The sequence below is a fragment of the Ambystoma mexicanum genome, chromosome 3p (assembly GCF_040938575.1).
Source record: "Ambystoma mexicanum isolate Mex_15411 chromosome 3p, UKY_AmexF1_1, whole genome shotgun sequence".
Taxonomy (NCBI): domain Eukaryota; kingdom Metazoa; phylum Chordata; class Amphibia; order Caudata; family Ambystomatidae; genus Ambystoma; species Ambystoma mexicanum.
This window is the reverse complement of record NC_090925.1, coordinates 910,964,060-911,036,148: the sequence shown is the minus strand read 5'-3', so window position 1 is coordinate 911,036,148 and position 72,089 is coordinate 910,964,060.

Here is a 72,089-nt window from a genome sequence, read left to right as displayed (position 1 = left end):
AACAATCTGATTATTTTTGGGTAGGTCACGCCAAATGTTGAAATCCACCATAATGAGGCTGTTATGCAAGATTATTTTTAAAGTACACATGAATTCAGCAAATTCTTTAGAGAAAAAAGAAACGTCATGCAAATGGTAAGGTTTCCTGTGCATTTCCAAGCTGAGTTGTCAAAAGAGATAGTTGTGATATCAGGACCCTAACTGTAGAGCAATATCCTCGGGAGGCGGGGTCAACCTCTCTGTCTCGTTTTCAGACTGTATTTTTTACATGGATTTTGTGACCTGGTGGAAGGAGGCTGTCCCCCATGGGAGTGTAATTGTCCAGAAAACAGGTTTCTGTTACCTCTATGAATTCAGGGTCACATGGTTCCAAAAGGTCATGGATTTTAGATGCGTGTTTATTATCAGACTTAGCACTAATGTTTCCCATATTAAAAAAGAGTTAGGTTTAATCAGTTAATTTGGAGTGAGAGAGGGTGTCGCACTATTATCTCTGCCCTTGTGAGTAGGAGAAAGCATCTGTAAGCAGGGCTTGGCCTATGTGCAGCTGAAGGCAGTGGTGGACAGGAAAGCCTGAAGCCATGGTCAGAAATGTTGGTGGAGTTGTTGGGGAGAGTAAAGTTAATTGGACTTTCTGTTGGCTGGCAGCTGCCTTGTGATGACATACGAGTTGGATGCAAAGGTAATGGAAGGTAGGAGTTAATAGCCAAGACATTTTCTGGTTATCAGAATGCACTCAAAATGGCAGCTTTTTTCACTATTTTCATTGGTTGTTTGGAGGTTCGTGCTAATGGAAAGTTATTAGTAAAGCAGTTATTAAAGCTAGTTCAATTCAGCTGTCAGAGGAAACATACACGTTGCTCAATAAGTACTAAGCAGTGGACTCAAAAGAAAAGACTTGGGAGATGGAAGGGGAAGACAAAGCAAAACGAGGAACAAGGGCTCTAGGAATAGTACGTAGGGATTCTAGGAGCTTTTGCTTCAGGGTTTCTGATCAGGAGGTGTTCTCATAGAAAGACATAGATGAGAGATGAAAGAACAATGGAGCAATGATATGACTGGTGTGAGGGGTCAGAAATGTGAGATGGACACAAAGGTATAGTTTTCTCAAAGTTTGCCATTTATTAACAAGGAGTGAGATAAATGCCTATCTTTCCCTATCCTAACAAGGATGTCGTTACCTAGCAAACTAAAGAAAGAAGACCTAGGGCCTCATTACAAGGGTGGCGCTCCCGTAATGAAGGTTGCCGGTACGGGACCAGCACCCTTCATTACAGGAGCGCCGATTACTAGGTTCCCTTTGCGGGACCCAACCAGGCGTCCTTTCCGGGTCCTGCGAGGGGAAGAGGGAGGTAATAACGGGCCAGTTGTAATGTGCCCGTTATTACCTCCCTCCCCATTCCCATTGAGCCCTATGGGGGCTCAAATGGGAATGGGGAATGGTTCCTGCAAGGAGGAATTGCCGGGTCCTCCTATGTCGGAATGACCCGACTCATTGCAGGAACCCGGTAATGGAGCCCGGTTTGGAGGCAGCCATGGTGCTAAAAGCACCATGGCTACCTCCAAACTAGTAATGAGGCCCCTAGTGTCAAAAATGTCTCTGACCCGCACAATAATACATACAACAAAAACCATCAAGGAATCTTTGGTTATCTTTAGTTCCACAAAACATGATGAAAGTTCAAACTTATTTATTTTAGCAAGTACTCCTTGCGACCAGGGTTGGACTACCTTCCCCTGGATCAATTCAGGAATATCCTTCACACATTTCTGATTCAACAAAGTGCAGATCAGTTCAGTACAAAATGTCTCTTCCTTCTGATGCATCCATCCATTTGATAAAATAAAGGTTGTTTTCACAAACCCTTGTTCAAAAATCAAACACAATATTCGTCTTGGTGAGGCAAAATGTCTCTCTCACAAGACACAAGTTCATAAACCAAGGCAATTGTTTTCTTCAGGATTCAAAGCAATTATTAGCGCATCATACTTATTCTTCCAATGGAATACTTTTGTCAGGATAGCACGGCAACTACTTTTGGTAATGTAACAGTATGTCAAAAAGAAAATTGTACTAACAAGTTCTTTCCACCACACCCTTTTGCCACATCAACACTTAATCAAAACCTCTTCTTCTTTCCTAGTTTGCTCGACTGCCAGGACTAACTACTAATGGTCCCTTTCCTGGATCACTCTCCTGCCAGGAAGAAAAACTCGAACAAATACAAATAATTTCACTGGCAATATTTGTTCCAGAGTTCTCCCCACCAGTGTCCCTTGTGAGGAGGGCTGAATGATGGCTGCCTCTTTTCATAGTCTCTTTGTTCGTGGCGATGTGGGCTACAGGTTCCCCCAAGCTGCTATCCTGCGCCCAGGTTGCCTCCTTACTACTTCTTAATAGCCTCTTGGTTGTTGACAATATGGATTACAAGTTTCCCCAGGTTGATATATCATAGAACGGAAATTGTGCCTCAGTTGCATCTCTACTGCTTATTCACAGCCTCTTTGCTGTTGGTAATGCGGGTTACAGGTTTCCCCAAGTTGGTATCCCAAAGAAGGGGAATTGTGCCCTTGTTTCCTTTCTGCTACTTCTTTACAGCCTCTTGTCTGTGGGTAATACGGGTTACAGGTTTCTCCAGGTTGGTTTCCCATAGAAGGGGAATTGCACCCGTTTTGATTCTTTGCTTTAATTTTTCGGTATTAAAAATTGTCATCTACTGCCTAATGTCCAGTTTGTAGTGCCCCGGGGTCACTTTTAACTGAGGGCTCACTCACTGGTCTTCTCTGGCGTCTCTGCTTCCCTTTCTGCCACTGCGACGGACCTTATGCATTCTAACTCCTTCGGTGACAGCTCCCGCGTAACTTCAACAGACTGCACTTCAGTTCTTCTCTGGACTCCTGCCAACTCTGTAGGGCGTCTGCATCCTCCCGCACTCTGAAGCAGCTCACGTCATGTTTGGAGCACATCTCCCCGCCCGCTGGGCCTCTTCTTCCACCACCGTCTTTAACACTGCTTCCTGCTGCGTGCACTCTGCAATGCTGACCACCTCTTCTTTCCATGTCGGCTTCAGCTGCCGTTCTTTTATCTGCTTCTCTGGCAATCGCAGGACTTCATATTGCTTCTTCCTCTGCTACTACTTCTCCTTTCAGCTGCAACTCATTTTGGGATTTAAATGTCCCACTCAAGTGCCTTACTTGCTAGCTACTAGACCGTACATTTTGTTCAATGGCAAATCTGATCTTCATTAAATCTGAGCCCCTCTTCCTTGTCCTAGTACCACAGGCATTATGGGCCTTGCAGTCCATAGTGGTATTAGTCCTTTAACATTTAGTTCGTTTTGAGTATTTGTGAGCTGAGAGTTGTTAGTCAGGGGATGTTATAGAAAAAGGTTGTGATTTAATATTGGTGTGAGGACCTCTACCTAAAACAGAATCATGACAGAGGATGTCAGATGTTATTCCTGAACTCCCAAGGTACACATTGTACTATGATTAGATGATTTTCATAGCATGTTCTTTGCACAGCACGCTATTAGGTATATGAAATCATAGCACTTTCATCCTCATGAGTTGACAAATACTGCGTCCATCCCAAGGGAGTCACCAATTCCCCCTGACAGCCATCTCCTCCCATGTGATCCTCCCTCATGATTCCATCCACAGGTTCAGGATCCATTAGCGGCTGCCTTCCCCTGGTCACATGGGAGGAGATTTTAGGCTGGGGTTCTATAATGGCTCTGCAGAATTCATCACATACCCTTCCCCTAAAGACCTGGCCTCCTGTTGCAGGTTCTTTTTCTTGACCTGACCCACTAGCCTCCCCCACATCAAAAGGACGTTTTTGGGTTTCCCAGTGCCAAATAGGGTCTCCCAATGGAATTCCTTCTTTTTCCCAAGAATTAACTGAGGAATAAGAGGTTTTCTGCTTCTCCTCTAGGAGGTATTTAGCTGTTTTAAAATGTATTTGGGCCACTCAAAGGATTCACCACTCAAAATGGGGAAATTCACTACCCAAAACCAATTGAGTCGGGAGGTCAGGTATCACGGTCACCAATATCAATACCTCCTTTCCCAATATGGTAATCTAAAGCTGGGTAAAGGGGTGTTGTTTTGTTTGACATTGCACACAACCTACAGTTGCTATGTCTCGTGGGGTTCCAATATGGAGGAATAAGATCTGCTTTTATAGCACATCCCCTTCTTCCCGTATCCAATTGAGTCCAAACAGTTTCCCCCTGCAGGATTACTGTAATTCAATACTGACTCTTCTCCCCTGTACAAAGCATAACATTACGGTTTCCAAAAGACCTTTCTTCTCTGGATTGAAAAGCCAAAGTACTTCCACAAGAGAGCAAGACATCTATCTTTTCCTGTCTTTCTGATTTCTTAAGGATTTTTTGATGATTCATTGGGCATTGATACTGTTTGAGACTCCGACAAATAAAACATCCCATATCTATTGGAGGAAGATTCCCAAAGGATCTGGGGCACTGCCAAAGAGAATGTAATTCCTCAAGATAAGAGGCTTCCAAGCTTTGATGTTCTAGCTTTACGGATTCTTGGGATGCTCCCTATAGTTGGTTCACTATGCCAAGAAGTTAAACCTTTTGTACCGGAAAATTGACCCTGCTTTATGTGGTGACCAGCTTCTTGAGCATTCCCATGGCCAAAGTCTTTTTGCGGGACCTTATTCTTTAAGTAACCTCTAGGTTTAGTTGAGTTCCACGATGACTCTAAGTTATCAAAGTCTAAATCATTGGCTTCTGGATGGCCACAATCTTTGGACTCTGATAAGGCCTTTTGTTACGCTCACCTGGTCTCTGCGGAGGCGTTGGGGCACGGTTGCAGCCCTCCCAGGAGTTGGAGTCCCCTCTTCCGGTTTCTCCCCCTGCAGACAAGCTGTGGGCGGCGACAATTGGTGGCACTGCTCCTGCGTGGATATGGGAAAATGTGAGTGCGCTGATTGAGGACTGCTGTACCTCCCAAACGTTTCGAACCAAGGTGCGATTTCTGTGGGCACGTACCGGCCCATAAGGCTCACCTTGTAAGTATGAACAATGAGCTCTCCGTCCTGATACTTCTGGCAAGGGCGCTTGATGGGATCTTGTTCCTTCACTGATCCCTGATGAGTAATAGTCCAGCTGCGACTATGCTCCTGCTTGGTGGTAAGTGTCTCTCAATGTCTCTTGTCTTTTCCTCTTTGTTTTCTCTCAATGTCTCTTGTCCTTTCCCCTTTCTATTGTCTGTCTTGGTATTATTGCTCTCAACGTTGTTGTTAATTCCCGAATAACGTCTTCTCTTCTGTTTCCTTCCAACTAGGTGAAGATGCAGCCCAATAGCGGCTGTGGAGGCCCAGAACGCGGCCGGGAGGAAGATGGATGAAACCGCAATGTCCGACAACAGGTGAGTGGTGGTTTACGGGCAAGCGCAAGGTTGGAGGTAGCGCAGCCTTAAACTTAATGTCCGTTAAGTGTCTAACCTTGCCTTTCATTTTTATTTGCAGGTGCTGCAGTCGCGGGTGAAGCGCGTCGTGCTGCAGTGTCAAAATGAAGGTGAGCCACGGTGCCAGGATGAAGATGTCCCCGCTCCGAGGTGTTTGAAGGTGAGCCGCGATGCCAGGATGAAGATGTCTGTGCTCCGAGATGTTTGAAGGTGAGCCGCGGTGCCAAAAAGATGCACACAGTTGAGAGCAGGATCCCCCAGGTGGTAAGTATGGAGGCAGATTTGTATTTGTATTTTATTGTTTATATAGTGCTTTAATCCAAAGCGTTTTACAGCATAACAACCAGAATACAGAAAACATCAAACATGGAACATAGAAGCAATAAAATTTACATGATTCAAACCAGAAAAACAGCATGTGGAACAATTTGGGAAGGAAGAGAAGAGGGACAGTATGGGAAGGAGGAAAGGGGAAGGGAAAAGGGAGTAGCGGGAGTAGAAGGGAGGGTGGAGATCAAAGGGGAGACAGGGAGAGATAAAGGAACAGGAAGATGGAGTGGGGAGGAGAAAGAAGAGGAGGAAGGGGAGATAAATCAGGCGGGGGTGAAGAAGGAGTGATTTTAAGGAGGAATAGGTAGATATGGAGCGGATAGAGAAAGGGAGGGAGTTCCAATGTAGGGGGGCAAGGAGCTGGAAGGAGCGGAAACGAGAAGAGGCACAAGGAGGAGGGGGGAACAGAGAGTAAAAAGAGATCAGCAGAGCGTAGAGAGCAAGAGGGGGCATAGAGAGGGGGAAGAGAGGAGAGGTAAGGAGGGGCAAGGTCATGAAGAGATTTAAAAACGAGACAAAGGAAGTGGAATTTAAGTTGGGAGTGGAAGGGAAGCCAGCCTAGGTTGGCAAGTGAATTGGAGATGGAATCATAGGGAGAGAGAAGACATAGGGTACGGACGGCGGAGTGGTAAAGGGATTTAAGGGGGGCGAGATGGGAAGAGGGGAGACCGAAAAAGAGAGAAGAAAAGTAGAAGAGGCGAGAAAAGATGAGGGAAGAGATTAAGAGTTTGGTAGCATGGAAAGTAAGAGAGGAACAGCCTTTACGGATATCGAAGAGGTGATAGCGACAAGAGCAAGTAGTAAGGGAAATGTGGTAAGTGAAGGAAAGGGAAGAGTCAAAGTAGATTCCTAGTTTCCGTGCATGAGCGGAAATTGGAAGAACGGCTGGGGGGAAATTAATGGAAGGAGGGGGAGGGAGGAGGAAGTGTGTTGGAAGGGAAGAAAAGGACTTCAGTTTTGTCCGTATTGAGAGAGAGAAAATGCAATGATATCCAGTTGTTAATGGCAGTGGAGCAGGAGGATAGTTTAAGATTAAGGTCAGGGGTGAAGGAAGAGAAGGAGAGGAATAGTTGAGTGTCATCGGTATAGAAATGGTGAGAAATTCCAAAAGAGGAGATGAGAGGAGCGAGAAGTGAAGTATTGAGAGAGAATAAGAAGGGTCCAAGGACGGAACCTTGGGGAACACCATAGTTCAGAGGGAAGGTGGAGGAGGTTTGATCGCCCCAAGAGATGGCGAATGAGCGGTTGGAGAGGTAATAGGAGAGCCAGTTAAGAACTGAGTCTTTGAAGCCAAAGGAGGAAAGAGTATTGAGAAGTAAGGGGTGATCAACAGTATCAAAAGCAGCGGAGAGGTCAAGGAGGACAAGGATTGAGGATTGTTTAGCGTAGCGAGCGGTAAGGAGAGAGTTCAGGACATAGGTGAGGGCAGATTCAGTGGAGTGTTTGGGACGGAAGCCAGATTGAGAGTGGGGAAGGAGAGAGGTTAGAGATAAAGGTCGAGAGTTGAGAATAGACAAGGCGTTCGAGTAGCTTAGAGAGGAAAGGTAAAAGTGAGATTGGGCGAAAGTTAGACGCAATAAGGGGATTGCCAGAAGGCTTCTTAAGGATAGGGATAATAGTGGCATGCTTGAAGGCAGTAGGGAAGGTAGCTGTAGAAAGACCCGTATTGAAGAAGGAAGTTAGATAGGGGATAAGTAGGGGGTAAACCTTGGGAATAAGAATGGTAGGGATGGGATCAGAGGGGGCGGCAGTAGGGTGGGATTTGGATAGGAGGAGAGAAATGTCTGATGGAGTGACAGGAGAAAATTCAGACATGTAAGCCCAGATGACAGGACTTCTACAGGTAAGTTGAATCCCAGGCAGCGGTGAGCGTTAGGCTGCATGGAAGGGCCTGCCTCAGGGATCAGAGCAGCTTATGTAGCTGTGATCGTGGGCACGCCCACTAGGCTTGGCTTGCCTGCCACTCCTAGTGAGTCAGCACGTGCCAGGCAACCCAATAGAAGTAGCCCCACCCAAGAGTGCATGTGGGGCTGCTTTAAAGATGAAAGTTCCAATGTTTAAACACACGGTGCACCCGGAATTACGTGCTATGTCCATAATGAAGGTGTTTTAACCCAAAATGAATGTCTTGTTTATTGTTCTTTATGAGGCGCCAGGACTGTGTCCATCCGGGCCCCCTGTGTGTGTGTGACCCTGTGAGGTCTGTTTCCTTGGCCCGATGACCATGACAGTACTCCCCCTCAAGGCCCCTCACAAGGGTGGTCTTCCTCCTGGTCCTGGCTTGGTGGGATTATCGCGATGGAATTGCTTGACTAAACGTGGGGCATGGACATGTTCACTGGGTTCCCATGTTCGGTCTTGAGGTCCATAACCTTTCCAGTCTATAAGATAATACAACTTGGACCAAACTACCTTGGAGTCCAAGATGGATTTAACTTCATACTCCAGTTCCCCATCTAATAATTCAGGCTCTGGTGGAGGATTAATCGTGTATCCAGTTTCATTGATTTGAGGAGAGAGACATGGAATGCTGGGTGAATCTTCATGTGAGATGGTAACTCCAATTTCATGGCGGCAGGGTTGATTATTGCTTTGATAGTATAGGGGCCCAAATATCTAGGGCAGAAGGCCTGTGGTCCTTTCAATGGTATGTGCCGGGATGCCAACCAGACTTTATCCCCAATTCGGTAATCGGGAGCTTCTTTTCGGTGCCGATCAGCAAACAGTTTTGTCTTTCTTTGGCCTAGTCAAGTGTTCTGCTGCTTCCTCAAGAACCTGAGTGATGGTCTTATGCAAGGTTTTTATTGCTGGCATTTCCAAAGTATCGGGTGGGTCAAATATAGAATGGGGTTTGCCCAGTGCTTGTGTGAACCGAGTTGTTGCATGCATATTCGTCTGCCCAGAGTATGTTTTTCCAGGAGTCTTTGGAATGCTGCAGCAAGGACCTCAAATATTGCTCCAACGTCTGATTAGTTCGTTCGGTTTGCCCATCGGTTTGAGGGTGATGGCTAGTGGACAACCGGAGGTCAATTTTGGCCATTGTACAACACCTTCTCCAAAAGGCAGAAACAAATTGAGTCCCACGGTCTGATATTAACATTGATGGAAATCCAGGTAACCGGACAATTTGTCCCAAAAACACAATAGCGAGAGTCAATGCAGTCGGAAGTCCCTTCAAAGGGATGAAATAGGCCATTTTAGAGGATAAATCCACAATGATTAAGATTGTGTTGTAACCATTGCAGGGGGGAAGATCAGTGATAAAGTCCATTGATAGTGTATGCCAAGGTGCTGGCGGCACCTTCAAGGGATGTAGCAAACCAGCAGGGTTTTGCTTCTGAGATTTGTGTTGTGCACATACACCACAGGTTGCAACAAACTGAACAATATCTTTTCTCCAAGTGGGCCACCAGTAGTTTTGCTTTATCTTAGCCTGCGTCTTGGCTATTCCGGGATGTCCTTCCACTAATGAATCATGTTACATAACCGAAAAGGCATGACCTGGTATTCAAAGAGGCCATACTTTGTGCAAAAGGCAGTCTTTCACTCGTCTCCTTTTTTGACTCTTACAAGATGGTAGGCCCCTCGCAAATCCAACTTGGTATAAATCTGAGCAGGTTTCACCTGATCCAGGAGCTCTGGTATATGTGGCAAGGGGTATTTGACTGTCATCTGATTGATAGCTCTGTAGTCAATACAGGTCCTTAAGTCCACGTCCTTTTTCGGCACGAAGAACATGGGCGATGAGGCAGGGGACTTGGATGGGCTGATAAAGCCATTTGCCAAATATTGATCCAGGTAAGTTCTAAGATGCTGATTTTCCTGTTCTGTTAGAGCGTAAATTTGGCTGCAGGGAATTTGGGCTCTTGGCATAGAGTCAATTTGACAATCGTAGGGTCTGTCCAGGGGCAGGACTTTGGCTTGCTCCTTTTGGAAGATATCCTGGTATTCAAGTGGTAAACAACCAGTGAGGCCCAGCACGATTCCTTTCTTTGGTTTCAGGCTGACAACATCCTTGTTGTAACAGGTGTCGGCACAGTCTTGAGGAAAGGTCAGAACTCGTTTTCGCCAGTCGACCCTAGGGTTATGGGTCTCCAGCAAAGTCATTCCCAATATCATCTGTAACTGAGGAGCACTGATGAGATCGAAGGTAATGTCCTCTTGATGCCTTCGGTGTGGGCCGCACACCCTTGATTCCCACTAAGGGTTAATCGATTTCTTTTGTGATCGTTATTCAGTTAATAAAATCCAACTTCAATCGTAATTCACAGATATGTATATTTTTTAATTTTTCAATTGCTGTGTTTATAAAGCTCATAAAAAATTGTGCTTAATTGGTTAAACTTCACCAAAAAAGCTAATTATCTCAGTTGAGGCAAAACAGAAAACCCATCTGGCTAATGCATTTCGGATTGTATCCTTCGTCAGAGCCAGGTTAGTACTACACACATAATAATGCATTATAGGTGGATTTAGAAGGTTTACAATGTTTAAATTAATAATTGTTCCGTACATCATGTGTAACAACCAGATATTCAAGAATTAATAACCAAAACAATCATAATAAACAAAACAATCATAATAAACAAACAGGGCGCCCACAAGGACAAACAAATATTTAACAAAAAAGTGAGATTGGAGAAAGGAGAAAAAACAAACAAGTAAGCATACATGATTGTAGACAGTAAAAATACAATATTTGCACAGATAATGATATTGCTCTATAATTCAAACAATTAATGGGACTAATCAACTGCGTGCTAGAATTGCTGATTAAGCCTTTTTGGTGACTATGGTGCTTAAAGGTGCCAGAGTGTTGATAGTCATACTATATTGTGTGAGAATACCTGTGGCTAGTTAAACATTTCACTAACCTGTGTGTCAGTGTGCAACCCACGCGTGCTGTCCGCGTGTGGTGTTTCTCTATGAAGCACTGCCTAGTGTGGGGAGAACAAATTTGTTATCTCCTCCGAGTAATTAGCTGCTATTGATCTATACGCGATCTTACTTCGCGTCGTTTTCTGTAAAGGTATGGCTTACCTGGAGCGTTCTGAGCTACGTCTTGCTCGATCAACTCCGAACAGCGTCTGAGACTCGCGGTTCGTGTCGTTGCCCTGGGCAACGTTATGTAAACAAAATGGCCGTTTGTGTATAACCAAGTCGGCCATATTGGTAGAGGCAATACTGGGACATGAGTGGCATAGAGTGTGAAATATAAATGGCAAATGTAAGGGATGTGAATGTCAAGATATTAATTGCACATGTAAAGATATTAAAGCTTCATGATATCTGTGTATTTTAAGTTGTACCTCTAGCACATGTATGTTCTGATAGTAACGTCGTGTACCTCATGGCTAATTGGCTAATTGACCATTAATGTAAGGTCATATAGCGTAAAGATATACTGTCTAGCACACATCAACAAAGGAAAATACAAACTAATAAATAATAAATGTTTCCAACAAATAGTTATAGCAGAAAGCAACAGTGTTTTCAAATCGGGTAGTGATTTATACTTATTGCATGAGCATGAGACAATTTAGCATGTTCATTATTGATATTGCACGGTGAACAAATAGTGACATCATTACAAAAAGCAGTTGAGATCAAATTCCTCGTTGAGCCCTCGTGGTGCCAAGGAATCGAGACGATCTATCCAATAGGCTTCTCTTTGTTGTCTTCTTTTTTTCAAATCAGCATATATGCTTGTCATTTCCAGGGTTTCCAAAATTTGGAACTTGACTTGAGAGATGTTATGTTGCTTTGCATTAAAGTGTCTTGCTACGGCTGAATTGATGTTCTTATTGCGTATACATGATTTATGTTCATTCATCCGAATTCTCAGTTTACGCCCTGTTTCACCTACATAGTAAAGTCCACATGGGCAACGTATGCAGTAAATGCAGTTTTCGGTATTGCAGGTGCCATAGCTTTTTATCATGATCTTTTCTCCCGTGTATGGATGTGGAACCAATCCTCCTTTAATAATGTTATTGCAATTACTGCAATTTAAACATGGAAATGTTCCCGTCTTTTTTGGTTTGATCCTTTTGGTTCTGGTATCTCTTGTGTTAACTAGATAATCCCTAAGGTTGCTGGATCTTTGATAAGCAAACATTGGGGTCTCTAAGAAGAGATTCTTAGTTCTTTCGTCATTTTTAAGTATTGTCCAATGTTTATTTATACAGCTTTTGATCTGCATACTTTGGGATGAATATTTAGACACATATACAAGTGATGGAGATTGCTTTTTGTCCTTTGGTGCTAGAGTGCTGGTTCTTGTTATTTTTTGTACCTTTTCTTTTGCTGTCTGTAGATCTTCATTCGGGTATCCCCTATCTTTAAGTTTTTTGCTTAGTTTTTCAAGTTCTTGTTCGTACTCTCTGTCATCACTGATAATTCTTTTTAATCGCAACATTTGACCATAAGGTAAATTCTTCAGAGTGTTTTGTGGATGGAAACTCATACGGTGTAATAGATTGTTCCTATCTGTAGGTTTTGTAAACAAAGAGGTAGTGATTTGTTGGTTGTTTACGTTCACCAGGATATCCAGATAATGGATTCCTGGATTGCCAATTTCTGAGGTGAACTGAATACGCGGGTCTATATTGTTGATATAACTTATAAACTCATTAAGTTCTTCTCTTGTGCCTTGCCAGATACCGAATATATCATCTATATAACGCACCCATGTTTTCAATTTGTTCTGCCATTCAGGTTTTTGCAAGATATGGGTCGTCTCGAATTGGTACATAAACGCATTAGCGTAAGCTGGTGCCATTGTTGCTCCCATGGCTGTTCCGGAAGTTTGGATGTAAAATTCCTTCTTATATTCAAAATGTGAATTCATTGCGATAAAAGAGAGTAGTGATAAGATGAATTCTTTCACTGCTCCTATATCGTTCTCCTGTAACAGGAGCCACTCTACTCAATTCTAGCACGCAGTTGATTAGTCCCATTAATTGTTTGAATTATAGAGCAATATCATTATCTGTGCAAATATTGTATTTTTACTGTCTACAATCATGTATGCTTACTTGTTTGTTTTTTCTCCTTTCTCCAATCTCACTTTTTTGTTAAATATTTGTTTGTCCTTGTGGGCGCCCTGTTTGTTTATTATGATTGTTTTGTTTATTATGATTGTTTTGGTTATTAATTCTTGAATATCTGGTTGTTACACATGATGTACGGAACAATTATTAATTTAAACATTGTAAACCTTCTAAATCCACCTATAATGCATTATTATGTGTGTAGTACTAACCTGGCTCTGACGAAAGATACAATCCGAAATGCATTAGCCAGATGGGTTTTCTGTTTTGCCTCAACTGAGATAATTAGCTTTTTTGGTGAAGTTTAACCAATTAAGCACAATTTTTTATGAGCTTTATAAACACAGCAATTGAAAAATTAAAAAATATACATATCTGTGAATTACGATTGAAGTTGGATTTTATTAACTGAATAACGATCACAAAAGAAATCGATTAACCCTTAGTGGGAATCAAGGGTGTGCGGCCCACACCGAAGGCACTTTTGCCTCAGTCTCTTTTTCTCCATGTTCATTTTCTGTGCCCAACACGGTGGCACATGATAGTGGGCTGCACCCCATTAACATATTTATTTACAAAATAACATTCCATTGGAAACGAAATACACTATCAAGAAAGTAAGCTGTGCACTCTCGCCCCTCTCTCTTATCAATGTCCTCTTGATGCCCATCCTGCAACAGAAGCTTGACTTTCTCGGTGTGTTGTGTCACCGGCCCGGATGATAGTTGAGAACCATCCACTGCAGTGACTGTTAAGATGGATTTCTGAACTCAGACCTGGAGGCCAGCCTAGTTTCTTGGAACAGGGTAACCTCTGGACAAGCCAGACCAATCAGGGTAGCGATGGCGGCGGTCAAGACTAAGTCTTAAGAGGGGTGAGGGTGACTGAAAGACCTCAATGAGCACACAAAGCAAGGACACTTAAAAATTACTCCAGACAGGTGTTATATTAAAAATATAGACACATTTATTACAAGGCCTTTGTAACATCGACCATAGCAATGAATCACACTAATACTAAAGTAAACCAACACATCACAATCAATACAATATATATACAAGACCGAGGGGTCTAAGGAGTTATGAGCACGAAATATGTAGACCACCTAGATGGGGGGAAACAGGCAGTGCAAGTAATCATTAGACACAGTTCAACATCAGAAATACACCTAACTAGGAGGAAGTCTGAGCCCTACGGAGAGAAGAGCCTTATGCTCAAAAGTACCTGCACGCGCTGGTGCCAATGGATAAAGTAGGGTCTCTTCAAGGGTCTCGGGCAGTTCAGGAAGATGAATGAAGCGATGCAGAACAAGTCCCCACTACTCAAGCAAGACCTCCACTGGTGGGCAGAGGCAGGGTGAGAGTGCGGGATAGAATCGCTATTTCGCAACAGCAGTAAAAAAGAAACGGGTTCCTGCGCGAGGGGCCACCGGTTGGGGTATGGACTACTCACCGGTCCCCGACGCAGGCAGACCCAGACTGCTCCAGTTCATTTCACGTTGCTGGCAGGTTCAGATGCGATAATCAGGACGTCTCGACACCGTGTAGCAGGATGCAGGGTCAAGGGTGTCCCAAATGCAGCGAACGTGCACAGGTTGTTACCACAGCAGGGCAACACGCAACCGCGTTTACTCTGGTCCGGGCGCACTCATCTCACTTCAGACCTGGGAATGCCAAGTGTACGAAATTCGGTGTGAGGGTGCCGGGGACGCAGAGCAAGCAGTAGACCAAGTTTCGAGGGCTTCCCCGAAACGGCAGCGGTGACAGAGCAAATCGTCCTGCGTAAGCTGGTCATCCCACTGGTTGGCCAGGGACGCTTCCAAATAGGCTTACTTGCAGGGTTTGTTGAAGGTGCCGGGAATAGTTGATCGCACTATTCCATTGGGTCGAAGCGCCTTCGCAGACCTTCTAGGACGATCAGATGAGAAGGGGTCTCGCAGGACGACAGCGGCTCAGGGTGCCAAACCTTCAGCGGGTCACCAGTGGTTCCTCGACTCAGCTTCTTGTTGCAGGATACTTGGCTCCTTATCCCTTGTTCGGTGTGAACTCAGGAGATCGACATGGTAGTGGTGTTTTCAGCCTCCTCTTATCCAAAGTTCCCTTCGCGCCAAAACGAAGAGGACCCAATGGGAGATCTGCTTACAAACACACAAACACTTTTGGAGCCTGTCCAGGCCTTCCAAGGTCCACTAAATAGTTGACCTCACCCAGGGGCTCCACCACTGTGTAAGTGCCTGACCACCTATCCTGTAAAGCTCTAGGCCTTATGGGATTCATGATCAGGACTTGCTGACCAGGTGTGAAGTTGATGAGGGAAGCTTTCTGGTCATACCAATGTTTCACCAGACCTTGTCCTGCCTTTAACTTGTCACTAGCCAGACCCATCAGGAGTACCATCCTTTTTCTGAGCCCTAACTCATAGTCTACTACGTTGGTAGGAATAGGGGGCGTGGGCATCTCCCATCCCTCCTTCACTATGGCTAAGGGTCGCCGCACAGGGTGACCAAACAGAAGTTCAAAGGGGCTGAAGCCAACACCCTCCTGTGGTACCTCTCGGTAGGCAAACATTAAGCATGGGAAAAGAAGATCCCATTTTCTTCTTTGAGGTTCTTCCAGAGCCCCAATCATACTTTTTAAGGTCCTGTTAAACCGTTCCACCAGACCATTGGTCTGGGGGTGGTATGCGGAAGAAAACTTGTAGGTGACCCTACATTCCTTCCACATAGCCTGCATATAGTTAGACATAAAATTGCTGCCTCTGTCAGACACAACTTCTTTAGGGAAGCCAACCCTAGTAAAGATGCCGAGTAAAGCTTTTGCGACTGACTTGGCAGTCACAGTTTTCAATGGGATGCCTCAGGATATCTGGTGGCATGGTCGACCAATACCAGGATAAACCTATTGCCTGAGGATGTTTGGGGGTCAAGGGGACCACCTATGTCGATCCCTACCCTCTCGAATGGTACTCCCACAACTGGGAGTGGTACCAATGGAGCTTGGATTGTTGAACCACTCTTACCAGATAACTGGCAGGAGGCACAACTCCTGCAGTGACTTTCTACTTGCACCCCCATCTTGGGCCAGTAGAAGTGCATGGATAACCTTTGCTGGGTCCTCTTAATACCAAGGTGACCAGCAAGGGGCACTTCATGTGCCAGCTGCAGGAGGAAGGGTCTTACAGCAAGGGGAACCAACAACCTCCTATGGTCTCCTTCTGTAGGCTCTGTGGGCTCACTATACAGGAGTCCACCTTCCCAATACATCTGGTGCTTCCCAAGAGGTTCACCCTCAAGCTGGGAGCAGGCCTGTCTCCTTAGGCCTTCCTGAGATGGGCACTCACGTTGGCCTTTACTGAACTCTTCCCTGTCAGGCCACCTTCTGCTAACAAATCGTTTAGTTCAGGATGGTCATTGGGGTCAAATACTTCAGGCATCACCACCTCCTCGTCAGGTCTGGGTGATTTACCAACTACCTCCACCTCAGTGGAAGGTGAGTTCGGGGGAATATTTGCTTTCCCTCTTCTTGGTTTCTTGACTCCTTTAGCCTTGGGTTTCCCCTTTGGCTGGGGCAGAGCATTGGTCTTGGCCAATGCTGCCCTCGTTTAAGACCTTGTGCAGGGTCTGTCAGTAGTATCTCCCACAAGCCCTAAAGCTCTGAGATCATTGCCCAACAAGACCTTTCCTGGGACACTCCTCTGAATGCTCACTGGAATCCTGACTGCTGTACCATTGATAGTAAGATTTACAGGTATTACTTGGAACATGAGAGGTGGGCTGTCAGCCAACTTAGTGGGCATCAGAGTAGCTCTGGCAACTTCCTCTGGGTCTACAAAGGTAGAATCCACTACAGTCCGACTGCACCCACTATCCCTAAGAGCTGGAGTATCTACTCCATTGATCAGCACACTGTCTTTAAAGTAGTAATTGGTGTTATCTGGAATCCTAGCATAAGCCTCTGAGACTTTAGGCTCCCAGGAACCCAGGGAAACGAAAACTACCTCAGCTTCTATCCCCCTGGGGAAGGAGTCTGAGGAGAAGGATGCTCCGGTAATCTCTTCTTCCTCGTAGGTGGAGAAGACCAGATTAGCAGAGTGGACCCCAAGGTTTTGACCTTACATCTGGGATCCCCCTTCACGTGGTCAGTTGCTCCACAAGCAAAACAAGATCCGTTGGGGAGGCTTATTATAACCAGAGTTCTGTTTCGGAGGCTGACCTCCACTACCCTGCGAGTTCTCTTGTGTCTTACCCTTATTTTTCTTTGTGTGGCACTTTTGGAAAGAGGATGTATCAGTTTCCCCACCCTCCTTATCTTTGGACTTTTCCCCTTCCTCCTGCTTACCAGGATGACTCTTGTCCTTATGGGACACTCAATGTGACACCCATAAATCTGCCTCAATGGTAAGCTTCTTATGATCTATCTCCTTTGAATCTGCCAAATGCTGCTTAAGCTCAGGGGAAGAAGATGCAAAAATATGTTCCAGCATGACAAGACTTATCATACCTTCAAATGTAGAAACCTTATAACCTTTGACGCAGCCAGTCAAGTTTTTTAAGGATTCAGTTACATAAGATACCCAAGTACCAACCTTTTTTCTTATACTCTCTGAATCTTTTTAAGTATTGGGCAGGAGTCTTTACAAACTTTAAAATGAGTGTCTGCTTCAACATTGAAAAATCAGCTCTCTCAGCTTTCGACATTTCCATAATGGCACTGCAGCCAGAGTGGGGGCAGTCTGCTAAGTAACCAGGCAATTTTATCAGCATTGTCAACTTGTTGAACTTCACATGCATACTCAAATGTATTCAGCCAGTCCATAATGTCATTCCTTCCTCATACACACTGAGCAGATCTTTTGGAAACCTTGGATGAAAGGAAGCCCCAGACCTATGTCCAAGACCCTTGGATCCATTGGCAACTTGAAGCTTGGCCAGTTCCAACTGGTGATCCCTGTCTTTCTGTTTTTCTGCCTGCTCGATTTTTAGTTTGGCCATATTGAACTCAAGCTCTTCCTGGAGTTTGGCCATATTGAACTCAAGCTCCTTCTGCCTAAACCACAGTTCTTTCTTCTTGAATTCAAGTGTTGCCTCCCCATCAGCACTGGCAGAGGAAACATGGGACATTTCATCCTCCCTGTCCTCATGGTCACTGTGGACCAGTGGAGCGGGAGAACTGTCAGTTCTACCAGTGAGAGCAGCCCCACCTCCTTCTGCACTGTCCTCTGAAGCTATAGCGCTAAGCTGAGCTTCTTGCCAGGCCATGATTCTTTGGATCATTTCCATTTTGGTGCATTGAGAGGAGACACCTCTCTCAGCACACATCATTTTCAATGTTTCGGATTTAGAAGCATTTAAAGTTAACAATTTACTTGTTTCCGTACTGTTTGATAGGACTATGGCCTTTAAAAAGTTATACTACGACAATTCACTATGGGTCCTGGTAGGAATAACTTGAAATGCCTTCGGTCGTGCGCAACACTGGATTCCTTCAGTCCTATCCCATCTCTGTACACCAATTTGTTAAGATGGATTTCTGAACTGGGACCTGGAGGGGCAGATGTTCAGAAGGCCAGTCTAGTTTCTTGGAACAGGGTAACCTCTGGACAAGCCAGACCAATCAGGGTAGCGATGGCAGCGGTCAAGACTAAGTCTCAAGAGGGGTGAGGGTGACTGAAAGACCTCATGAGCACACAAAGCAAGGACACTTACAAATTACTCCAGACAGGTGTTATATTAAAAATATAGACACATTTATTACAAGGCCTTTGTAACATCGACCATAGCAAAGAATCACAATAATACTAAAGTAAACCAACACATCACAATCAATACAATATATATACAAGACCGAGGGGTCTAAGGAGTTATGAGCACGTAATATGTAGACCATCTAGATGGGGAGGAAAACAGGCAGTGCAAGTAATCATTAGACCCAGTTCGACATCAGAAATACACCTAACTAGGAGGAAGTCCGAGCCCTACGAAGAGAGGCGCCTTATGCTCAAAAGTACCTGCACACACTGCTGCCAATGGATAAAGTAGGGTCTCTTCAAGGGTCTCAGGCAGTTCAGGAAGGTGAATGAAGCGATGCAGAACAAGTCCCCACTACTCAAGCAAGACCTCCACTGGTGGGCAGAGGCAGGGTGAGAGTGCGGGATAGAGTCGCTATTTTGCAACAGCGGTAGAAATGAAACGGGCTCCTGTGCGAGGGGCCACCGGTTGGGGTATGGACTACTCACCGGTCCCTGACGCAGGCAGACCCAGGCTCCTCCAGTTCAGTTCACGTTGCTGGCAGGTTCAGATGCGATAATCAGGACGTCTCAAAACCGTGTAGCAGGATGCAGGGTCGAGGGTGTCCCAAATGCAGCGAACGTGCACAGGTTGTTACCACAGCAGGGCAACCGCGTTTACTTTACTCTCGTCCGGGCGCACTCGTCTTACTTCAGACCTGGGAATGCCAAGTGTACGAAATTCAGTGTGAGGGTGCCGGGGACACAGAGCAAGCAGTAGACCAAGATTCGAGGGCTTCTCAAAAACGGCAGCGGCGACAGAGCAAAACGTCCTGCGTAAGCTGGTCAGCCCACTGGTTGGCCCAGGGATGCTTCCAAATAGGCTTACTTGCAGGGTTTGATGAAGGTGCCGGGAATAGTTGATCCCACGATTCCAATGGGTCGAAGCGCCTTCTAGGATGATCAGATGCATAGGGGTCTTGAAGGACGACAGCAGCTCAGGGTGCCAAACCTTCAGCGGGTCACCAGCGGTTCCTCGACTCAGCTTCTTGTTGCAGGATACTTGGCTCTTTATCCCTTGTTCGGTGTGAACTCAGGAGATCGACATGGTAGTGGTGTTTTCAGCCTCCTCTTATCCAAAGTTCCCTTTGTGCCAAAATGGAGAGGACCCAATGGGAGATCTGCTCACACACACTCACACCTTACGTGGACCTATCACGGACCACGGTGGTCCCAGGCATTCAGGACACTCCAGACTCTCTGGCACCCAGGATGTGTATTGGGCACAGACATCCCAGCCAACATCCTGGAGGCACACACAAGGCATGCAGAAGCCCACGAAAGTGTTGGGTTTCGCAGGAAAGTGCATGACCAAATAAGGACTGACCCGGGTCGGCTCGACCTGGGGAAGGTGAAAGGGCAAGACGGTCAGAGGACAGAACAAAGAATCTTGTGGCATGGCCATTTTGGAGCCAGGCCACTCATTGGTGCCAAATGCGGTAAGTGCGGATAACATGGCGAAAAAGGGTTCAAAACACAAGAGAAACGATAGCTGCCACCAGTCCTGTCTGTGACACACTTGCACAGTTCATAATAAGTCCAGCGAGAGTTTCTAGGGCCTTTGGAATGACTAGAGACCCAAGAGCGCAGTAAAGTAAGTTTCAGTGCACTCTTGTTTCATGTTGCACAAAAGCTGCAACATGAGGAAAGGACTACGGGAAATGAAGTCTCCCAGTACTGACTGTCTTAAAGGCATGTCAGTTTCCCCATAAGAATTGAGCGAAAGCCCAGAGGAGTGCGGCGGAAAAGCTGCGCTTCTCTGGCAAAGTCTAGATCAGGGTGTAAAACAACAGCAAAAAGTTTGGGGGTTGCCATATACAATTATGAAATCTTTCCTAACAGTGACGTTTTCCGATTTCTGCTTCTGGTGGAGAGGAAGGCCCATTCGGATAGCCAAATCTTGGTCAATGTAGTTTCCCACCGCTCTGCTGTCAATGTATGCCTCCAAGGCATGTAGCTTTGACGGGTGCGTGTGATTAACCAAGAGTACCGGAAGGACTAGATGTGAGGTGTGCACGGATTCCTTTTTCTCGCTTGACAAGTGGACCCCTACGCTTGCCGGGCATTGGAGTTTTCCGAATCCTGTTCTTCTTTTTCGTCATCGTTTTTGTCGGTTGCGCCAACGATTTTCTTGGGTGGTTTTACTGGGCATTCGTAGAGGAAGTGACCTGCTTTACCACAATATAAGCAGAGCTGTTGCTGTCTTCTTTTGTCTCTTTCCATCTTGGTAAGAGGGCTCAGCAAACCACCGATTTGCATTGGTTCCGACTGTTCGAGTGGTTTAGTCTGGTTCTCACAGGGTCGCACATAAACTGACCTTCCTTCTGTTCTAGCTCGATCCATTTTCCTATTCTGCAACCTATGATCGAGTTGCACTGTTAAGTCTATGTAGTCCGCACACCCCTCAGGTGGGTTCACAACTTGAGCCAGCACATCCTTAAATTCCCCATATAACCCTCGATAAAAGAGCGTAGTTCTTTTCTCTTTTGGCCAGTTGGTTTGGGCTACGAGACGATTGAAGGTTGCAATGTAGGTTAATAGATCTTGATTCCCCTGCCTGAGTGACAATAACTCATTGTCCAGAGCTTGTCCTTGAGTGTGTTGGCCAAACCATTTCTCCATCTCGTGTTGGAAATCCCCAAAGTTCCGAAGCAAAGGATCGTCTTGGGTTACTAATGGTATTGACCAGTCCGCTGCGTTGCCTCCTAGATATAGAGTACGAATGCAACTTTAGCTTGATCGTTAGGAAAGGCTCCTGGTCTGCATAAGAAATGTAGGCGACATTGGTTCATGAATATGGCAAATTTGTTTGGATCGCCGTTGAAGCGTTTGGGCGGGGCTAGAGGCACGGCCCCTGGAAGGACCACCTGAACCGGTGGTGATGGCTCTGACGGAGAAGCGTGGGCTATCCCAGGCAAGGGAACCTGTCCAGCTTGTGCCTGTAGCATCTGCCTTGCCAAGCAATCAGTTATTTCTCGAGTTACAATAAGATCCCTCCTTAATGCACTGGTCTCCTGCCTCGAAGATGCACTTCAGTCCGTAATTCCCCCAATAGTTGGGCCAACAGATCTGTCTCTGAGGTTTCCATAATGCCCGGACAGAGAGTTAGAGAGGATTGGCGTTCTGTTACGCTCACCTGGTCTCTGCGGAGGCGTTGGGGCATGGTTGCATCCCTCTCAGGAGTTGGATTTCCCTCTTCCAGTTTCTCCCCCTGCGGACAAGCTGTGGGCGGTGACAATTGATGGCACTGCTCCTGCGTGTATATGGGAAAACGTGAGTGTGCTGATTGAGGACTGTTGTACCTCCCAAACCCTTAGACCCAAGGTGCGATTTCTGTGGGCACGTACGTAGTCTCACCTGGTAAGTATGAACAATGAGCTTTCCATCCTGCTACTTCTGCCAGGGGCGCTTGATGATGGGATCTAGTTCCTTCACTGATCCCCGATGAGTAATAGTCCAGTCCAGCTGCGACTATGCTCCTCCTACTTGGTGGTAAGTGTCTCTCAATGTCTCAATCTCTCTTGTCTTTTCCTCTTTCTGTTTTCTCTCGATGTCTCTTGTCCTTTCCCCTTCCTATTGTCTGTCTTAGTATTATTGCTCTCAAAGTTGTTGTTAATTCCTGAATAACGTTTTCTCTTCTGTTTCCTTCCAACTAGCTGAAGATGCAGCCCAACAGCGGCTGTGGAGGCCCAGAACGTAGCCGGGAGGAGGATGGATGAAACCGCAATGTCTGACAACAGGTGAGTGATGGTTTAAGGGCAAGCGTGAGGTTTGGGGGTAGCACGGCCTTAAACTTAATGTCCGTTAAGCGTCTAACCTTGCCTTTTGTTTTCACTTTCAGGTGCTGCGGTCGCGGGAGAGGCGCATCGTGCTACGGTGTCAAGATGAAGGTTTCAGTGTCCCGGCAGAATGGAAGGTGAGCCACGGTGCCAGGATGAAGATGTCTGCGCTCCAAGATGTTTGAAGGTGAGCCACGGTGCCAAGAAGATGCACACAGGTGAGATCAGGATCCCCCAGGTGGTAAGTATGGAGGCAGATGACAGGACTTCCACAGGTAGGTTGAATCCTGGGCGGCTCTGAGCGTTACGCTGCATAGAAGTGCAGAATAACGCAAAGCATCTGCCTCGGATCAGAGCAGCTTATATAGCTGTGATCGTGGGCACGCCCGCTAGGCTTGGCTTGCCTGCCACGCCCGGCCACTCCCAGTGAATAAGCACATGCCAGGTAACCCAATAGAAGTAGCCCCACCCAAGACTGGGTGGGGCTGCTTTAAAGATGAAAGTTCCAATGTTTAAACACACGGTGCACCCAAAATGAGGTGCTATGTCCATAATAAAGGTGTTTTAACCCAAAATGAATGTCTTGTTTATTGTTCTTTATGAGCCCGGCGCCAAAGGCGCCAGGACTGTGTCCATCCTGGCCACCTGTGTGTGTGACCCTGTGAGGTCTGTTTCCATGGCCCGATGACCATGACACCTTTTCAAAACGCATTAACATATTGGAAGGTTGGTCCCCCTTTTCACTAGGGATTTTAGAATTGGATTCCTCTATCAGATGATGATAGATTTTTTTTGTGCTTGGATGTTCTTCACGTAATTCTTAGGTCTGTCATTGCTCCATGTCTCCTATACATCATCATATACCAATGTTCCACCCTATATTCCCTATGGATTTTACAAGGGTATGGGGAAGTATTAAGGAACATAAGTTTTAATTCCAGTCCACAGGAGATGAGAGGAAATATTTTCAATCATTTCTCTTGCAATGGCATAATGTAGATGGATATTTTAACAGGGTATTCTGTCATTAACTGAAGTGAAATTAAGGTTTTGTCCTTTCCTGGGATTGCATAATGCTGAGGACAGAAAAGAAGGTATAAGTTGCCCTTTACAGACTTCCTAACAGGGGCAATAGCTTGCCTAGACAGTTTTTGAAACATCACAACTACATTAGTGCAGAAAGACCACCAATTTCCATAATCTTCCCTCAATGTTCCCATTCCCCTGATGGCAAAAGTGTCTGAAGTTACTTCTTCCACAATTATAGACGTGGTAGAGTCAAGGGGGGTCATTACGAGGTAGGAGGTAACCTTGCCGCTATTAGCGGCATGGCTACCCCCTTACCAGGTACCGGGTCCGGGTTCCTCGAATGAGGAATTACCGGGCCATTCCGACCTTGGAGGGCCCGGTAATTCCTCATTCAAGGAACCCAGACCCGGTACATCCCAATTCGAGCCCCCATAGGGCTCAATGGGAATGGGGAGCATGCGAACAATGGGCCTGTTAATAACGGGCCCGTTGTTAACATGCTGGGCTGCTCGTGGGACCCGCTAAGGCCGTCTGGCAAAACCAGGCGTCCTTAGCGGGTCTCGCAAGCAGAACTCGTAATGAGGCAGTAAGGGGTTGACGTCTCCGGCACCTTTACCAGCGCAATTAACCCCTTACCTCCAGGGTCGGAATGACCCCCAAGGTCTAGGGTTTGAGCAAATGACTTGTCAAGTGAGGGAGTGTGCCCGTGCCATTCTTCTTCTGACCTATTGTATGCGGGGTTAGTGTCTACCATACTCATGTGGGACCCCCAATTTGTTTCAGCTGAATCTGATCCCACACCTAACACCATATGTGAGGGGTCAGAAATGCGAGACAGACACAAAGGTATATTTTTCACAAAGTTTGCTATTTATTAAAAGATAAAAGGGGTGAGATAAATGCCTAGCTTTCCCTATACTAACGAGGATGTCCTTACCTAGCAAACTAAAGAAAGAAGACCTAGTGTCCAAAAAGTCTCTGACTCTCACACTAATCCATACAACATCCTTGCTGATTTTTGCAACCTCTCCCTTGCCTCAGGATCCTTCCCCGCCCCTCTGAAACACTCCCTTGTGCATCCTCTTCTCAAGAAACCCACAGCTGATCCTTCTTGTCTTGCTAACTGTCACCCAATTTCCATTGGTCCCTTTCTGGGCACACTCTTGGAAAAGCTGTCTATCTCTCGGCTTAACCTTCATACCGATTCTGTTGGCTGTCTCCATGACCACCAATCTGGCTTCAGAGCTGCCAGAAGCATGGAACCTGCTCTCCTGAACACCTGTGAAGATCTGCTCTGCAACCTTGACTCTAACATTCCCTCTGTCCTCATCCTACTATATCTCTCTTCTGCCTTCAACACGGTCAACCATACCATCCTGCTCAACTGTCTCTGTGATAACCTGGGTATCACCGATCTGGCTCTAGCCTGGCTGACCTCTTTCCTCTCTGATCGACCCTCCCAGGTCCAACTTGGGTCCTTCCTGTCATCTATCTCCCTCTCGTCCTTGTTGTTCCCCAGGTGTCCCCAGGGGTCTAACCACTATGCTCAAATTTCAAGTGCTACGCTGGCGCCACTCAACTCATTTTTAGGTTCTCCTCGGCCACCTCCTCTCTTTCCTACATCTCTGATTGCCTAAATAACCTATGATATCATATCATAACTGCCATATAAGATTGGTGTGCCGCCAACAATCTTTGTCTGAATGCCCTCTAAGATGGAGATCCTCCTCATCGACACACCTTCACCATCATTTCCCCTCACTCTCTGGCTGGCCTCCCTTGGCCCTCCTACCCCCACCTATGAGGCTAAGAACCTCAGGGTCATCTTTGACTCCACACTTTCTTTCTCCACCCACATATCTGATGTCTCTAAAAAGTCAAAATTCCTACTGCACCTCCTCAGAGGTACTCTGCCTTTCTTCTTCTTCCCCAAGAAGCTCACTGTCTCCCAAGCTCTGGTTCTCTCTAGGTTGGACTATTGTAACAGCCTCTTTCTAAATCTACCTGCCTCTACTCTCCGTCCTCTGCCACTAATCCAGAACAGGACTGCGAGACTTGTCCTTGGCCTCAGGCACTGGGCTCGTATCTCTCCAGCTCTGAAATCTCTCCATTGGCTCCCAGTGGATGGAAGGATTACATTCAAAACCCTCTGCATTGTCCACATCGCTTTCTGGGGCCTGGGTCCAAAATACCTTCAGCTATCTCTCCGCAAATACCTCCCCTCTTGGGGTCTTCATTCCTCTACCTCTAACTCCCTCAGGGTCACTCGTTTTTCAAAGAAACAAGCTGGGGTAGATCTCTGTCTTCGGCTGGGGCCTCCCTCTGGAACAGCCTCTCTGCCATTCTGAAACTTGAGGAGAACCATCTCCGCTTCCGTAAGCACCTCAAGACCTTCCTCTTTGCTTCTGCCTTTGCCCTCCCTCTCCCCTGCTGATCTGTTCTCTCTCGGCACCGGGCACCTAGCCACCCTCAGACCTCCGGGCCCAGGCACCTGCTCACCCTGGCACCCTCCCGCACTGCCTCCGGGCCACCCCTTGCACTGGGGTCTGTATTTGTACCCTTACAGTCCCCCTCTTTTTCTTCCTGCACTTATCAGACCTACCCTGTATGCTGCCTTAAACACAGCACTTCCCACTTGCTGGCTGCACTACCACTGTTTGTTGCCTTTATTATTTATTTATTTATTATTATTTATCTGTTTCTCCTTTGGTCCGCACTTTCCACTTCTCCCCCCCTTCCATGCACTTTTTCTCTCTCCCTCTCCCATGCACTTGCGCTTTCTCAAAGTCACTGGGCCTAGTAAGATCGTTGTTTTGTTCTCCCCTGTTTCCCTCCCTTGCTTTGTCGCGCTCTGAAACAAAATATCAATTAAATTCAACAAAAACTAACAAGGAATCTTTGGCTATCTTTAGTTATACAAAACAGGGTGAAAGTTCAAACTTATAGATTTTAGAAAGTACTCCTTGTGACCAGGGTTGGACTCCCTTCCCCTGGATCAATTCAGGAATATCCTTGATACGGTTCTCATTCAACAAAATTAGGTTCAGTTCAGAACAAAATGTTTTTTCCTTCTGCTGCATCCTGCCACTTGATAAAATAAATGTATTTTTCACAAATCCTTGTTAAAAAATCAAACACTTTTTATCCATCACAGTATCCTTCTTGGTAAGGCAAAATATCTCTCACCCAAAACAAGTTCATAAACCAAGGCAATTGTTTTCTTCAGGATTTAATGCATATATTAGCACATCACACTTATTCTTTCTTTCTTTATTTATTGGGTATTCATAATGCGCCTATACACAATGGGCCTCATTCCGAGTACGGCGCTAACCAATGGCGCTATTAACGCCTTGGTTGACGCCGTACCCGGACCGGCAGCGCCTTGGTGGATGGCGGAATCACCGCCCCATTCCAAGGTTGGCGGGGCGGTCATTCCCCATTCACCAAGGCTCTTCCCCATTCCCAAATGAGCCCCCATAGGGCTCAATGGGAATGGGGAAGATGCAAATAACGGTGACCGTTCATTACGGTCACCGTTATTGGCTTGGAGGCCCCTTTGCCCCCTCGACTTTAACACCTGCTCAAAGCAGGCGTTAAGGGCGAGGGCGCAGAGGGAACTCGAAGTATGGCGGTAAGGGATTACCGCCACCGGTCTCGTTACCGGTGGCCGCTATCCCTTACCGCCATACTCGGAATGAGGCCCAATGTGTTTTGTGGCACAACAAGACAAGATGGTGAGGAAACAGGGAGGGCAAAACAAAATGAACCTACTAGGCCTTGTATTATTCGGCAAGTGCAGTAATTCTTTCAATGGAATACTTTTGTCAGGATAGCACAGCAACTACCTTTGGTAATGTAACAATTTGTCAAAACAACACTTCTTCAAAATGTCTTCTTTCCTGGTATACTCGCCTGCCATGACTAATAACTAATGGTGTCGTTCCTGGTTCACTCTCCTGCCAGGAAGAAAAGCACCCAAACTACAAGTAATTTCAGTGGCAAAATGTATTGCAGATTTCTCCCCACCAGTATCCCTTGTGAGCAGGGTTGATTGAAGGCTATCTCTTTTATAGTCTCTCTGTTCGTGGCAATGTGGGTTGTAGGTTCCCGGGGCCTGGTGTCCCAAAGAAGGAGGATTGCACCCAGGTTGCATCCTTACTACTTCTTAATGGCCCCTTAGCAGTTGGTATTGTGGATTACAAGTTTCCCCAGGTTGATATCTCATAGAAGGGAAGTTGTGCCCCAGTTGCCTCTTTACTGCTTATTCTAAGCCTTTTCGCTGTTGCTAATATGGGTTACAGGTCTCCCCCAATTGGTGTTCCATAAGAGGGTATTTTCACCCTTTTTGCCTCTCATATACTTCTTCGCAGCCTCTTGGCTGTTGGCAATACTGGTTACAGGTATCCCCCAAATGGGGTCCAATAAAAGGGGAGGTTCCGCCCTTGCTGGCTCTTCACTTCTTCTTTACAGCCTCTTGACTCTTGGGAATGCAGGTTACAGGTTTCCCCAAGTTGGCATCCCAAAGAAGGGGAATTGCGCCCTTTTTGCCTTTCTGCTACTTCTTTACAGTCTCTTGGGTGTGTGGTAATGCTGTTTACAGGTTTCCCCAGGTTGGTATCCTGTCGAAGGGGAATTACACCCTTTTCAACTCTTTAATTGTTCAGTATTCAAAATTGTTATCTACTGTCAAATGTCCTTCTCGGAGCACCCTGTGGTCTCCCTTAACTGCAGGCCAACTCACTGGTCTTCTCTGGCGGCTCCGCTTCCCTTTCTGCTGCTGCGGCGACCTTCTGTGTTCTGCCTCTTTGGGCGACAGCTCCCGGGTAGCTTCAGCGGACTGCACTTAATTTCTTCTCCATAGCTCTGCCAGCTCCATAGGGCCTCCGCTTCCTCCCAAACTCTGAAGCTTCTCACGTCCGGTTGGGAGCACATCTCCCAAACAGCTGGGCATCTTCTTCCACCACTGTTTCCGATGCCACTTCCTGCTGCGTGCACTCTGCAATGCTGCCCACCTCTTCTTTCCACGTTGGCTTCAGCTGGCATTCTGGGTATTGAAGTCCATATTGGTATTAGTCCTTTGACATTTCGTTAGTTTTGAGTATTTGGTGAGCTGAGAGTTGTTAGAGTAAGGGGATGTTATAGAAAAGGTTTGCGATTTAACATTGGTGTGAGGTCCTCTACCTAAAACAGAATCATGACGGAGGATGTCAGATGCAATTACTGAACTGCCAAGGTACACATTTTACTCTTATTAGATGACTTTTCATAGCATGTTCTTTAGGAAGTTTCATGGGAGGGACTTGTACAATGACTGCACGCCATTAGGTATTTTGGGAATTATAGGGCTTTCATCCTCATAAGAAGACAAATGCTGCGTCTCTCCCAAGGGAGTCACCACTTCCCCCTGACAGCCAGCTCCTCCCATATTATACCACTCCCAATGGTTGGATCAGGTAGCGGCTGCCTTCTCCTGGCCACATAGGAGGAGACTTTAGGCTGGGGGTTCCATGATGACTCTGCAGGATGCCGAGAAAGAGTAGAGAATACCAGTCAAGGACAGAAAGTGTGGGCTAAGAGGAGGGGTGAAGAGCCAGGGGCTTGGTGTAGACAGGGGAAACCTGTCAGGATAGCAAGTCAGACGATAGTGAAGAAGGGTCTGGATTCTGGTTGGGGAGAGAGGAGATGCTAGGTTCTGACAGAGCAGGTAGGAAGTGTTTACTACATCCCAAGTTCATCAGTGGGAGTAGCATGTGGGTAGGGGCATGTAAAATAGGAGGTACCACACATGCAGTAAGGTTATCATAAATACGATATGTTTTTGAGAAAAATATGCTTGAAAGAATGTAGTTACATTTACTATAACTATGTAAAAATACAATACACCTGGAGCTTGTGAAGGCAGAGCCTGAGGCCCAATGTCAGAAAAAGGGAAAAGCAAACCGGAGTACTGTCTGTTCAACCACATGGGAAAACCCAAACATTCAGCACAGATGTCCCCCTGTAACTAGTCAGCAACCCAGCCCCACCACAAGGATGAAGACACAGAGGCTGCTGGCATGGAGACAGACAGAGCCTAACAGTCCCAGGAGAATCCAAAGGGAATCTGTTGGTGGTCCCAGAATATGCAGATTTATTGTAGAACTGGTGCTGGTGGAGCCATTGGCCGAAGAAGGCCATAGGATGTAGACGGCAGAAATAAGCTAGTTTAGTTCCCATACTGCATTGGCAGAGATAAAGGTGGAGGTCCGGGACAAAAAGAGGAGTGCAATCCAGGGAAACACTTTGAATCGCTACTAGCAGGAAAAACCAGCATTGTCAAAGCCAAATTGTTGCCGAAATTGCGTCCGGGTTCCCAGAATGAGGAATTACCGGGCCATTCCGAATGCGGAGGGCCCGGTAATTCCTCCCTCCAAGGACCCGGACCTTCCCCATTCCCATTGCAGCCCCCATAGGGCTGAATGGGAATGGGAGAGGGAGCAAACAACGGGCCGATTACGAGTGGCCAGTTGTTTGCTCCCTCTTCCCCTCGCGGGACCTTGTAATGTGGCGGAATGGGTTTAACGGGTCCGCATCCTTTTGCGGCACCCGTTAACCCATTCTGCCAGGGTCGTAATGAGGCCCACATAAGCAGAAGGGCAAGTAGGTGGGCCTCTTTACGCGGTATGCGGTAAGTAACTGTCCTTATCGGCATGGAGCAAATAACGTGTCCGTGTAGTAACCGGCTCGCTAATTGCGTGCCACCACGAGTACGCGGGCACAAGCTTTACGCCATGCCGGTAAGGACACTAGCGCCATGCCGTTAAAGACCCCAAAATGTCCCTTAACGGCATCAAGTAAAGCGCTGATAGCACCAGTGCCATCCTTGATACCGGCATTAGCGGGAACCGCTATAAACGGTGACCGCAAATAGGCGGAACCGGAAGTAGCGTCATCGCACAGGAACGGGAAGGAGCACGGCGGCCATCATTAAAAACACAATCCATTGACATCCTCATCCCCCAGGACCTGCAGCAACACCACAGCTCTCCGAACCTCATCCAACAACACTTGACAATGCCCAGGCCCTAAAGAAAGGTGCAGCGCGCCAGCGCAAGGAACATTTCTCTAATGATGAACTGTCCATGCTTGCAGACACACTAGCTGCAAATGCAGAAGTTGCGTTTGCGCTGCACATGCAGCATCCCGCCCAGATTTAAAAAAAGGAGATATGGGCCGAGGTGGCACGGAAAGTCAGTGTGGTGGGCTCCACCACCCACGCACTGTAAAGGGATGACCTGCGCCTCCATGTCCGTAGCATACTTGCCGCCAACAGGAGCCTGGCCACGGGTACAGGAGGCGGAGGAGGCTCCCCAATCAAGATGCAAGAGTGGGAGGAGACATGTGCCAGCACCATTGGCATAGAATCAATCGAGGGAGTGGGGGAAATGGAGCGCGGTGTGCCGTCATCAGCAGATGGAGGTGAGTGTCCACACAAAACAATGCAATGCAAAGCATGAAGTTCTCCCCCCAAATGTGATCTTGTAACTAGCTAATGCATGGGCCATCACACACACATTTACACAGCCATGCCCATATGCTGTGCACATCCCCACACAACCCCATGCATGCAGAACCTCAGGCACGTGTTACCAAGACTCATGCCTGTATGACCCATCCATATGGCAAGCAACCTGCATGTCCGATATCGAAGTCAAAATGCACAGAACTGCAGCAATAACAACAGATGCATGATGGATAGGGTGTTTGGGGTGAAGGTTCCGTGCACTTCAAATCACATTATGCTTAATACACCCGTTGTGTCAGGAACAATCACATGAGTGGACATTCTTTATTGTGTATGTGTGCTTTATTGTTGAACAGTGCATAGTGTTCATTTACCCACAACACCCAGTGCCCTGAGTCCCACATCCATTGCACCCTCTTCATCCATGTGTATTAGAAACATTGGTCTATCAGATGCTGGCGCACAGCATGTCCCTCCTGTGCAACGCCACCGGCATGACGTGCTGTCCCATCTTCTCCCTCCTCCTCCTCACCACGTGGTTGCAGTTCAATGTCAGGGGGCATAGGCACGTTCCGTCTGATGCACATGCCATGATGATCTTGCCCACCTTCTCATGCCCATACAGGAGTGCCCCACCCGACCTGTTGAGGCAGCGAAACCGTGTCTTCAAAAGGCCAAATGTCTGCTTGATCACCACACGGGTACGGGTTATGTGCGCGATTGTAGTCCTCTTCGTGCCTGTTCTGTGGGTTCCGGACAGGGGTAAGGAGCCACCTCTTCAAGGGATAGCCAGCATCACTTGCATGGCTGTAACAATGGTTATGTGTAAGTGATTTCATCAAATGGAACCTGTACCTATCACACACAAGCCAGCATTGTTTCCTTGATCACATACACATATCCCTGCATGAATGGAGGTAACCGGAGTAACTGCAATGTGTGAAGGTGTCCTATTCCTTGCGAGTGTTCATGCACTGTGCATGCCTACGGCAGTTGTTGCCATGATCTAGGTGTTGTGTAGTCATTCGTATCCTTTGGTCCTGTCACCGTTGGAACCAGACTCTTAGTGATCTGCCATTCCACGCTTGATGTCCCCATGCTGGCATGATGCACTTCTGTGATGGTGTACGAGTGAGAATCCGTATAGTAGCTTAATGTGATTCCTTAGTAGGCACTCAAAGACGCATTTCCATTAGGATGCTGTTCAGCGGTCATTTGCATTGGCCAAATTGGCAGCATGTCGCTGCATTGTGTTGTAGAGGGTACGGTCTGATGATGTGCAGTGTACATGTGGATGGATATGGCATGGTTGCAGTAATGGCTTGTTGTCATTGTTGTGCAGCTTACGTCTTAAGGTTTTCATGTGTCAGGTTCAGTCTGGCCTGCTTTGGGGGACGGTGTATTGCAGTATGGGCATTGTTCAGTCTCTCAACTAATCTCACCCAGTTGCAGTATGCATCTCCCCCCCCAATCTCACCCAGTTGGAGTGTGCATCTCTCCCACCCCCAATGTCACCCAGTTGGATTGTGCATCTCTCCCCCCAATCTACTCCCCACATCACACTGCCATGTGCTTGCCATGCAACTCACTGAGTAGCCAGGAACATTGTCCGGCATGTCGCTCCATGTAGTATGGTATCGCTGAGTTCCGCAGGACCATTGAATCATGGGTTGATCCGGGTTATCGGGCACAACAATGTGTGATGATCTTGTTTGAGTCACATACCATTTGCACGTTGATGGAGTGGTATAGCTTGCGGTTGCGGTACACTGCCTCCATGGCATGTGGGACCACCAATTTCACATGGGTGCAGTCGAGGGCACTGATGCAGCTTGGGATGCCTGCCAGTGAATGGAGGCCAACTTTGGTGTTGGAGATCTCCTGGGCAGTCTGTGGTCGGGATATGTGTTCACTTTTTTGCTTCAGGAGGGCATCAGCACTTGGTTTAGCGTGCATGAAAATAATGGTTGTGAAATGCCATGCATCTGCCCTACCGTGTGCTGGTAGGTGCCTGTGGACAGGAAGTGGAGCACAGACACCACCTTCAGTAGAGGGGGGATGGCGGTACGGATGTCTATGAGGCTGACAGTGTCGTTGTGTATCATGTCCATAGTGGTGGTGATGGTATCCCGGTCCAGACGGTACAGGGTGTGTATCTGCTCAGGGGTTAGGTTGAATGGACTGGCTCTGATTCTAGGGATTGGGGGATGCCTCTGTGGTACAACTGCCTTCACTGGTGGGGCATGCTGTGCCTGTCTCACCCTCCTTCTCCTCCTGCCTCTCCTCTGTGCTGCCTGTTGTTGTGGTTGTGGTAGCAGTTGCAATGCAAGCATGTCCTCCAGCCCCAGGATTGCTACTAGTATTGGAATCATTTTGGTGTGTGAATGGGTGTGGGAAGGGGTGTGGTGTGCTCCTTTTGTGCTGGCCCAGTCTACATTGCCTCCACCTGTGCTGATTGTGTGCACCTGTGGTAGTTGAGAACACTGCACATGGCCGTTTACGGGTGGTTCGCGATGGCGGTATTTCCGCCATGCCGGTATCCACTTTTTACGCCTGATTCATGGCGCTATTTGCAGTCCGCCTGACTTGTGATGTACTCCTATTTCCGCCATGCCGCTATTGGCGGCATGTAGGGTCGCGTGCCCTCGCCCATGCCGCTGTTAGAGGCACCGTTCTTTGCGGTGCCAATAATAGCGGGTAGTCGGGTCGTGATAGGCCGGAGTGGTAAGCGATGCCGGTAATCCCTTACCGGCATTGTTTTTCCCTTACCGCATACCGCGTAATGAGGCCTATTGTGTGACTATTCTTATGCGAGCTGTTGCAAGGTCAAAATCTTCTATAATGTTATGTGTGCGGCTGAGGCAAGACAACTGCAGCTTAAACAGCTGACTATGGAGGCCCATTAAATGTTTTGAATTCTGTACCATCCAGTGTTGCATCATCAGTAATGTTAAAACACAAATTCAAGCCCCAATTACCCAGGCCATAGGGATTGTCCAACACCTAAGAATATGCTTGCTAACGGGCCAGAATCTAGGACTATACCACTCTGGAATATAGTGCAGACATGCCTGATATATAAGAGCATGTGTTTGGAGCCATATGCCATGCACAGGTCCATATGTATGCTTGGAATAGTTGTATCAGCATAACATTACGAAGGACTAGGACTAGGCTAGTGGAGGATTAGTGTGATGGAGGATTAGGAAGAGGGAAGACTAGGATTAGGAGGGACGAGGGGCTAGAAAGTAGTAGGGCTAAGGACCAGGATGAAAAACAAGGACGAAGATGGACTAGGTCTAGGATGAAGGACTAGAAGGAGGGGCTAGGATTAAAGTAAAGGACTAAGGCTAAGAACTACAATGAAGGAGGGCTAGGTATAAGCACTAGGTCAAAGGCCTACCATGAACTGAAGGGCCGGGGAGAAGAACTTGGATGAGGGGGAAGATCTACATCAATGGAGAAGGGTTAAGATGAAGGAATAGGACCAGGATGAATGACTAGGAGGAAAGACCAAGGAGAATAACTGCAATTAAGGATAATGTATTAAAAAGAAGGACAAGACAAAGGAAGAAGTGATATTATATGATAGGTTATTTATAATGCGCTTAATACCCAGAGGTTTCTAAGCGCGGAGCCGGGGATCGAACCTTTTGTTGCTCTGTGTCGTCTTGCTTCCAAGGCGAGCACGTTGCCGCTGAGCTATCCTCCTGGGAGTGGAAGAACTATGTTGAAGGGGCAAGACTATGGCAAAGTTGTACTACTACGACTAGGATCAAGGATTACGATTCTGGTGAATGACTTTGAAAAAGGATTGTGATGAAGGACTGTGATGAAGAAGAATGACTATGAATAATGTCAATGACAAAGTAGTATGATGAACAAGACAGAATAGTATGAAGGACCTTGATGAAGGAGAAGGAGTAGGGTGTATGACAATGATGAAGTAGAAGGATTATGATGAAGACCTTTGATGAAGGCAGAAGGACTATAATGAAGGAAAAGGAACACGACACACTGCAATGAAGGTCTATGGTAAAGAAGGAATGTGTTAAATGATTATGAAGATCTATGATTAAGAAGGACTATTAGGAAGGACTGAAGAAGGAAAAGGATTATAATGGAGGAGAAGGATGAGGATAAAGGAATATGAAGAAGGACTATGATGCACAACTATAATGAAGGATTATAAAGGAGGAAAATTACTAATACAAATTAATATAAAGAACAAGAGGGACTGTTATTATGGAAAAGGATTGTGATGAAAGACTATGATTAAGGCCTATGAAAATGGAGAAGGACTAGTGCGAAGGACTATTGACAAATAAGTAGGACAAGGATGAATACCTATGATGATGGAGAAGGACTGGGATGAAGGACTATATTGAACAAGAAGGAATATGGACTATGATGAAGAAGGGAGTCTTTGACAAAGGACGATGATGAAGGCTAGGGACTCGGAGATAGCACCATGTTGAAGGACTATGTCAAAGTAAACAACTATGAACAAGGACTAATACAGGAAAAGGATTATGATGAAGATGCACCAGGACTAAAGAGGACTATGCGGAAGGACTGTGGTGAAGGTCTATGCTAAGGGAATATGACAAAGAGGAACTAAGATGGAGGACTATGATGAAGCAGAAGAAATAGGAAGAAGAACTGTGATTAACTGGAAGGACTAGAATCTCGGAAATTGGTTGGGTTGCGAACGGGGTATGCGCTGAGTTTCCACGCTATTTGGCTGGGGTGCAGATGGGGTAATCACATGAAAACTCAGCGCGTACCCCATCCACACCCAAGACAAATCGCATGGCAACTCAGGGTGTACCCTGTCCGCACACCAGACAAATCATGTGGAAACACAGCGCGTACCCCGTCCGCACCCTATTCACTCCAAAACAACACGCGATACCCGCACAAATCCACAGGAAACAGACCCCTCCTGACGGGACACCCCAGCCCCCATCACCCCAGCCTGCAGGCAGCCCCCACTACATGGAACCCCCTACCCTCCATCAGCCCAGCCTGCAGGCAGCTCACATCTGTGACTCCCCCAGCCCCCATCGACCGAGCCTGCAGGCAGCCCCCACTACATGGAACCCCCCCAGTCCCCATCACCCCAGCATGCAGGCAGCCCCCACTACATGGGCCCAACAGCCCCCATCACCCGAGCCCGCAGGTAGCCCCCACTACATGAGGCGCCCCCATCACCCGAGCCCGCAGGTACCCCCACTACATGGGCCCCCCAGCCCCCATCACCCCAGCCTGCAGGCAGCCCACAACACCTGTGCCCCTCCCAGCCCCCATCACCTGTGACGGCTACTTGCAGGCTGTCCCCTCCAGACTGGACATCACCTGCATGCTGGATGCCGACATAGTGACGCACGTTCACTCCATCGATGGCGTGTTTAGGAACTTGCTTGCTGTGTAGTGACACCACCCTTAGCCTCCTGTCCAAATTGTCGGTAGGTGTCTGTTGGCATAGATACAAACATTCTAAAGATTGGGCATGCCTGGGAGCCAGTGCAGGTTTGCGAGGCGACGTATTGCTAAGTTCAGAGGGTAGCCAGCTGGCCACAGCAGAATCACACAGGACTTCATCAGAGCAGAGGAGTCCTAAAAGCACAAGAACAGAGGAAGACTTAAGTCATGATTGAGTACATTTCAATCATACCCTGCCCTGTCCACCAATACTGCAGCATTGTTCTGTCCATGTGTAAAACCATACCAATTTAAAAAAGGTATTGCAAAACAAGATGGCCAACTACACGAGAGACAATGAAATAAGCACAAAGACATGCTGGTGAAGGGCAAAGCATGGAAATGAAGGAAATCCTGGGCCCAAATTGCTAACATTTTGCACTCCCATCACTCACACCACCCACCCCCCTCCCAAACACAGTGAGGAACAATACAAATTGATGCTGCACATGTGAAATCAAATGACACTATACCGTGTACACTCCACCTCGACACCCATCCACAGGTCATGCACACCAGAATATTCCCCATGCAAATCGATGTCAAACATGACACATGCATGCAAGTGTGCACACACATCAGTAACAATGGTCCCTAGCAGGGACACATAACAGAATAAGGAAGCGCCAAACTTGGAGAAAAAAAAACATCAAACATCACTTGGATCAAAATAAATGAAATATATTTAAAATTAGTATTCACGTCATACATATTTAAAAAAGAATAAAAAGGTGCATGAACAAAGAAATCAAATGTAAGCATGTCCAAATGAAAATTCAGTGAACATAAACAAAAGATTGAAAAGTCAAAAATAAAGTCCATGTCCATAAAAGATTTCCAGAAAGCAAATACAAATGAAAAAAGAACATTCGACCATGCTGAATACAAAAGGAGGGGAATCACATGTGAACTATGTACAAATGAAAGAGGTCCAATATCCCAAATGCACACCAAACCAGGAAATGAAACTCCACAAAATGACACACAAAAATAACTATGTACAAAAAGCAGAGCACAGTCCAAACACTCAGAAAAAAAGTATAAAATGAAAAGGAAATGTATACCTAAAGAACTATATTCAATGGCAGGGGGCTAGTCCTTCTCACCATGCGCCCTCAATGTCTTGGCCAGGGCATCATCGAACACTGCGTCCAATTCCTCTAGGCGGGCCTCGGCTCTCACCTCGAGGGCTTTCAGGGACTCCAACATGCTTGTCTCCCACTCCCTGCAAGTCTCCTCGAGGACCTCAACACGCCTGTCTGCCCAACGCAGTGAAATCTCTGCCCTGGCCATGATGAGTCTTTCCTCCCGCTCTGCCACGATCTGCTGCTCAAAACTCTCCAACATGGAAGACATCCTTTGGGTAAGGTCCATGTTTGCCTCCTGCCTGATGGCCGAGACCTGCCTCCCTGAGATGCCATGCCCACTGTTGCCTCCTACTCTGAGCTTGCTGCTGCCAAATAGCCCGGTGCCTGCTCCTCCGGGATGATGACAACCCCCGGGTCTGTCGTGCACATGCCCTGCTCCTTGGTGCCTGCTCTCCATCCGTTGCCACAGCTCCTGTCACCGGCTGGATCTGCGTGGTGACCACCTCAGATGATCCAATTCGACTCCTGACTCTGGCCGGGATGTGATCTCACTATTATAATATACACTATTTGGATGTACAAACAGTGATAAATGTAAACAAAATAAATAGAACACTATATACAAAACAAACAGATCGGAACAATCTTCTCTACCGCATGAGCTTTCACCCACCAAATATGTTACGCAATCTACCATTTGGACAAATGTTAAGGATTAAACGAATCATCAGTGATCTAGAAGACTGTGAGAGACAATTAGAGCTACTTCAAGAACGATTGAAAGAAAGAGGCTACCCGCAAACGGATATGCAAATGGCACGTGAAAAAACAGAGACACATACACGAGATGAACTTCTCACTAAAAGAACAGATCGACAGAATCAAGAATTAGTATTTATCACAACATATGCTATGCAAAGTAAAACAATCAAATAAATAATACAAGATAGATGGAGCATACTAACAAGTGATACACGGATTAAAGATTTGTTTCCACAACTGCCAGTCTTTGCCTACAAAAGAAGCAATAACTTGCGCAATATGCTACTTAACACAAGAGGCAAGAACACCAACAGTAAACCAGATAAACACCCTGGCAACTACCCCTGTATGAGCTGTAACAATTGCAATAACGTGATAAAGGGGAACACAATAACGCACCCAAAAACAGGAGCAAAAATTAAACTCAGGTACCACGCTACCTGCCTGTCAGAAAACGTAATTTATGCCATTAAGTGCCTTTGTGGTATCTACTAAGTAGGGGAAACAGCACGCAAGATACGAGTGAGGATCAATGAACACAAATCATGTATTCGTAACAACAATTTGACCACAGCAATAGCAAGACATTTCAATGGCGAATGGACATTCCATAACACAACTGAGGTTCGCAGTACTCGAGGTACAATCAACCAAAGGATCCAACAAAGACATGAAGAAATGGAGGGCTCGCCAGGACGCTTTCTGGATTGACAAATTAGACTCATTATCTCCAGATGGAATTAATGAGGAATTTGATTTAAGTTGTTTTTTGTCACTTTACTTTAGCTACCAGTGAATTATGTGAATCATGTCTAACCATATTCCTAACCACGTGGCTCTTTACACAACCGTCCCAGCTATCGCCATTACAGGTGGCGTAGACATTTCTTTTTATATTCCCTTGCATCCATACATCATGTTTGATGACACTAGCCACAAGCAACTAATAGTTTAAGTACAACTATATATGTATATGAAATTAATATAATACGCATACATCAGTCTGATTCCGTGGTGAATCTAATAGTTAATTTAACTCACCTAGGTCCCTTCAACACACATTTGCAGTGTTGGGTTTCCCTAGGTAAATATATCTATTGGAAAATGAATATCACTGCATGGGCAGTAACATTGCACATGTGGTCTTTTAATTTGCGTATCTCAGTAATCAGGATGAGACATATGCATATGAGAAAATATGTGGTAAATGTAATTATATAATGGTATTAATGAACAAGCTCACTACACTGACCTTTTCTATTTATGCTCCCCCTTTTTTGATCAGCAACTCGAGACCAACTGTATGACATTATGTTTAAACTGATACCTCGCGGGTTTGTTTGCAATCAGCACCCCGTGCAGCACAGAAGTTACATTAACATTGCACACACAAGGAGTTCTATTAAAGTCTTTTCACAGTAACACGAGCATCCACACAATTTAGGAACTGTGCATGCCACTTTTGTCTATTGTTTGACTTTAGTACAGTCTTTCATGTTTTTAGTACCTAGTGTCTATATTGGGGCTGACTAAATTTACGGTCCTCACGTGTCATTATAGTTGAAGTATAACTGAGAATAATACGTGCAGCACGGCTACCTCTAGGTTCCGTGTGCGCACTACAACATGGCCGCCACGCTCTACCCATAGTCTCCCTCACCTACAGGTGTTGCCATAGCAGCCTTGAATCAACATTTCTACTCGCAGAGAAACACGTGTCCTTGTGGTTTCACAGAGAGTGGGAGCGAGTTGTTACAAGACACCAGGTAAGCACTATTCTATTTCAAGACTCTGGGCGCTGTCCAGAAGGATGACAGTTAATTACCTTCCCCCGCTTGTAATATCCTTACAGATCTACTTGAATGATCGTGTCTTTAGCCTACGATTGCATCTTGCAACGCAGGGAGAATCCCCAGTTTCTTTTTACAAATGCAGATACCTCGCCACAGAGATTAGACGTCAGTTTATACTACAGCTTTCCTGCACATCTAATTTGGTTATACCCTAGAGCCAACAATAATACACTTTACTTTATCTTTATTTATACTGCATATTCTGTGAATTCACCACTCAATTCAATCATACCGACTCGTATGTATATTCATCCATTTTCTACCAATTGCTTTATTTAATGTTTGTGATATTCTCGTGTTTGCGATACACACGACAACATGGGACTAATACTTGCATGTATGGGGACTAATGCACTCTTTAAATGTCTATCAATGGGATGTGATAAAAATGACTACAACAACTGCTAATGTTGAAAATGGAAAATGCACGTGGAATGTTTATGGTTAACATCGAAATTATATAACATTAAATCATGGACTGCGGTTAAATATGGCTTTTTGAACATCGCCTTACTTTGGTGTTTTTTAATTTGTGTTATGATTACCGAAACCAGTACAATAAGGTCCTGATGAAGGAAGTTTTTTCTGAAATGCATTGGCTGTCTTTATGGCACCTGCAGGAATAGAGATCCAAAATCTTAGATTACTATGAATAAATATTTGGGAAAATCAGATAAAACTAACTGAGTATGTGATTTTTCATACCTTGGATATACACCGACTAAAAAGTTAAAGAAGCCACATAGTAGTGGACAAATGTGTGCAGCCCGCACCGCTGGCTTCACAGCCAAGGTCTTTGAATGATAGTCTTTTACAGTGCTATTTCACGGAGGCACTTTTCCAGCGGGTTTGCTCCCTAAATGTTAAGAATTGATCAAAAGGAACAGAAGAAAATTTAACTACTAAAGGTAGTGCACACTTACCTCAAACTCCAATTTTCTATTCCTCATCCGTGGAATTTTTTTGAGTTGTAGCACACCACTGTTTAAGATGTCCTATGAAGATATCGAGCATCTAACAGACAAGAGAGCAAAAACATTAGGCTTTACAGCCGACAAAACAGATGCCATACTGGGGTTGATTAAAGACAAAACACGCACTAAAGCAACTAATGACCCAACGAGCAAAATCAAACAACTTGAATATTCAATCAGAAAGCTAATTAACAGAAAATTACACGCTGCCACCCCTGGCAGATACTTCAAGGTTCAAAGAATTCCGAGGGGGCTGAGGATACCGCTGTGTCCAACACTGTGTAAAGAGAGTAAAGATTTTGTCGATAAATGGGAACAGATCCTTAACGAGTGTTCCCTGTATTTAATATTATTAACCATCAGAGAACTTTCAGGGAATATTGAGCAACTTGAAAATGAAATAGAAACATTAACAAAGGAAATTACAGATATAACCAATGCAGAATCCTTCACTGAAATTCTAACAGATATTAATACTAAGCTTGAAAGCTACAAGCAGGATCTTGAAGCCCAAAAAGTCAGGACATTTTGAAGGTACACGTATGACTACCTGAACAATGAAGTGAAGTGTACACCTGGGCAGATAAATGCACACAACCGAACACAAGACCAAATAGACCAACCAGCGATAACAGCAGTTCTGAGTCTGACATTACAGAACCAAGACCACAACAGGGGACAGAGAACCAGACAGCAAGTGGCTCAGGAACAGATGCAATACAATCCTAACCTTCAAATCCAGTTACAGGTGGTATTTTAGAGCAAAGAGGGAGAGGACAAGGAGAGGGAAGAAAAAAAATACCAAGGAGTGCAAACCAGGCAGCAATCGAGTTGAAATTAGTAGTAAATGTGTCTAAAAAAACTCTTTTGAGTCGAGAAATTCGAACATTAGAGAAAGGCTTGAAATTTGTGCCGACTCATAGCACAAATAAGTTTCAGACCACAGTTGAGGTATACAAATTAATACGCAAACTTAAACTCAAGACTTACTTTGCAGAAACAGCCAATGCACCAGTTCCTGAGACGAAAGGCGAATACGTGGAATTCAAACCTAAAAGTACTTATTGTGCACCAGTACATGTACCAGCCATAGACATTTTTGAAAAAATGGTGATGAAGGATTTATCTCAGATTCAATTTAAAAATCCTAACAAATATAACTTAAACAGAGGAGAACTTTCACTAATTAAAAGCTTCTTTATGGACCATCCTATTACAATTCGGCCGGCAGACAAGGGTGGCACCATTGTAATACAAGACACTGAAGACTATCACAATGAATGCTTAAGGCAATTGGCTGACATAAAGACGTACGCTGTATTAACACACAATCCCACCCTGGAGATAAAGAACGAGTTAGAATTACTTTTGGATGAAGGATTGGAAAATCATTGGATTACAGAAAAAAACAAATCATATTTGTTCACATCATACCCCAAGATGCCACATTTATATATTCTTCCCAAAATACACAAAATAATGGAGAAACCCCCAGGAAGACCGATAGTAGCTGCAACAGAGAGTATCCTACAACCCCTGGGCACATCCATGGATTCTTTTTTTCAACCCATCGCTCAAGCAACACCCACATTTGTTAAGGACACTACTCATTTTTTACAAATATTAAACCAGATTAAACTAGAAGAACAAGACATTCTGTTTACCATCGATGTCGTAAGTCTTTACACAAGCATTCCCCATGATCAGGGTCAAGAGGCAGTTCAGACCCTCTTGCTCCAAACGGGACAGATTGGAGCAAACAAAGAGTTTCTTATGATTCTACTAAAGTTCATATCTACGCACTCCTGCTTCGCGTATGATTACAAGTATTACAGACAAATATCTGGAACAGCCATGGGGGCAACCATGGTGCCAGCCTATGCAAACTGCTTCATGTACCAATTGGAAAGTAAAAATATCCTGGAAAACACAAGATGGAAACCATATTTGAAAACTTGGGTTTGTTATATCGACGATATCTTCGGAATATGTTCAGGATATAAGAAAGAATTGGATACTTTTCTAGCGTACTTGAACGGCATAGACATACACTTGCAATTTACCCTAGAAATTGGGAGCCCTAATATACACTATTTGGATGTACAAACAGTGATAAATGGAAACAAAATAAATACAACACTATATACAAAACAAACAGATCAGAACAATCTTCTCCACCGCATGAGCTTTCACCCACCAAATATGTTACGCTATCTACTGTTTGGACAAATGTTAAGGATTAAACAAATCGTCAGTGATCCAGAAGACTGTGAGAGACAATTAGAGCTACTTCAAGAACGATTGAAAGAAAGAGGCTACCCGAAAATGGATTTGCAAATGGCACGTGAAAAAACAGAGACACAGACACGAGATCAACTTCTCACTAAAAGAACAGATCGACAGAATCCAGAATTAGTATTTATCACAACATATGCTATACAAAGTAAAAAAATCAAAGAAATAATCCAAGATAGATGGAGCATACTAACAAGTGATACACGGATTAAAGATTTATATCCACAACCGCCAGCCTTTGCTTACAAAAGAAGCAATAACTTGCTGTTATGCTTGAGCTAAAACATGGCGCTTGTGCGCAGTGCATTCTGGGGGCACTCAGAGCCATAATGGATATTTATTCCATGCCTCAGTGAAAAGCTGTACTTACTTTGCTGAGAGCTGAATTTGCTTTGCTGAAAAAACATGCTTTCCAAACCTGGTATGCAGCCAGTCAAGGACATTCTGCTGGGAAAGCTGGTTTTGTTATGTCTTGCTATGAGTTATGAAACTGTTTTCCGTGGCGTTTGTTCTTAGGAGAGGAGGGAAGCTCTTTGCTCCTTGAGGTTACTGTCGGTTGAACCAGCTGGCAACCAACGGTCACTTATCAATGCGCAAGCGCATTGCTAGAAGGTTCGAGAAATTGCCACCCCTGTTTGAGGAGTGCATATATGCGGAAACCCTCAGCAGTCAGACGAGATAAGCACAAAGACCTCATTCGGAAGGGGGACGCCTTTGTCCGACATACCTGTGGGCTGCTGTGCTCTCGGCCTGGCTGTTACCGGGGTCTTCCAGCCGCTTCTGGCGAGATGAGGGATTCAGTTACGCCCACGGTGATGTATTTCCTTTTGAATTCTCTGTCTTTTCTGTGATTTATTTCTGTCTTATCACTTGTTGCTTCCAAGCTATGAATAAATAGCTGTATAAGTGCTCATTATTTCACTAAGTGCGTATTTGGCTGTGAGTTATTGCTTCGCCTACCTGCGTTCAAATTATTTCTCTTTGCTCTACACATGTACTGGTGATGAAGTGTCCATGCCCATTTGGAGAGCAAAACACTTGCGCAATATGCTAGTTAACACAAGAGGCAAGAACACCAACAGGAAACCAGTAAACACCCTGGCACCTACCCCTGTATGAGCTGTAACAATTGCAATAACGTGATGAAGGGAAACACAATAACGCACCCAAAAACAGGAGCATAAATTAAACTCGGGTACCATGCTACCTGCCTGTCAGAAAACGTAATTTATGCCATTAAGTGCCCTTGTGGTATCTACTACGCAGGGGAAACAGCACGCAAGATACGGGTTGAGGCTCAATGAACACAAATCATGTATCCGTAACAACAATATGACCTCAGCAATAGCAAAGCATTTCAATGGCGAATGGACATTCCATAACACAACTGAGGTTCGCAGTACTTGAGGTACAATCAACCAAAGGATCCAACAAAGACATGAAGAAATGGAGGGCTCACCAGGAAGCTTTCTAGATTGACAAATTAGACTCATTATCTCCAGATGGAATTAATGAGGAATTTGATTTAAGTTGTTTTTTGTGACTTTACTTTAGCTACCAGTGAATTATGTGAATCATGTCTAACCATATTCCTAACCACGTGGCTCTTTACACAACCATCCCAGCTACGCCATTACAGGTGGCGTAGACATTTCTTTTAATATTCCCTTGCATCCATACATCATGTTTGATGACACTAGCCACGAGCAACTAATAGTTTAAGTACAACTATATATGTACATGAGATTAATATAATACGTATACATCAGTGTGATTCAGTGGTGAATCTAATAGTTAATTTAACTCACCTAGGTCCCTTTAACACACATTTGCAGTGTTAAGTTTCCCTAGGTAAATATATCTATTGGAGAATGAATATCACTGTATGGGCAGTAACATTGCACATGTGGTCTTTTAATTTGCGTTTCTCAGTAATCAGGATGAGACGTATGCATATGAGAAAATACATGGTAAATTTAATTATCCATGGTATTAATGAACGAGCTCACTACACTGACCTTTTCTATTTATGCTCCCCCTTTTTTAATCAGCAACTCGAGACCAACTGTATGACATTATGTTTGTACGGATACCTCACACGTATGCTTGCAATCAGCACCCCGTGCAGCACAGAAGTTACATTAACGTTGCACACGCGAGGATATCTATTAAGGTCTTTTCACAGTAACACGAGCATCCACACAATTTAGGAACTTTGCATGCCACTTTCATCTATTGTTTGACTTTAGTACAGTCTTTCATGTTTTTTTAGTACCTAGCGTCTATATTGGAGCTGACTAAACTTACGGTCGTCACGTGTCATTATTGTTGAAGTATAACTGAGAATAATGCACTTTATACGTGCAGCACGGCTACCTCTAGGGTCCGTGTGCGCATTACAACATGGCCACCACGCTCTACCCATAGTCTCCCTCACCTACAGGTGTTGCCATAGCAACCTTGAATCAACATTTCTACTTGCAGAGAAATGTGCATCCTCGCAGTTTCACGGAGAGTGGGAGCGAGTTGTTACGAGACACCAGGTAAGCACCATTCTATTTCAAGACTCTGGGCGCTGTCCAGAACGATAACAGTTAATGACCTTCCCCCGCTTGTAATATCCTTACAGATCTACTTGAATGATCGTGTCTTTAGCCTACGATTGCATCTTGCAACGCAGGGAGAATCCCCATTTTCCACAGAGATTAGTGGTCCGTTTATACTACAGCTTTCCTGCACATCTAATTTGGTTTTACTCTAGAGCCAATAATAACACACTTTCCTTTCTCTTTATTTTCACTGCGTATTCCGTGAATCCACCACTCAATTCAATCGTACCGACTCGTATGTATATTCTTCAATTTTTTACCAATTGCTTTATTTAATGTTTGTGATATTCTCGTCTTTGCGATACACACAACAGCATGGGACTAATGCTTGCATGTATGGGGACTAATGCACTCTTTAAATGTCTATCAATGGGATGTGATAAAAATGAGTACAACTGCTAATGTTGAAAATGGAAAATGCACGTGGAATGTTTATGGTTAACATTGAAATGATCTAACATTAATTCATGGACTGCGGTTAAATATGGCTTTTTGAACATCGCCTTACTTTGGTGTTTTTTAATTTGTGTTATGATTACCGAAACCAGTGCAATGAGGCTCTGATGAAGGAAGTTTTTTCCAAAATGCATTAGCCGTCTTTATGGCACCTGCAGGAATAGAGATCCAAAATCTTAGATTACTATGAATAAATATTTGGGGAAATCAGATAAAACTAACTGAGTATGTGATTTTTCATACCTTGGATATACACTGACTAAAAACTTAAAGAAGCCACATAGTAGTGGACACAGGTGTGCAGCCCGCACTGCTGGCTTCACAGCCAAGGTCTTTAATTGACGGGATGTGATCTCCACCAGACTGGTTGCTGGGGTTGGGACAGGTACACAGGGGGCCCGGGTGGTATCTGGGCCGGAAGGCGGCAGGGAGGACAACTGGCGCACAGAGGAGGAAAACAAGGAGGGGGTCGCCGAAATGGCCAGCCGAACGCACCCAATTCGAGACCAGGAAGTGTGCTAGCCAGTTCACAAAACGCAATACCTCATCGTGATGATCTGCAGCCCCCGATTGGAAGCCTGCACATCATCACGAATGGTGCCTGTACGCCTCATGATACCGGCTAGCAATGGTTTCACCCTGTCCCGAATGGCGACATCCGCAGGTATTGGTGTTTCCGTTTGTGTGGAAACATCCGCCACCTGCAAATGGGGCCGGCCTGGGGCATGCCCGCAGGTGCATACTGGTGCAGTCGCAGTCCCAGGGAACAGGATTAGGCACAGGCACCTCCGCGGGGACCTGTACTACCTCCTGCCCGGGAGTCTGGACAGCACCAGTCACACCCACCTCATCAACCCGCCGGGCCCCATGGACTGGGCTGATGCAGCCTCCTCCTCCCCCTCCCCCCCGCCAACATGGATGCCTCCCCACCGTCTTTCGCAGAGGATTGTCCCTGTGTGACCTCACCTGTCTCTCCCACTGCCAAGGAGTCCACGACCGCCTTCGGCCTCTTGGACCTCCCCTCAGCAGCAGCGGCCATTGTCTCTGATGTGGCACCAGTCTCCTCGCTCCCCAAAGATCACATTGCCTGGGAGCACGATCATGCCTTGCGTCTGTGCCTGGTGGAAGCATCCCCGCTGCCTTGCTTCACAACACCTTCTCCTCCCTCTACTTCCAACGTCACTGTGGATAGGGAGACAAAAAAGATACATCAGGGTACTGTACATTTGTGTGTATGGCACAAAACATATGCACATGTATGCACTGGCAAAGGCCACAAACATCATCACCCTCCACAACATACTGGTACGCGCAATTAACACTCAAGCACATACATGACTGTCCTTCACAACAGTCAATCACATCCTTGGACAAGGCACTGTCAGCACCTACAAATTGGGCATGCCCCTCACATGCATAATGGGACATACACATGTCATTCACACACATCATCTGACAGTCCTGAGGCAGGGCATGGAGCCATCACATCAGTGTCCGCTCAATGTCAATTTGCCAGCAAGAGTCAAGCACACATTCAAATTCTCCAGTAACATCCATCCAGGAGTGTTGGCCAGTCACGCACTCACACCATGCATGTCCATGATGTTGCAGACAGCACCCATGTGTGAAACCTCTCACATGGCCACGTCCATACACATGTATGCAACCATGTGCACGTTGTTACATGCTGCAGTGCATCACACATTGCAACTGATACACCGTTGATGTCACACATGCTTGAATGGACACACATGCAGCACTATATGGGACATGCATGCCTGACAAGGTAAAGGTGCACACTCCAACTACACATCAACATGCACAGTGGAGGACAACAACACATGGACACTTACCAGTTGACTCCAGACGAAGCTGCAACTCCATCCATGACCTGGATGTGCAGCGCTGGGTAGAACCTCTCCAGGACCCGCATGTTGTTGTTGTTCAACCGGCCCTGGCGCCCCCCCTTGGTTCACACCAGCCTGGAGGAAGCGCCGGGCCTTGTTGTGGGTTCTGGCTTGGAAGTCCTCCCAGCGCTTGTGGACATGGCGGAAGTCCTGGGGTGCCACCCCCTCTGCGTTGATGGTACCCACGATGTCAGCCCAGATCATCTTCCATCCTTCCTTGCCGACTTGCGTTGGTCCTTTGAAGAGGGCATCATAATGCTGCAGGACTTGCTCCACCAGGATGTCAACTTCCCTTGCAGTGAAGCTGCCACCCTCTGCCTCGCTGACGGGGGGTTGCCACTTGCCTCCGATGATGTTGGTTCAGACATGGCAACCCCCGAGGCAGGTGTGGGTGGGCAAGGTGGTCCTGCGGCTGGGCTGTGGAGTGGTGGTGTGGCACGTTGGGAGTCTTCTGGATCAGCAGAGGTGGTCACTGGTCCGACGACAGGAGCATTGGCAATTGCTGTACAGCAGGCTCCAAAATTCCAGGGCACGTGGGCAGCAGGCACAGACAGTGAGCATGCAGCAGCAGATGGCTTGTAGGAAGCGGTTCAGGGCACTTGGAGGCAGGTAAATTGGCTGGTAGGCAGGTGTGTGGGTCTTCCATGTTACTCGCATGGGCAGCCGTAAATAGTGTGAATCTGCATGTGCGGAAAGCGTGCGTTAGCGTGAAATCAGAGGAAAGGGCTTAAGCACGTTAGTTCCGTGACATGCGCTGAACGTTGGGCGTGGTGTTCAGGATTGGGATAAAGTAGTGCGTAGGAGACCATCACACGCTTGCCCGAGTTATAGCAGACGGACGTGTGGTCTTCGTATCCACGTGATCTCTTCACTACTACGACCGTGCAAGCCTCTTGTTTTGGTGGGGGATTGCCTCAGCGCACCCGTGCATGTACTTTTTCAGCTGACTGTGGGTTGGGAATGCATTTTGCATACTGTGGGTGCCCCTGTGTGTTGTGTACCCCCATTTTCGAGGTCATAGTACCCTACGTGTGGGTGCCACAGCGTACTGCGTAATGTTTTTCCTTTACACGTGGGCTACCAAGGGGTCACGTATACGTATTCTTCATTTTTGGGGTGCCTGTGCATTACGCGACCCGTTCATTTTTCCCCAGGGGTTACCTTGAGCCTTGCTGCGGCACACTGGTACGTTTAACATCACATACACTGCCCCCTCACTCAAATTGCCCAGGACAATTGATAGCTGCACCTCCCATTGCACTAATCCATCAGTGCCATGCAGTCAGACTGGGAGGGCAACAAGTAGGAAGGAAGGCAAAGGTGGATGAGGTGGCTGAGGTGGCAAGGGTATCTGGGGCCATGCAGGGAGAGCCATGCCCTCCACCCAACAGGGTCAGGGAGATGCAGCTGATGCTTACGTCCCCAGCACCAAGGGTCATCGAGCAGCATTACCATCTACTGTCCACATCAGGCAGGGTGAGGAAGCTGCAGGGGCAGCTGCAGCAACCACCACCCAGGCTCAGGGTCAACCAGCCACCCCTGTAGTGGTCCCGGCCCGGCCCGCAGAGACCCAGCGGCGGATGTCCATGTCTCCAAGGGCAAGAGATGTGTGGACAAAGGTCCAGGCACCAGCACCCAGGTACAGATGCCTGCAAGGCTACCTACAGTCACAGCATCAGTGGTTGATGCCAGAGCCTAGTCCACCAGTGCTCCAGCCCCTACTGGCCCAAGTGGTCCCAGCCACGCAGGGTCTGCCCAACCTTGCAAGAAGGCAAAGCGTGCAGTAGGCAAAAAGGCTCAGACCGGAGGCACAGCACAGGAGACCCACACGTCGAGGAAGAGGAGCTTTAGTGATGAGGAACTCCAGATCCTCTTGGACTGCATGCTGGAACACGAACATGACATGCTTGTGCGGGCAGGGAGCACACAGCCGCCTGCCAAGCGTATGGGCCACTGGCGGTGTGTCAGCGATCGTATCAACGTCTTGGGCAATGAAAGGCGCACAGCTTCTGAGGCAGTGAAGCATTGGAATGACCTCTGGCGCTGAGCCAAAGATAAGCAGAGTGCCAACTAAGCCTCTACTCTGGTGACTGGAAGTTGGAAACCACGAGAGGGCAAAGAACTCACTCCACATGAAGAGATCATAAGTGATATGATTGATGTGGAGCAGATCCAAGGCGTGGGAGACCTGCCAATTTATGAGGGGATGTCCGGTGAGTGGTGATGCGTGTGTGTCCAGGACATGTGTATGTTGCTTGGATGAAGTGTAATGATTGTCTGGCAGTTCTGCCTACATTTACATGACTGCCATGGGTGAACCATGTCATGGTGGACTGACAGGTGCTTGTTGTCCTGCAGACATCATACGCACGATGTGCTGCACACCGTGACAAACCCCATCACCACACCTGATCACTCCTTCCATGTCACTCTCTGTCCAGCCTCTCTTGGCCCTCTTCCTGCTCCAACCTGTGATGGCGGATAGCCTATGACAGTCTTCCACTCCACACTTGCCTTCTCTCTGCACATCTCTGACGTGTCTGAAAGGTCACCTTGCCAGCTGCACCTCCTCAGGGGTGTTCTTTCTTTCCTCTCCTTCCCCCAACAGCTCACTGTCTGTGCTTCTACTTTCTTCTCTTTGCAACTCATCCAGAACTGGACTGTGGGAATTGTCCTTTTGTCTTGGGGCCAGGTATTTTATCTCCCTAGGACTGTGATGATGGCACTGTTTTCCAATCCCTGTGCATTGTCCACAGGGCCTTATGGGCCCTGGGACCGCAGTTCCTTCAACTCCATCTTCCAAATCCGCTTCCTTCTCATGGTCTTTGATCATCCCTTTCCTACTTTCTCAGGGTCAGTTCCTTGTCATAGCAATTAGTTGGTGGTTAATGTCTATCTTCGGCTGGGGCCTCCCTCTGTTACAGCCTCCCTGCCTCAATGGAACTGGAGGTGAACCTTCTACGGGTCTGGAGGCACTTCTAATGCTTCCTCATGTGTTGTGCTTTCTCTCCTCCTCTCCCCTGCTGGAGTCCTGGATGACTGAGAGAATGCACTAGTCACCTGCCCACACTCTGATCTCTGACATGGGCCTCTGAGCCACCAGTTGAACCCATGCATTGCCTCCCTGCCATCCACCACACTCAGTGGCTGTTTACTGTATGCCTATAACCCTCTACCAGCAATTGACACCTGATGTCTGCACTTACACATCCACCAGCCTGCCGCATTTTCATTGCTGATTATGTAGTTGTATTTTATTTGTATGCCGTTCCCATGTACTGCACTGCCCACTTCCAACCCCAGGTCTCACCTTCACCGTGCCTATTCACTCGCGTGATGTCAATGTGACCTGGCCTCATGGGATGGGTGTGTCTGGCTTCACTCTATTCCACCACCCTTGCATCGTAGCACCTTGTGACACTTGTGTGTATTGAGTTTGTGAATTACATGTCATGTCACATCCATTGTACATGGCTCTGGGACAGTAGTCAGCAAGTTCCATCTCATGCAGTTTAACAGTTCAGGCATGGCTATGCTACGTGGCATATGTGTATTTGCATCATTGATGTTGTATCCCAAACGTCTGAAGGGGGGGGCAACCCATCACAGGGCCAGTGAGTGTTGGTACGTCCTTCTGTGGTGGTTACAGCTGCAGGGTCACGCTCCGCAGTATTGACTCCTGGTCCAGCTGATCAAGGGAGGGATGCAGTCCTGCAGCCACAGACAGCGCCATCACACCAAGGGCCAGGGTCCCTTGGCCCAGGCAGGCATGGGGTCTGCCACCACGGTGTCTGTGTGTTAGCTGGCGATACTGTGTGGGAGCAGTCCATGTATGCTGTTGGACAACAACAGGCTTCTTCATATGAGATGTTGGTTTAGGGCATGGATAGGGTGGCCAATTCCATGATATCCCCAGCAAGACAGGTGGAGCACCAGCAGCAGGCATTGCGGTCCACATGCCGCTCACACAGGCTGAACATGGTGGCAAGCAACAGGAGCCGACGAGCAGAACTGAGGGCTCTGGGCGCATCCATGGCTGCAGAGGGTTGGTGTTAGGAAAGATTTCATAATTGTATGTAATTTTCCCTCCAGGTGTCAACCCCCAACCTTTTTGTTGCTGTTTAGACACCATTAACTGACTTTGCCAGAGACGCACAGCCTTCAGCTGCACTCCTCTGGGCTTTTGCTCACTTTTTATGGAGAAACTGACATGCCCTTAAGACAGTCAGTACTGGGAGACTTTGTTTCCCTTAGTCCTTTCCTCATATTGCAGCTTTTGTGCAACATGTAACAAGTGTGCAATGGTGTCCAGTCAACTGGTCGAAAAAAAACTGGTCGACTGCAATTTGGTCGACGCAATTTGGTCGAAAACCAAATGGTCGAATTTTTTTTTATTTTATATATTTATTTTTCGGGTTTTCGTTTAATATAAAAAGGGTTTTTTAGAGAAAAAAAGGGGGTTTGGGGGGGACCCCCCCAAAAAAAAAAAAAAAGGGTTAAAATAAAAAAAAAAAAATTCGACCATTTGGTTTTCGATCAAATTGGTTCGACCATTTGTCTGGTCGACCAATTTTTTTCGACCAAATGTCTGGCAACCGTGTGCAATGTATCTTACCATACAGCACACTTGGGTCTAAAGTCATTTCCAAAGGCCCTAGAAACTCTTGCTGGACTTTTTATGAACTGTGCAGATGTGTCAGGGACAGGACTGGTGGCAGCTATCTTTTCGCATTATTTTTAACCCTTTCCTGCCATGTTAACCGCGTTAACCACGTTTGGCACGAATAGGTGGCTTGGCTTCAAAATGGCCATGCCACAAGGTTCTTTGTCCTGTCCTTTGGCCATCTTGCCCCTTCACCTTCCCCAGGTCGAGTCGACCCGGGTCAGTCCTTATTTGGTCATGCACTTTCCCTCGAATCCCAATGCTTTCGCTGGCTTCTGCATGCTTTGTGTGTGTGCCTCCAGGATGTGGGCTTGGATGTCTGATCCCAATACACATCCTGGGTGCCAGAGAGTCTGGAATGCCCTGAATGCCTGGGACCACCGTGGTCCATGATTGGTCCACGTATGGTCCACGTATGGAGTGTGTGTTTGTGAGCAGATCTCCCATTGGGTTCTCTCTGTTTCAGCGCGACGGGAACTTTGGATAAGAGGAGGCTGAAAACACCACTACCATGACGATCTCCTGAGTTCATACCGAAGAAAAGGATAGGAGCCAAGTATCCTGCAACACGAAGCCGAGCTGAGGAACCGTTGGTGACCCGCTGGAAGGTTTGGCACCCTGAGCCCGCTGTAGTCCCATGGAACCCCTCTACATCTGGTCATCCTAGAAGGTCTGCGAAGACGCTTCAACCCATTGGAATAGTGGGACCAACTACTCTCGGCACCTTCATTAAACCCTGCAAGTAAGCTTTCTCGGAAGTGTCCCTGAGCCAACCAGTGGGCTGACGAGTTTACCCAGTTGCCTTGCTCTGTCACCGCCGCCGTTTCGAGGAGGCCCTCGAAACTTGGTATACTGCTAGCTCTGTGTCCACGGCACCCTCACGCCGAATTTCATACACTTGGCATTCCCAGGTCTGAAGTGAGACGAGTGCGCCAGGACCGGAGTAAACGTGGTTACCATGTTGCCCTGCCACAGCAACGACCTGTGCAAGTTCACTGCATTGGTGACCCTCTTGCCCCTGAAGCCTGCTGCAGTGAAACTGGGCCGATTCCTCCACCCGGAGTGGAGACATCGCCACTGTCCTGTTTGGGAATCATCGCTGTATCTTGGGAACTACAAGGTGCCGAGATGTCTTTTTTTCCACAATCAAACCTGCCAGCAAAGTGGACTGTACTGGCGAAGTTTGGGTCTGCCTGCATCGGGGACCAATGGGGAGTCCTTACCCCAACCGGTGGCCCCTAACGCAGGAGCCCATTTTTACGCACAAGTGCCCCCTGAGCGCCCCTTTCCTTTCCACGGCTATTGTGAAATAGCGACTTCATCCCGCACTCTCAAACTGCCTCTGCCCTCAAGTGGAGGTCCTTGTTAAATAGTGGGAACTTGTTCTGTATCACCTCATCCACCTTCCTGATCTGCTAGAGACCCTTGAAGAGACCCTATCCTGCCCATTGGCACAAGCGCGTGCAGGTACTATTGAGCACAAGGCTCCTCTCTTCGTAGGGCTTGGACTGCCTCTCAGTTAGGTGTATTATTGATGTGGAACTGGGTCTAAAGATTACCTGCACTGCCTGTTTTCTTCCCCTCTAGGTTGTCAACACATTTTGTGCGTTTAACTCTTTAGACCCGCTTGGTCTTGTATATATATTGTATTGAGTGTGATGTATTGGTTTACTTAGGGTTACTATGATTCTTTGCTATGGTCTATATTACAAAGGCCTTGTAATAAATGTGTCCATATTTTTAATATAACACCTGTCTGGAGTAATTTGTAAGTGTCCTTGCCTGGTATTCTCATTGAGGTCTTTCAGTCACCCTCACCCCTCCTGAGACTTAGGGCCTCATCACGAGTTGGGCTGTAGCCCTTAAATGCGGTGGTAACGATATTACAGCCACATTTAAGGGCTGGCCCTATCGCGAGTTGGGCACTAAATCGGCTGTTTTACCTCCAGCTTTTTTCTGGAGGTGAAAATCCCTGTTTTCGGCTGTATTAGCCCGCAGTATTAGCACAGAAAATTCCCCATTGGATCCAATGGACCCAATCAGGAATGGGGATTTACCGTTAAGGCCCAACCCGTGATCCGGTGGTAATACCGCCGGACCGGTCGGTGCTAGGGCTATTACAGTCGACGGTATTACAGCCGGGAATACAGCCCAACTCGTGATAAGGACCTCTTGACCGCCTACCATAGCTACCCTGATTGGTCTTGCTTGTACAGAGGTTACCCTATTCCAAGAAACAAGGCTGGCCTTCTGAACCTCTGCTCCTCCAGAACAGAGTTCAGAAATCCTTCTTAACAAATTGGTGTACAGCGGTGGGATTGGACTGAAGGTATCCAGTGTTGCATACTAGTGAAGGCATTTAAAGTTATTCCTACCAGGACACATAGTGAATTGTTGTAGTATAACTGAAAAAAGCCATAGTCCTTTCTAACAATATGGAAACAAGTACCTTGTTAACTTTAAATGCTTCTAAATCTGAAACATAGGGAAAGATGTGTGCTGAGAGAGGTGTCTCTGCTCAAGGCACAAAAATGGAAATGATCCAAAGAATCATGAACTGGCAAGAAGCTCAGCTTAGTGCCATAGCTTCTGATGACAGTGCAGAAGGAGGTGGGGCTGCTCCCACTGGCAGAACTAGTAGTTCTGTCGCTGCACTGGTCTCCAGGGACCATGAGGATTTGGAAGATGTAATGTCTAATGTTTCCTCTGCCAGTGCTGAAGGTGAGGCCATGCTTGAATTCAAGAAGCAAGAGCTGCTGTTAGGCAGAAGGAGCTTGAATTTAGCATGGCTAAACTGAAGATAGAGCAGGCAGAAAAACAGAAAGACAGGGATCACCAGTTGGAACTGGCCAAGCTTCAAGTTGCCAATGGATCCCAGGGTCCTAGACATGGGTCTGGGGCCTCCTCTCATCCAAGGTTTCCTAAGCATCTGCTCAGTGTGTATGAGGAAAAGAATGACATTATGGACTGGCTAAATACATTTGAGTATGCATTTGAAGTTCAACAAGTTGACAATGCTGATAAAATTGCCTGGTTACTTAGCAGACTGCCCCATTCTGGCTGCAGTGCCATTATGGAAATGTCAAAAGCTGAGAGTGCAGATTTTGCAATGTTGAAGCAAACTCTCATCTTAAAGTTTGGAAAGACTCCTGCCCAATACTTAAAAAGATTCAGAGAGTACAACAAGAAAGAAGGTGGTATTAGAGTATCTTATGAAACTGAATCCTTAAAGAACTTGACTGGCTGGGTTGAAGGTTATAAGGTCTCTACCTTTGAAGGTATGATATGTCTTGTCATGCTGGAACATATTTTTGCTTCTTCTTCCCCTGAGCTTAAGCAGCATTTGGGTGATTCAGAGGAGATAGATCCTAGGAGGCTTGCCATAGCAGCAGATTTGTGGGTGTCACATAGAGTGTCCCATAAGGACAAGACTCATCCTGGTAAGCAGGAGGCAGGGAAAAAGACCAAAGATAAGGAGGGTGGGGAATCTCTTCCTCCCATAAGGGCCACAAAAAGAAAAATAAGGGTAAGACACAAGAGAACTCACAGGGTAGTGGAGGTCAGCCTCCAAAACAGAACTCTGGTTATAGTAAGCCTCCCTATGTAAACAGACACAGTCGAACTTGTTTTGCTTGTGGAGCAACTGACCATAACAAGGGGGATCCCAGATGTAAGGTCAAAATCTTGGGGGTTCACTCTGCTAATCTGGCCTTCTCCTCCTATGAGGAAGAAGAGATTCCAGGGGCACCCTTCTCCTCCGACTCCTTCCCCAGGGGGATAGAAGCTGAGGTAGTTTTAGTTTTCCTGGGTTCCTGGGAGCCTAAAGTCTCAGAGGCTTATGCTAGGATCCCAGACAATACCAAGCACTACTTTAAAGACAGTGTGCCGATCAATGGAGTATATACTCCAGCTCTTAGGGATAGTGGGTGTAGTCGAACTGTAGTGGATTCTACCTTGGTAGACCCAGAGGAAGTTGCCAGAGCTCCTCTGTTGCCCACTAAATTGGCTGATGGCCCACCTCTCATGTTCCCAGTAATACCTGTAAATCTTACTATAAATGGTACAGCAGTCAGGATTCCAGTGAGCATACAGAGGAGTATCCCCGGAAAGGTCTTGCTGGGAAATGATCTCAGAGCTCTAGGGCTTGTGGGAGATACAGCTGACAGACCCTGCACCAGGTCTCAAACAAGGGCAGCTCTGGCCAAGACCATTGCCATGCCCCAGCCAAAGGGGAAACCCAAGGCTAGAGGAGTAAGGAAATCAAAAAGAGGGAAAAAGAATATTCCCCCTAACTCACCTACCACTGAGGTGGAGGTGGTTGGTCAATCACCAGGACCTGACGAGGAGGTGGTGATACCTGAAGTATTTGACCCCAATGACCTTCCTGAACTAAAGGATTTGTTAGTAGAAGGTGGTCCTGACAGGGAAGAATTTAGTAAGGGCCAACATGAGTGCCCATCTCTGGAAGGCCTAAGGAGACAGGCCTGCTCCCAGCTTGAGGGTGAATCTCCTGGGAAGTACAGGATTTATTGGGAAGGTGGGCTCCTGTATAGTGAGCCTACAGAGTCCACAGAAGGAGACCATAGGAGGTTGGTGGTTCCCCTTGCTGTAAGACCCTTCCTCCTGCAGCTGGCGCATGAAGTGCTCCTTGCTGGTGTTACGTATTCCACGCAGAATGACAGCGCTGGTTCATCCGCGGCGTTCACTCGAAGAAGAGCACACTCACGAGCTCCCCTCTGGAATCGATACAGGTTGCCATGGTACTTGTTTGCACGCCGGCGTGTCTCGTGTCAGCTGACACCTTGCAGGCATAAGGAACGTGCACGTAAACCACGCACCTCTGTACTTTAAAGCACCGCTACTCGTACAGCTCTCTGCTGCTAATTGTAGCGTTAGTCTCCTTGTGGTTACGTTCCGTATTCCCTTCTGACTTTCATTCAGTGCTCTATTTTTGATCTTCTGGTTCCCAACGTTTGGCTATTCAATTTGGACTGCATTTGGAGACTCCTTTGGTTTGGTTAGGCCCGCTCCTTCACTGACCCGGACTTCTTCACGGACTGCCTGCCTTTTTCCTCAGTGACTTCCTGGTACTACGGCCCACTAAGGTAATTAGTTGTCCTCTGTTCTCATCCACGGCCTCTTTCTGGTTCCTGAGGCCATTTCACTTGCTGCTATCCTGAACTGTGCATTCTAGTAAAAAAAAAAACACTCTGCTGGATTTTTCCGTTATCCTTAACTTTGGAACTTGGTTTCTACATCCTCTGGGACTTCAACATTCTACAGTGAACTACTCTCCAAGTGCATATTGACACTTTCCGGTACATGCACCAACCCGTCACTAGTGCATCCCTTGTGCCGCCCGGGTTACTCTCCTGGACTAACATACCTTTTTATTATTTTGTCCTTTCGTTGTTTTCCCTCTATTTGGACTTCATTCAATCCTGCCAGTTTCCCTTCAGGTCTGTGTTTGAATTATTTATCCATTTATTTCTGGGATGCTCTGGTGTATTACATTTATGTAGAGGGTAATAGTGTATTTCTTTTGTAGGTTAATCCTATAGCAGAGTCCACTCCTCAAATCCTATCTAGGTACTCATTAGTACTATTTGTTTTCTTGCATTCCTTTATACCTTGGCTCCTCTAACCATCTTTGTATTTCTTTGCAGCATTGGTTGGCGGTGTGTGTTCTCCCCGCTCTTTTAGGTGATTGGCAATTCTGCCTGTTCAGGTTGAAACAGCAGAAGGGCACATCGCAGAAAAGAGCCCCTCTTTGAGGAAGCCTGAATCTTAGAATTCAGGGGGTGTCGGGTTACCAGAGGCTGTCTTGTGAATATCTGTGGAAACTACTGTCTCCAAGGTCACCTATCTACAGGCAGTGATCAATTACCGGAGCAGTGAGTAACAGCTGGTCACCTTGGAATCAAGAGAACCAAGCAAGGGTTATCCATGCACTTCTACTGGCCAAAGATGGGGGTGCAAGTAGAAAGTCACTGCAGGAGTTGTGCCTCCTGCCAGTTATCTGGTAAGAGTGGCTCAACAATCCAAGCTCCATTGGTACCACTCCCAGTTGTGGGGGTACCATTTGAGAGGGTAGGGATCGACATTGTTGGTCCCTTTGACCTGCAAACATCCTCAGGCAATAGGTTTATCCTGGTGCTGGTCGACCATGCCTCCAGGTATCCTGAGGCCATCCCATTGAAAGCTGTGACTGCCAAGTCAGTTGCAAAAGCTTTGCTTGGCATATTTACTAGGTTGGCTTCCCTAAATAAGTTGTGTCTGACAGAGGCAGCAACTTTATGTCAAAGTATATGCAGGCAACCATGTGGAAGGAATGTGGTGTCACCTGTACGTTTTCATCCGCATACCGCCCACAGACCAATGGTCTGGTTGAAAGGTTTAACAGGACCTTGAAAAGCATGATTGGGGCTCTGGAAGAACCTCAAAGAAGAAAATGGGATCTTCTGTTACCATGCTTACTGTTTGCCTAAAGAGAAGTATCACAAGAGGGTGTTGGCTTCATCCCCTTTGAACTTCTGTTTGGTCACCCTGTAAGGGGACCCTTAGCCATAGTCAAGGAGGGATGGGAGATGCCCACTCCCCCCATTACTAACAACGTAGTGGACTATGTGCTAGGGCTCAGAAAAAGGATGGTATTCCTGATGGGTCTGGCTAGTGAAAAGTTGAAGGCAGGGCAAGCTCTGGTGAAACATTGTTATGACCAGAAAGCTTTCCTCATCAATTTCACACCTGGTCAGCAAGTCCTGATCATGAATCCTATAAGGCCTAGGGCTTTACAGGACAAATGGTCAGGCCCTTACACAGTGGTGGAGTCACTGGGTGAGGTCAACTATTTGGTGGACCTTGGAAGGCCTGGACAGGCTCCAAAAGTGTTCCATGTAAATAGACTGAATGCGTTCATCCCAAAGAGTTGAAATCGCTGCACTACTGCTGGCTTCAGATGTTTAGGAGGTGGAGCCAGAACCTCTTCCTGACCTGTTCCAAAGCAGTCCTTCAGACAGCTGCATTGAGGGTGTCCGAGCGGCCCATCACCTGACTTCTGATCAACAGGCTGAGGTGGAAAGTTTGCTTAGGCAATTTTCCCCCTTGTTTTCACAGTCTCCTGGTTTGACACCTTGGTACAAACATAACATAGACACAGGAGACAGTGGACCTACCAAACGTAGGGGATACAGAATGTCAGACAAAGTAAGGTCTTACATTAAGACAGAGATCAACAAAATGTTGCATCTTGGGGTGATTGAACCCTCCAGTAGTCCTTGGTCCAGCCCAGTGGTTTTGGTTACAAAGGCAAGTACTTCTGAATTGAGGTTCTGTGTGGATTACAGGGCTCTGAATGCTGTCACCAAGACAGATGCACACCCCTTGCCTAGAACAGATGAGCTGGTGGATACTTTGGGTGCCTCCAAGTACCTCAGCACTTTTGACCTCACTGCAGGCTATTGGCAAATAGCCCTTGCAGAACATGCCAAGGAGAAGACAGCTTTCTCAACTCTAGAGGGTCTTTACCAGTTCAGGGTAATGCCTTTTGGGTTGAAGAATACACCTGCCACTTTCCAGAGGCTTGTGAATCATGTGTTGAATTAATTCTGTCTAGCATATCTGGATGATATAGCAGTTTTCAGTGCCACCTGGGACGACCATGTGAAACACCTGGGGATTGTGTTACAGGCTTTTCAGAAGGCCCGCTTGACCATAAAGGCCAGTAAGTGCCAGATTGGACAAGGATCAGTGGTCTACCTTCGACATGAAGTAGGTGGAGGGAGGATACAGCCTCTACCCAGTAAACTACAAGCAGTACAAAACTGACCTACCCCCACCACACAGACCCAAGTGAGAGCCTTTTTAGGACTCACTGGGTACTACTTAAATTTCATGGCAGCCTATGGTACCATAGCTGCCCCTCTAACTGCTCTCACTACTCCAAAGAAACCCAAGACGGTAACTTGGACTGAAGAGTGTGAGAAGGCCTTCAATGGCTTAAAAGACTCCTTGTGCCAGGCCCCTGTTCTCGGCCCCTGACTACCAAAGACCTTTTATTGTGCAGACAGATGCCTCTGACACTAGGATAGGAGATGTACTATCACATGTAGATGTGAAAGGTAAGGAACACTCTATTAGCTTCAGTAGTCGCCAGTTTAGGGACAGAGAGCTCAGATGGTCCACAGTACAGAAATAATGTTTCTCCAGCATGGGGTCTGGCATGGATTCACATGCTCATGAATATTCCCCGTCGTCAGGCTGGGAATCCTCGGTAAAGAAAAAACCAGTATCAGTTTCGTTTCTGATCTGTCTTTCGTAGTAATAACCAATCACTGGTCTCTGCGTCATACTGACCACAGCCAATGACTGCCCTCTACCTAAGCACCGCCTCTGGCAGCCATCTTCAGATTTTTACCGCACGTTCATGTGTTGGGATCCTCGTGCTATTGCTCTCGAGCGTTAGTGCTTTTTTTCGCGCTTTTTTCACAAAAAAACTTCGATTCTTTCGGTCAAAAGAGCCTCAAGCTCCACCGATCCTACATCCGATCAACGGGGACCCGTGTCGGATTCATCTGTGCCCCTCAAGGGTGAAGATTTCGTCGAGCTACGCTTCGGAGGACTCCAGAAGCTTCTCAGGCCCTGTCTCGGAGATGGCCCAGGAGAAGGGAAGCTCGACGCCCGGAAAGCTGTTCAGGGTCTGCCCTGGATGCCAGCTGCAGAACGTCTTCAAGGAGGACGAACACTCTTTCTGCCTTTACTGCCTTCATGAGGACAAGACGCACGTGGAGAAGGACTGTGCGTTTTGCGGCAACATGTCGGAACGGACCATGAAGGACCGCCATCAACGTCTCGCCAACTGGCTGGAGGGTAAGAGCCCGTCTGGCGAGAAGAAGAAGAAATCCGAGCGGTCTTCTAAGACCTTTGAGGGCGCCCCGGCGACGGGGGCCCAACATAAGGCCAAGCACCGCGAGTCCGCTGGCACCGGGAGCGCCGAACGGTCGGGCTCTGCGGGCGCCAGGCAGGGCGCACCCTCCCCGGCACCATCAACCACGAGCCAACGCTCTGGGTCGGGTAAGAGGAAGGCCGAGCACCCGGCGAAGCTCCTGGAGAGGCCCCGGTCGAGCTCTAAGGCAGAGGAGGAGCGTGGCAGTGCCCCCTCCCTCAAGGATAAGGCGGTGAGCGCACCTAAGGTGGTGAAGGCCTTGATCCATCCGGCCAAGCCCTCTATCGAAACGGTCGCGGCGGCCCTGGCTCAGCCTGTGGTGGCTGCACCAGTGGTGGCGACCTCAGGGCCCAGAATCTCCCTGCCTCCTCGGAGGGAGTCTTCCTTTGTGCCCATCGATAGGACCCCCGTGAAACCCTCCGTGGGGAAGAAGAAGGGGGGGCAGGGCGTCGTCGTAGAGTCGGCCTCAACCTCAGAAGAGGAACTGATCGAGGTCTTAAGCCACGGCCTAGGCGTGGAAGAAGGCCAGCCCGTCGGAATGGACCCCGACGCAGGTGACGACGACGACATCGTCGAGGATACCGACGGGGCCCCTGCTCGCCCGTCGGATTCCCCTCTGCCAGCGCCGCAAGACAACTCGGCGGCCATTTTGTTGGCCATACAGTCCTTATGCTCCGAGATAAGGACGAGGCTACCGTTGCCGACGGAGGAACCTCTCCCGTCGGGGGATCCAGAACCGGGACCTTCTGGTGTTCCCCCTACCAAGAAAAGAAGGATCCATCCACCACCTCCTTTTCAACCGTCGCGCCCCTTCCAGCCCTCCTCCCCGTCCACCCGAGGGGATGATACGGGGACTGACACGGCAGCGACGGGTACGGACGACGAGGCATACGACGAGGATTTTCCGTCGTCGCCTCCCACCAGGGCCTCTCCGCCCGACGAGATCGGATCTTTCCACTCCATGATCTCCAGGGCTTCCGAGCTTTTCCAACTCTGCCCTGAGGAGAAGAAAAAGGAAGGCTTCCTTTATCAGCGGCGCGAGGCCAAGAGGAAGACGGTCCTCGCAGTGCCTCTGTTGGACGACATTTGGGATGAGGGCCTTTCCCTCCTCAAGAACCCTTCCACGACGCCAGCTAGAAGAGACCGGTACGAGAAAAAGTACCGGGTCCCGGACACGGCCCCCCTATGCCTCCGGGCGCAGCCTACCCCGGACTCCGTCGTCTCCGCAGCAGCCAGGAAGAAAGCGGGGGGGGGTGCGGCCTCCACATCGACTTCCCCGCCGGACGGCGAGGGAAAGAAATTGGATACTATGGGGCGTAGAGTCATCTCGTCGGCAGCGACGACGATTAAAGCGGCCAACGCCTTGGCTATCGTGGCCCGCTACGACAGGGAGCTCTGGTACAAGATGGCTCCCCTGCTGGATTTTCTGCCGGACGACAAGAGGGCGGAGGCCCTTGAGATCCTGCAGGAAGGTGAGGTGGCCTCGGACCACGCCATCACCGTGGCGACGGACATCGCCGACACTGGATTCCGCCAGCTGGGCAACGGTGTTTGCCTTCGACGTCGTGGATGGCTCAAAGCTACGGACTTCCGGCAGGACGTCCAGACCAGAGTCCTGGACATGCCCTTCGACGGGAACAACCTGTTTGGGAAGACAGTGGACGATTCCCTTCAGGCCATCAAGGCGGATACTGAGACGGCCCGGGCCCTTGGAGTCCTGCAACGACGGACGCCCTTTCGGAGCGGCGGAGGCAAGGGCGCCTCCAAAGGTTCCGGCGGCGGTTTCGCTTCCTACCGTCAAGCGGCCCGCTCGTCGTCGCAAGAGGCCTACAGAGGACGAGGCAAGTCTAGCGGACCCCGCCGTCGTCGCCAAGGAGGTCAAGGCGGCAAGGCCGCGTCCAAGCAGGATTGAACCGGCCTTGGGGTCGGGCCCCCACCGAAGCACCCCGGTGGGAGGCCGGCTGGCGGGCTTCGTCAGCGTGTGGGAGTCCATCTCCACCGACCGTTGGGTGCTGGACGCCCTGGCCCGGGGCCACGCGCTCGAGTTTCAAAGAAGGTGCCCGCGCGTCCCCCCCGTGGCCAGGAAAGAACTTCACGTCCCTCAACTTCTCCTGGAGGTAAAGGCGATGCTCAGAAAGGGCGCCATCGAACTCGTCCCAAAGAGGCTTCGGGGCTCCGGAGTCTACTCGAGATACTTCCTCGTGAAGAAGAAGACGGGAGGATGGCGCCCCATCCTGGACCTGCGACGTCTGAACAAGTTCATCAAGGCGCAGAAGTTCCGGATGGTCACCCTCCAGCACGTCCTGGGTCAGCTGGAGGAAGGAGACTTCCTATCGTCATTGGATTTGGAGGATGCCTACTTCCACATTCCCATCCTAAAGGGGCACCGCAAATTCCTCAGATTCGTGGTCCAAGGGCGTCATTACCAGTTCAAAGCCCTTCCCTTCGGACTACGGTCGGCACCCAGGGTATTCACCAAGTGCCTTGCACCGGTGGCGGCGCAGCTGCGCCGCGAGGGGATCCACGTCTACCCCTACCTGGACGACTGGCTCATCCGCGCCAAGACGAGGGAGCTCGCCGTGGTCCACACGGCAAGGACCGTCCAACTCCTCACGGACCTGGGATTCTCCGTGAACTACGCCAAATCCCACCTGGTGCCCGCGCAAGTCGCACTGTTTCTGGGAGCGAGGCTCGACACAGTGTCCCTTCTGGCCTCCCCGTCGGAGGAGAGGACCAGGACCATCTTGGGCAAGGTGCAACGGATGTTGGTGGCCGACGCGGCCAAAGTGAGGTCCATCAAGTCCCTCCTCGGGATGATGTCTTCCTGCATCTACCTCATTCCCATGTGCAGGCTCCGGATGCGCCCGTTGCAAGAATTCCTGGATGAGCGCTGGATCCAGACGACGGGCAGCTTCGAGGAAAGGATCAAGCTCGACGAGAGTTTCCGACGAGCGATACGGTGGTGGGGCACCCGCGCGCATCTGACGGCGGGCATGGACTTCCAGACCCCAGCCCACCAGGAGACTGTGACCACGGATGCCTCCCTGGAAGGGTGGGGAGCGCACACCGAAAATCTGCACGCAAGGGGACTCTGGCTCCCGACGGAGAAGTCCCTACATATCAACGTCCTGGAGCTCCGTGCAGTGTTTTGGGCCCTCAGGTCCTTCCTTCCGTCCCTCAAGGGCAAGGTGGTGAGGATCTTCACCGACAACACCACCACCATGTTTTACATCAGGAAACAGGGCGGAACCAGGTCCCCAGCGCTGTCCAAGGAGGCGCAGGACCTGTGGCATTGGGCCGTCGCCCAAGGGATTTTTCTGGTGCCGTTTCATCTGGCAGGGATAAAAAACACCATCGCCGACTCACTCAGCAGGGAGCTGCGCTCGTGCCACGAGTGGGAACTACGGCAGGATCTGGTGGATCGCCTCTTCCGACGGTGGGGCACACCCCAGATCGACCTGTTCGCGACGGCGACGAACACCAAGTGCCGGAGGTTCGCCAGCAGGTTTCCCCAGACGAGGAGCATGGGCGATGCTTTCTCGTTCCCCTGGGAGGGCCTGTTCCTCTACGCGTTCCCTCCCTTGCCTCTGCTAATCCGGCTCGTCAACCAGCTCAAGAGGTCGCGGTGCAGGATGATCCTCGTCGCACCTGCGTGGCCGAGGCAGATATGGTTCCCGGACCTTCTGGACTTGTCAGCGTCCCCGCCGATCAAGCTGCCGGCGGACGCGGATCTACTCTCCAGGGAAGGAGGCGCCATCCTCCACCACGACCCGAAGTCGCTGAACTTGCAGGCCTGGCTCCTGCAGCACTAGAGTTTGGAGGATACGACATACCGGCCGATTGCAGAGAGGTTCTTGCAAAGGCCAGGGCGTCCTCGACTCTTAAATGCTACGGACACAAATGGAAGAGGTTCTCTGTCTGGTGCCACGCACAGAAGATTAACCCTCTACGGATTACGGCTCCCCAAGTACTGCCGTACCTGCTGACGCTGGCCAAAGCTGGTCTGGCACATGCGTCCATCAAGATTCATCTTGCTGCGATCTCCCGATACACCAGAACCACGGGCCGGACGTCCTTGTGGTCTCATCGTCTGGTGAAAGAGTTCATGAAGGGACTGTTCAGATCGTTCCCGCCGGTGAAGGCTCCGGCCCCGGCGTGGGAGCTCAACGTGGTGCTGACCAAGCTCATGGGACCTCCGTTCGAGCCTCTGCACTCGGCCCCGTTGAAGTTTCTATCGTGGAAAACAGCTTTTCTTGTGGCCATCACCTCCGCACGACGAGTGGGAGAGATCCAGGCCCTTTCCTGCAAGGCCCCGTACTTGACTTTCCACGACACGAGGGTAGTGCTCAGGACGCACCCCTCCTTCATGCCCAAGGTACCGTCGGACTTCCATCTCAACGAGCCCTTGGTGTTACCTGTGTTCTTCCCGTCGCCTTCGTCGCCGGCTGAGAGGACTTTGCACTCGCTGGATGTAGCTAGAGCGCTGAAGTTCTACGTGGACCGCACGAAGGGTTTTCGGAAGACGTCACAACTCTTTGTGAACTTTGGACCTGTCAATCAGGGGAAGGCTCTCTCGAAGGCTTGCATCTCCAGATGGCTCTCCGGCTGTATCATGTGCTGTCACCGGTTGGCAAACCGACCGCTGCCTGGCCGTCCGAGAGCCCATTCCACCAGAGCGATCGCAGCTACCACGGCGTTCCTATCTGGTGTGCCCCTGCTGGACATATGCAGGGCTGCTACGTGGAGGTCGACGCACACCTTCACGAAATTCTACTGCGTCGACCGGGATTCCAGGGAGGAGTCCAGGGTCGGCCAAGCAGTGCTGCGCAACCTGTTCGCCTGAGGTGAGCCTGGTGAGGAGGTAAGATGCTTAATGTTGAGTTGATGTGATGCTTAATGTTGAGCCTTTGCCACCTCCCGTGGTTGTGCATGTGTGTACTGCTATGTATTCTTTATTCATGAGCATGTGAATCCATGCCAGACCCCATGCTGGAGAAGGAACAAGTTACTTACCTGTAACTGTTGTTCTCCAGCATGGGTCTGGCATGGATTCACATGCGAACCCTCCCGCCTACCCCTCTGCGGCTCTTCACTTGGTCATACTGCCACTTCACGTGCTTCCAAATCTGAAGATGGCTGCCAGAGGCGGTGCTTAGGTAGAGGGCAGTCATTGGCTGTGGTCAGTATGACGCAGAGACCAGTGATTGGTTATTACTACGAAAGACAGATCAGAAACGAAACTGATACTGGTTTTTTCTTTACCGAGGATTCCCAGCCTGACGACGGGGAATATTCATGAGCATGTGAATCCATGCCAGACCCATGCTGGAGAACAACAGTTACAGGTAAGTAACTTGTTCCTTCTCTGTTGTGTGGGCCCTGAGGAAGTTGAGGCCCTACCTCTATGGGACCCACTTCACTGTGCAAACTGACCATAAGCCCTTAAAGTTGCTAATGAACATGAAGGGAGAGAATCCAAAGTTGCTTAGGTGGTCCATAAGTCTGCAAGGCTTTGACTTCACTATTGAGCATAGGCCAGGTGTCCAACATAGCAATGCTGATGGGTTATCCAGAAAGTTTAACCGACCTGAACAAGAAACTCATCCATGGATGGTTTAGTTCCCCCTGTCCTTAATCTGGGAGGGGCGAGTGTTAGGAAAGATTTCATAATTGTATGTAATTTTCCCTCCAGGTGTCAACTCCCAACCATTTTGCTGCTGTTTAGACACCATTGACTGACTTTGCCAGAGAAGCACAGCCTTCAGCTGCACTCCTCTGGGCTTTTGCTCACTTTTTATGGAGAAACTGACATGCCCTTAAGACAGTCAGTACTGGGAGACTTTGTTTCCCTTAGTCCTTTCGTCATGTTGCAGCTTTTGTGCAACATGTAACAAGTGTGTATCTTACCATACAGCACACTTGGGTCTATAGTTGTTTCCAAAGGCCCTAGAAACTCTTGCTGGACTTTTTATGAACTGTGTAGATGTGTCAGGGACAGGACTGGTGGCAGCTATCTTTTAGCATTATTTAACCTTTTCCTGCCATGTTAACCGCGTTAACCACGTTTGGCCATGCCACAAGGTTCTTTGTCCTGTCCTTTGGCTATCTTGCCCCTTCACCTTCCCGAGGTCGAGTCGACCCGGGTCATTCCTTATTTGGTCATGCACTTTCCCGCGAATCCCAATGCTTTTGCGGGCTTCTGCATGCCTTGTGTGTGTGCCTCCAGGATGTGGGCTGGGATGTCTGATCCCAATACACATCCTGGGTGCCACAGAGTCTGGAATGCCCTGAATGCCTGGACCACCGTGGTCCATGATTGGTCCACGTATGGAGTGTGTGTTTGTGAGCAGATTTCCCATTGGGTCCTCTCTGTTTTGGCGCAAAGGGAACTTTGGATAAGAGGAGGCTGAAAACACCACTACCATGTCGATCTCCTGAGTTCACACCGAACAAAGGATAGGAGCCAAGTATCCTGCAACACGAAGCCGAGTCGAGGAACCGCTGGTGACCCGCTGGAAGGTTTGGCACCCTGAGCCCACTGTCGTCCCGTGGGACCCCTATGCATCTGGTCATCCTAGAAGGTCTGCGAAGACGCTTCGACCCATTGGAATAGTGGGACCAACTATTCTCGGCACCTTCATCCAACCCTGCAAGTAAGCTTTCTCGGAAGTGTCCCTGGGCCAACCAGTGGGCTGATCAGTTTACCTAGTTGCTTTGCTCTATCACTGCTGCAGTTTCGAGAAGGCCCTCGAAACTTGGTGCACTGCTAGATCTGTGTCCATGGCACCCTCACACCGAATTTCGTACACTTGGCATTCCCAGGTCTGAAGTGAGACGAGTGCGCCAGGACCGGAGTAAACGCGGTTACCGTGTTCCCCTGCTGCAGCAACAACCTGTGCAAGTTCGCTGCATTGGTGACCCTCTTGCCCCTGAAGCCTGCTGCAGTGACACTGGGCCGATTCCTCCACCCAGAGCGGAGAAATTGCCACTGTCCCATTTGTGAATCATTGCTCTATCTTGGGAACTACAAGGTGCCGAGACGTCCTTTTTTCCGCATTCGAACCTGCAAGCAAAGTGGACTGTACTGGCAAAGTTTGGGTCTGCCTGCGTCAGGGACCGGTGAGTAGTCCTTACCCCAACCCGGTGGCCCCTAGCGCAGGAGCCCATTTTTACGCACGAGTGGCCACTGAGGGCCCCTTTCCTTTCCACAGCTATTGCGAAATAGCGACTCCATCCCTGCCCTCAAGTGGAGGTTCTTCTTGAATAGTGGGAACTTGTTCTGCATTGCCTCATCCACCTTCCTGAGCTGCTAGAGACCCTTGAAGAGACCCTATCCTGCCCATTGGGACAAGCACGTGCAGGTACTATTGACCACAAGGCTCCTCTCTTCGTAGGGCTTTGACTGCCTCTCAGTTAGGTGTATTATTGATATGGAACTGGGTCTAAAGATTACTTGCACTGCCTGTTTTCTTCCCCTCTAGGTTGTCAACACATTTCGTGCGTTTAACCCTTTAGACCCCCTTGGCCTTGTATATATATTGTATTGAGTGTGATGTATTGGTTTACGTAGGGTTACTGTGATTCTTTGCTATGGTCTATGTTACATACGCCTTGTAATAAATGTGTCTATATTTTTAATATAACACCTGTCTGGAGTAATTTGTAAGTGTCCTTGCCTGGTATGCTCATTGAGGTCTTTCAGTCACCCACACCCCTCCTGAGACTTAGTCTTGACTGCCTGCCATAGCTACCCTGATTGGTCTGGCTTGTCCAGAGGTTACCCTGTTCCAAGAAACTAGGCTGGCCTTCTGAACCTCTGCTCCTCCTGAACAGAGTTCAGAAATCCTTCTTAACAGTCGGGCCCACAGGTTGGCCCTGAGGTTAGAGTATAGGTCCCTCAGAACTACATTGGCTGCACTCGAGGCAGCCCGAAGTAGATGGTCTGAACAGCAGATGCAACAGTTGACTCGTACCATCACAGAGGAACTGCGTGCATCCTGTGAGGTGTTGCATGGGGACCTCCGAGCCATCATGTTGCAGATGCAAGCATCTCAGTCCCTCATGGCCTCTACCATGGAGGACCAGGGCTATACGTGGTGATCCTCCCTTACCACTACCACATTCTGATGCTACACCAGAGGGTGGCGACAGCAGTGGCAGGTCTCCCGATCCATGCTAGCCGTGCGGCCCATCAACCCATGGAGGTTTTTTTACTTCTCAACATCCACACGTGGGTGTTGACGTGCACCCTGCACCTGCTCCCTCCTGTGTCTTTCCATCCCCATGGGCATTTTTGATTTTTTTAACTTGCTTTGTGTCTATTGTGCATTTATGTGACAGTGTGTTGCTTTGTGTGGCAGCCGAGGGCATCCACTGTAGATACCAGATGGACCCATGCAGGCGTGTCTTGCGTTGGTACACTCCTTGTTTGTGCCTTAGGGTCCACACACATATGCCACTCCTACTTCCCCTTTCCATGGGCTTGCAAGGAGGGCAGCGTGTAAAGGTAACTTACACAGAGGCATTGGGCTTCCATTTTATCTGTGGGCAGTCTCAAGTCTGACCTGTGTATACACCCCTAGTGGGATTCATGATTGTTTGTCCAGTGCATGGTTGGCATGCCTTTCTGTTTGGACATTCAGTTCCATCCTTTGTTTATGTTCCATCTTAATGTATTAGCTTGACTATCTCCATTATTGTTAGCCTTCCTGCTGTATGCACTTCCCTGCCCCCTTTAGTTAGCAGTGCCACACACATGTACAAGGGTGCCATGTGTAAGTCACGACACATTGAGGCACATGTGCAATTATGAATGGTCACTGTCAGACAGATTCCCTCTTGGGTCCTGTCTTTCTGGTAAGTTGTACTGGACAATTGATGTTCCTGTGTACATTATTATATTGATGAGTGAGAGTGAGTTATTTCTGAACTTGTTTGGTTGATCGTTGAGCGCTTTGTGACAGTAGTGTTATGTGTTGGCCATTTATTTCTCATTTTGGACATTGCATGCCATGGGATGGTGTGTCAACCAGGTGAAGTGTGGGAGGGTTTGGTGACATACCAGCATTTAGATGTGTACCTTTGCATGGTGTTAGTGGCATACTCCATCTTCCATGTGTTCCTTTTGTACACACCAGAATACTTTTAGTACTAAGGGATGCACACAATGTAGCACTTCCAGGACATATTCTCAGGGTGTTAAGGTTGGGACAGATGATTGTCCCTTTGTCATCATCGATTGTCACCTGGAATGTGCCAGGGCTGTGTGCACTCCTCAGGGGTTGGATTTTAGGTGAAAAATTGTGCCACAAGCTGGGTACGGGCAGCCTCGCCATGTGCCCTTCCCCTCCCATGCGCAGCCAGCGTGCATGTGGTTGGAGATGTGGGGGCATCACCACGTCCACAGTTACACCACGCCGTGTTGCAACATTGTGCAGGATACATGCTGCCACAATGATCCTGCACACTACTGGTGGTGCATATAGTAGCTCATCACCAGAGTGGTCAAGGGAGCAGAAGCGTGACTCTAGCACTCCGAATGTGCCCTCCACTATGGCCCTAGTTGCAATATGGGCTGCGTTGTATCTTACCTGGGGTGGTGTGGTGGGGTTCCGTATTGGTGTCATCATGTAGGTGCTGAGAGGGTAGGCACTGTCCCCTGTGGAGGTGAGATGGATTGTCAGTGGTGTGGTTTTGTCTGTGTGAGACATGCATGCATGTGCAGGGCCATTTGTACTCGCCAATCCGCGCACCGGTGAACCCTGTTCGATTCCATGAATACGTGTTGTTAGCGTGCGTGTGGGCGTTGCAAGTATTTTACTATGGTACTTTCCACGTAACGCCCACATTTACGCTTGTTGTTCCCCATTCCACGTGTTCCGCCCCCATTTTAGGTGACTGCGCAAGGCGGTATGCACCTTTGCTGGGCATCTCACGCAGGGTGTTTGTGGTGTTGCAGTGACGTGTTGGACCCACAGGGATTCAGCGCAAGTCTCGGGCAAGCCACGCGCTTTGTGTTCCATGAATCGACAAACGGGAGCTTGCACGCGTTTTTGCACGCAAGCGCCCCTTTTTCCGTGCAGTTTAATTACATGAATCGGGCCCATAGACACTTTCCCACACATTAAGACC